Below are 66,928 nucleotides of genomic sequence, written 5' to 3'. Positions count from 1 at the left end.
TTATACATATGAGTTTCTGTAGATTTGTTTCTCTAATGTATCCAGACTAACACAATTACAACTCAATGTAAAGAAAACCACAAACCTCACATGTCAACCAGTGAACAAAATCATGATTAAACAGAGAAAAGATTGGAGTTGTCAAGGACTTAATTTTACGTGGATCCACAGTCAATGTTCTTGCAATCAGAAGTTAAGAAATCACAGATCGTCAGTCTTTAGAGCCTAACTCGCTTTAATCCAGCCTTGGGTCACATGTATCATTTTAAACTTTTTCTGTGTGTAAGGAGCTTTGATGGTGTAGTGGGTTACAAATTAAGCTGCTAACTGAAGAACAGTAATTTGAACCACCCCATTTCCTGACATACTTTTAGGGAGAAGGATGAGATTCTCCCCTTGTGTAAATATTTACAGTTTCAGAAACTCACTGGAGAAGTTCAAATCTGTCCTAAAGGCCTACTATGAATCGGAATTAACTGTATAATAGTTGAGTTTTATTAGGACATAATCCAAATATGATACAATTCAACAGTCAATTAGATCAAGAAGTGTGTACAATCATCACCACAGTCAACTTTAGAATATTTGTTTTTTTCTTGAACTTCTTGTTAATAGCTCTCCATTTCCTCCCAATCCCTCCTGGCATACCCCCAATGAACCATGAATCCAGGTACTATCTGTATAGATTCACCCCTCCTGGAATTCATATACTGAAAAACATACAGAAACACAAAACAAAGAGTCAAAAAGCTAACAACAATAATAAAATAAAATAGAGAAAAACCCCAGTTGGAAAGAAGACAAAATATTAAAAATTAGAAAACTTTAAAATGGGCCAAAAGTGAGATCCAATAATAAATATCGATTTCCACCTAGTTACATCTATCATAATCCACTTTCTGAAGCATTCAGCAGGACAGCAAGGCTGTTCTCATCCCTGCTCTGTGTTCAGAGGAGAGTCACTGGAGGCTTCATCCACACGCCCGCACCCCAACTGCTGGAACTTTTAGATGTGTCAAAAAGGGGATCAAATCAGATGCTCCATTTTAATTTACTATAATCCTTTCTACAATATTCTCTGTCTGGTAACCAAGCTCTTCACACCCCTTGACTATGGTCAGAGAAAGTCACTGAAGGCTTTTTTTAAAAAATCATTTTATTAGGGGCTCATACAACTCTTATCACAATCCATACATACATCAATTGTGTAAAGCACATTTGTACATCATTGCCCTCATCATTCTCAAAACATTTCCTCTCCACTTAAGCCCCTGGCATCAGGTCCTCATTTTTTCCCCTCCCTCATGAGGCCTTGATAATTTATAAATTATTATTTTGTCATATCTTGCCCTATCCGACATCTCCCTTCATCCACTTTTCTGTTGTCCGTCCCCCAGGGAGGTCACATGTAGGTCCTTGTAATCGGTTCCCCTTTTCCAACCCACCCTCCCTTTACGCTCTCAGTATCCCCACTCACACCACTGATCCTGAAGGGATCGTCTCTCCTGGATTCCGTGTTTCCAGTTCCTTCCTGTACCAGTGTACATCCTCTGGTCTAGCCAGATTTGTAAGGTAGAATTGGGATCATGATAGTGGGGGGGGAGGAAGCATTTAGGAACTAGAGGAAAGTTGTATTTTTCATCGTTGCTACATCGCACCCTGACTGGCTCGTCTTCCTCCCCAAGACCCTTCTGTAAGGGGATGTCCAGTGGCCTACAAATGGGCCTTGGGTCTCCACTGTGCACTCCCCCACACATTCACTATGGTAAGATTTTTTGTTCTGATGATGCTTGATACCTGATCCCTTGGACACCTCGTGATCGCACCGGCTGGTGTGCTTATTCCATGCATGCTTTGTTGCTTCTGAGCTAGATGGCCCCACTATGAGACATGATGCCCCTCACTGACCCATAGTTCTATAGGGGACAACACCGGAGACACAGTATGGGAATTGCACCCAATCTGATCCCGCCACACTGAGGCAAAACACTAAGGGGGTGCAACAGAACAGCAAGGGAATGGAGCATCGAGGTCCCCTCCTTCAGATTTAGACGGTAGTTGAGTTATTTTCTTTGTTTCTTTTGCTTTGGTGTTTTAACTAAGTTTTAGAACAACCATTTGTTACAGTTAATATCATTTACACAGTAGAATAGAAGAAGAAACTAAAGTTTAAGAGCTTAAATTGCTGAATGTTTACAGGTAAGCAAATGAAAATGTCAAAATGTTCTCCAAAGCCCTCTTCTGCCCCCTTGCCTCTCTCTGTGTGCACCTGCTAAGGCCTCTGCACAAATGCTTGGCACAGTCTCTTGAACAATTTGGCACTTACCTGTTAACATCTTGACTCCTATGTATCCAGTAATTATATAAAAATCGGAGCCCTGGTTGTATAGTAGATATGCATTAGGCTGTGATCTGGCAGTTTGAAACTATCAGACGCTCCAAGGGAGAAAAACTACTCCCACAAACAGTTACTGTCTTAGAAACCCATGGGGGCCACTATGACTCAGCATTACTCAATGGCAGAGAGTTTACATAAGAACTGAATGTTTTCCCCCAGGTCCTCAGATGGCTTCTTATGTAACTTTGGGAAATATTTAAATGTTGCTGACAAAAATTTTTGTCTCAGTAATTTTGAAATCATAGTACATCCACAGTTCTAGCTCATCTATTTTCCATACTTAAAAATAAACTAAACTGATAAAAAATTTAAAAAGAGAAGTCTGTTGAACATAAGAACACCTAAAGATGAATTATTCTCATCATTATTATTTATTAGTCTGTTCAAAGCCAGAGCCAGAAAAGACAGTATTTACTACAGGAGAAGTGGGGCAAAATGTGTCTAAGTAAAGTCAGACTTGGAAGCCTCTGGGCATGAGCATCTGTGTGTGCACTTGCAGGGAACCCAGTGACAGATGTGGATATTGTCCGGGCAACAAAGGAGCCCTGGTAGTGTAGTGGTTATGTTTTGGGCCGAGATCTGCAAAGTCAGCAGTTTGAAACCACCAGGCATCCCTCAGGAGAAAGAAGGGGCTTTTCACTCCTTTTGTTCCCATAAGTAGTTAGTCTTAGAAACTCCCAAGGGCAGTTCTCCCCTGCCCTATAGGGTCGTTATGTGTCAGTACTGACCTGATGGCAGTGAGTTTGAGTTATGTGGCGTGGCTATGGATCAGAATCAACTTGATTGCAACTGTTAATAACAACACATGTAGGTAGAAACAAGAATGGACATCTAGGAGATAATGGCTTTAGAAACCCATCCGCCTTTACACTGACTGAAAATTCATTGCACCAAGGCCTCCCACACCTCCATTGATCCTTTATTTCATCAAATCGGATGTTTCTCTGTAGCGATTCATCCCCAAAGCAAGAGATTTGGATAGTGTCCTGCTATGGTGCATATAGTTTTCTCTGGTAATTTTCAGACTTAGAGTACCAGGCCTTTCTTCGTACTCTGCATTAGCCTGAAAACTTGCTGAAACCTGCCCACCAAGGTGATCCTTCCGGTATTTGGTATACCAATGGCATAAGGTCCAGCATCCGAGCAATATGTAAGCCATTATAGTAAGACAAACTGGCCAATGGGCAGTGGAGGTTGGATTTATAGAGGGCTAAATATCAAAACTGAAAACTGACTCCTGGGAGTTCAGACCTGAGAAGTGAAGGAAGGGATGTTTTCAAGGAAGCGGGAAGAGAGGAAAACCAGAAGGACATACAAGAAGGAACAGGTTGAAGAGAAAAGAAGACAACCTCATCCTCTCCTTGCCTCACATGCCTTACCCTCCAGGAATGTAAACAGCTGTGCTTCCCGAACGGATCTTTTGTTTTTGGTGTTCTCCCCGCCTGCATGGAAGTGGGACATAGTGGTGCCCAGGAGAAAGAAGCATAGCATGTGCATGAGAAGCATTTCTCAACTTTGCATCAGTCCTGAGCCTGCTCAGAGATGGGGTGAGGGTGCCTGCTGATTTTTGTTTTAAAATGTAAATAAAAAATAATGGCTTGTTTGCCAATAATGCATAATTTATCCTACCAAATTATGAGATAAGTCCAATAGTATTGCTTAAAAAATCATAGAAACTTATTAAATAACAAAAAAATTAAAATGCAAAGCTATTTTTCTCTGCATGTCGTCCGGTTAGGTGTAGACACTTTTGAACAAAGTGTGCTCATCTCTCCAACTCTTCCCCAAAGAATGCATTGATTTTTAATTTATCCCACATCCAAATTGTAGTCCTGGCATCTGTGGGGATCTGAAATTGTGTTCCTTTTCAATAGTCTTTGAGATTGGAGATCAAAAAGGAGTCTGAAGGGCCACGTTCAGGACTGAGGGTGGACAGCACAAGGTTTCCCAGCGAAATTCTCTCAGAGGAGCATTTGCTGCCCTCTAAGAAGGAGCAGGTTCGCAGGTGTGATGGACAAAGGTTTCTCAGTGCAATTTTCCTGACCTTTTCCTCACCAGTTCAGTTTTCCGTTTTCTTAAAAACTTCTTTATAATAAGGCCCCATGATTGTCCTGTGTTTATTTTTAATCATTTTATTGGGGGCTTGTACAATTCTTATCACAATCTGTACATCCATCGTGTCAGGCACATATGTACATTTGTTGCCATCATCATTCTCAAAACATTTGCCTTCTACTTTAGCCCTTAATATCGGCTGCTCATTTTCCCCCTCCCTCCCCACTCCCCTCCCTCATGAACCCTTCATAATTCATAAATTATTATTTTGTCATATGTTACACTGTCTGACGTCTCCCCCTGCCCTCTTCTCTGCTGTCCATCCCCCAGGGAGGAGGCTATACGTAGATTCTTGTAATCAGTTCCCCCTTTCTACCCCACATTCCCTCCACTCTCCAGGCATCTCCACTCTCACCACTGGTCCTGAAGGAGTCATCTGTCCTGGATTCCCTGTGTTTCCAGTTGCTATCTGTACCAATGTACATAACCTAGTCTAGCCAAATTTGTAGGGTAGAATTGGGATCATGATAGAAGTGTGTGGGGGAAGCATTTAAGAACTAGAGGAAAGTTATATGTTTCATCATTGCTACCCTGCACCCTGACTGGCTCATCTCCTCTCCACAACCCTTCAGTGAGGGTGTGTCCAGTTGCCTACCGATGGGCTTTGAGTCTCCACTCTGCACTCACCCACCTTTACAATGATATGACTTTTTTGTTCTTTGATGCTTATCGAACAATCAATCAAGAGTATCCCTTTGTTATTGGTAGGTGCTGTGAGGTAGTTAGTTTATTGTGTCAACCTGGCCAATAAACACATGTGGGGTTAATTGAAGGGCAGTGGGATAAATGGCTTGGTAAACCTCGCCTTTCTAGTTCTTGGGTCTCTTGCTTTCTGATGGTTGGACCAGGGTGCAGCTGCCTTAGCCAGTTCCCTGCTTCAGCTGGCAAGGCTCACTTCCTGTGAGACATCCCTGAGGAGAAGCTGCATGGACCTACCCTGATGCAGCCCTGGGTGCTGGAGCAGCGTGGGGAGACCCCTGCTAGCGCCGAGATGCTTACATGTTCACTGACTCAACTTTCCTCCTGCAGTTGGCGTCCACCTGTGTCTTTTGTGAGATGGAGGAGGGCTTTGTGGATCGGTGTTGGACATAAGGGCTAATGCTGGACTTGTGAGCTTGGGAAGCACTGGGTTGGGATGTTTTCTTGATGTGCACTTAAACTTTATATAAAACTCTCTTATACATGAGTTTCTGTGGATTTTTTTTCTCTAAAGTACCCAGACTCACACATGTTTCGCGTTGGTTCTGACCCAAGTCAATCCTACTCACAACACTGCGCGGTCTGGAGCCATCCTCAATATTGCTACATTGTTCGAGCCCACAGTTGCAACCACTGTGTTAAACCATCTAGTTGAGGGTCTTTCTCTTTTGCGCTGCCCCTCTACTTGTCTCCTGAAACATGTCTAAAGTAATTGAGATGAAGTCTCACAGTCCTTGCCTCTAAGGAGCATTCTGACTGTGCTTTGTTCTTTTTGCAGTCCATGGTACTTTCAATATCTTGTCAACACCCACAGTCCCAATGCATCAATTTGTCAGTCTTCCTTATCCAATGCCCAACCTTCATATGCATATGTGATTGAAAATATTAGCCCTCAGAATAACATCTTTGGTTTTCAACACCATAAAGAGATCTCATGCAGCAGATTTACCCAATAAACTGTGTTCTTTGATGTCATAACTTCTGCTTTCATGAGCACTGATCTATGGATCCAAGCATGACAAAATCCTTGACAACTTCAAACTTTTTTCTGTTTATCATGATGTTACCTACTGGTTCAGGGGTGAGGATTCTTTTCTATCACCAAGACCATATTTTCCAACCACTGTTCTTTCCTCTTTGTTTCCTACTTTTGCATTCCAATAGCCAATAATTATCAATATATCTTGATTGCACATTTGATCAATTCCAGGCTGAAGATGTTCGTAGAATTCTTCATGTTCTTCATCACTACCTTTTGTGGTTGGTGCATATATTTGAATAATAGTTGTATTGACTGGATTTCCCCCAAAGCAGATAGATATAATCCTATCGCAGACTCCTTGTATTTCAAAATAGAAATTGAAATGTCCTTTTGACTATGACTGCAAAGCTGTTCCTCTTGTGTCAGTCCTGGTAAATTACACCATACAATTTTCAGATACAAAATGACCAATACCATTTCAGCTCTCCAAATACCTTGGTTATCAATCCATTTCATTACAAAGACTTCTAATTTTCTTAGATTCATACTCTGTACATTCCAAATTCCAATTACTAGACTTTTGCAGCAGCTTTTTCTTACGAGTTTGTCCCATCAGCTAATTCAGATCCAGAAGGCTCCAAGCCCACAGCTTTACTCCATTCATGTTACTATTGTTGATTCTACTTTGACAGCTACTGCCTCTGAAGTTGGCAGTAGAGTCATTTTTTGGCTAGAGAACCCATGTTCTGGGAATACAATCAAATCCTGTCCGACTCATAACAACCCCATGCCCAACTCACTGAAACACTGCTTATTCCTGTACCATCCTCATAATCATTTTTATGCTTGCACATAAACACATTTTTACATTGCTGCCACGATGTCTGTGTCAATCTACTGTGTGGAGGGTCTTCCTCTTTTTCACTGCCCTCTACTTTACCAAGTATGATGCTCTTCTCCAGGGGCTGGTCTCTCCTGATCACAAGCCCAAAATACACGAGACAAAATCTCAGCAGGGGGAGGGAAGGGAAGGGGGAGGAAGGGGAGGGGACGGAGAAGGGGAATGAATGACAATGACGGCAGAATAAATCCCCTTGAGGGGGACAAAAAACAGGACATTAGGTGAAGGGATAGAATGGGTGGTAAGATATGTATAAATTATATATATCTATATATAATATATATCTATATATATCTATATCTATCTATCTATATATGAAGGGCTTGTGGGGATGGCAAGGTGGGGGAGGGAGGGAAAAAAGAGGAGCTGCTATCAAATGGCTCAAGAAGAAAGAAAATCTTTAGAAATTGTTGACGCCAACAATTGTATATGTCTGCTTAAGATAATGGATGTGTGGATTGTTATAATATATGTAAGAGCCCCCAGTAAAATGTTCTATTTAAAAAAACACCTCATCATTGCTTCTAAGGAGCAGTCTGGCTATATTTTTTCCAAGACATATCTTGTGTTAGTCTGGGTAGACCAGAGAAACAAATCCATAGACACTCATATGTGTAGAAGAAAGAGCTTTATCTACAAGATCAGTTAAATATTGAGAAAAATCCCAGTCCAGTCCAGATCAAGTCCATAAGTCTGATATTAGCCCTTATGTCTGATACCAATCTATAGAGTCCTCTTCAGACTCACAAAACACACGCAATGATGCCAAGTGCAGGAAGATCACAGGCCAGTGAGTGCAAAGTCTTGTGGATCCAGTGGCAGTAGAAGCATCTCAGCACTGGCAGGGGTCTCCATGTGGCTCCCCCAGTTCCCAGGGCATGGGGTCTATCATGTGCCATGTGCCATGTGGCTTCTCCTCAGAAATGTCTGCCAGGGGGTGAGCCTTGTCAGTGGAGCATCTCTTAGGGAGCAAGCAGAGAGAGAGAGTCTCTCCGGCCTCCAAGGAGGAAATCTAGGAATTCCCAGAATCCTCAGGGGAAGGCCAGGCTCGCACAGAGGCCTCACTGGGAATACAAGATTGACAGACTAGACTCCACCCCTTCAGTCTTAATCCTCTCAAGCCGGAATTGACACCAGATTATGTAACTACTATATATAATTTCTTGGCAGTCTATGGTACTTTTAAATATTCTTCACCATCACTGTAATTCAAATGCATCGATTCTTCTGCAGTCTTCCTTATTCATTATCCAAATTGCTTATGATTTAGTATAGTTAACATATGTTGATACCTCTAGTTGTTTGTCTGAATCTCATTAGTCAATAGATTATTACATAGGAAAGACTCATGGGACTGCTATTCCCTAAACATGAGTGCCTGTTTTTTTAATGGAACTCTTTATATCCAGTTGCTCTTCCACACAAAGCAGTTATGAAAGCATTTTCAGTTCCTAGATATCTGTCTTTGGCATGCCTGTTTTATTTTGTATTTTGGCATTACATTCCTTTTTCAAAACGTTGGTTATGCTATTGTCTGACATATAATGTGGTAAAGCCTTTTTACTTTCTTCAGTTCAATACATTTTCATCAGTTATGAGAAAAGCATACAAGAGGCAGGGCACATAAAGACATTTACCCTTCATTTTTCCTCTTATCTACTACTGCTGAAAGCTGTGGGAGAACTTTAAGGAAAATCAGTTATTCCTTCTTCATTATGGGGATTCTGAATTTCTTGCAACAGTTTGGTGAAATTATACCTCCTAACAAGGCAGTAAATATAGTCTCACCAAGCATACAGACTAGAAATTCATGACTTCGTACTTTTGTCTATGTGCTCAGTCTACACTGTGATTTAAGTCATTATCTGCTTGTCAAGTTCAGGCACAGACTTGTGGTGGGCTAGCCATACTTATGACACCAGGAGGAGGAACTTTTCTGGAAAATCCATTAACCATTGCCATGGGTACTAAGACAACATTCATAGCATTCAAGTATCTATAGCATTTCAAGGAATCCATGCACAGGTCTTACCAAACCAAACTCACTGCCACGGAGTCGACACTGACTCATAGCAACCCTGCAGATTACAGCACTGACCCAGTGGGTTTCAGAGACTGTACGGGAGTAGAAAGTCTCAACTTTTTTCCGGGGAATGGCTGGTGGATTCTAACAGCTGACCTTGAGTTTAACAGCCCAACACGTAAGCCACTAGTCTACCAGGGCTCCTTACAAGCATATATTGTGTTCTCTTGTGACTCTGATATTTCAGGACCAACATCTCAAGAATCCTCCAACTTCCTCTATCATTTCACTTTACTTCCAACCCGATCCTTCTTCCATAAAGGTTTGTCAATGCCCCTCATGAAAGGTGGCCAAGGGGGGTCGGGGGCGGTTAGGCAAAACAGTCTGTGCTGAGGAGAAAAATGAGATTCTGGTCAAACAATGGTGAGGTAGCCAGTGACTTACATTTACCCCAGGTCAAAGCTAAAACTTTAATCACAGGGTAAAGTTTAAAGAGCATGCAAGAACCTATCTCATTTGTGCCATCAGCCACGCCTCCAGCGGAGCAGCCATTTGGTATAACCCCAGAAAAGTGATATTCTATTTTTAACTAGTCCAGTCGCACTCCCCTCACCTGAAAATTAGGTTGGCACAGATGCAAGCATAAATCGGAGAAAACACAGTAGGCGAGAGTAGGTTTCTCTCAGTTCCGGGGTCGACGAATAGATAACGACCACGTCACGGCTGAAGGCGGGGTTAGGCTGGGTTACGTCAGCGCGCCGACTAGGCGCCGGATGTAGAGTTTGCGCATGCTCACCGGAAACGCTGGCGGTCGTCGCTTCCGGCGAGAGTTTCCTCCGGCTTTCCGACGGATTCCCGAGACGGGGTTAGCATTACCAAGGAGCCGCCCGCTTCAGACGGGCAAGTGCCGCAGATGTTGGCCACTGTTGTTCGCTCGCGTTCAAAGTAGGATGCAGTCGTGTTGCTATTTTCTCTCGATTCTCCGGAATCTTGAATTCTGAGAGCAAGGTTGAGGTAGCGGAGAAGCTCTGGTTACTGTGGTAACTGCGTGACGCCGGTTTCGGACTTTGCCAGTTAGGTAAGGGAGATCTCTAACCATCCCTTTAAAATACATTGTTGGTCCGATTCAGATTCAGTGCTTATATAAAACCATGCTCGTAAACATAGACTTTGGTTTTACAAAGTTTGCTTTGGCTATAAGAGGAGAGGCAAACTGAGGCAAAGTAACGAGAGCGACTGCGGTAGTCCAGGAAAAGCGGGAAAGTGACTTAAAAGAAGGTGTGAGATGGAAGAGGGAAGATGGGATAAGTATGTGGAGCAGTAGATAAAAAGATGATTGCATTTCTGGATTAAGATGTACCTGTTTTTAGTTTGGAATAGTGGGTTACGAGTTGGGCAGCTAATCTCAAGGTTAGCAATTCAAACCCACCAGCTGCTCTGGGGAGAAAGAGAAGTCTTTCTGCTTTTATAAAAAGAATTACAATCTCAGAAACCCATATAAGGCAGTTCTACACTGGCCTTTAGGGTTGTTATGAGTCAGAATCGACTCGATGGCAGTGAGGTTTTACTTTTTCTTCAAAGGGAAGATCAACAATTCAAACCCATCAGTAGTTGATTCCCTGAAGAAATATTTATAGTCTTGAAAACCTGAAGGAGCCGATGTACTGTGTCTGTGGGGTCACAAGGAATTGGAATGGGCTGAATGGTGGTGGATTGGGTGAGTAATCAACAGTAACTAATAATTCGTTGAGTATGGGAGATTAGGGAGAGGGACCCCGGGCATCTTTGGGAGCAAGTCCATTATACGTAGGTTCATTTTTCAACATCAGCTGTTGTTAGAGGCCATTGAGTCGGTTGTGACCCATAGAACATAACAGAGCAAAACACTGCCAGGTCCTGCTCCAGTCTCACTATTGTACCTAATCCTGAGCCCATTTTTGTAAACACTGTGTCAAATCCATTTATAGAGGACCTTCTCCTTGGCTGCCCCTCTACTTTACCCAACTTGATGTCCTTCTCCAAGGACTGGTCTCTCCTGACAACATGTCCTAAGTACATGAGATAGACATCTTTCTTCTAAGGAGCATCCTGGTTGTACTACTTCTAAGGCAGATTTATTAGTTCTTTTGGCAGCCCATAGTACTTTCAGTATTCTTTGCCAGAACCAAAATTAAAACACATCCATTTTTCTTCTGTCTTCTTTATTCAGTTTCCATCTTTCATATGCATATAAGGTGTTTAAAAATACCATAGCTTGGGTAGGGCACACCTTTAGTGCTCATGGTAGCATCCTTGCTGCTTAACATTCTAAAGAGGTCTTGTGTAGCAGATTTACCCAATGTAGTGTGTCCTTTGAGCTCCTGACTGCTGCTTCCATGAACATTGATTGTGTATCCAAGCAAGACAAAATCTTTTAACAACCTCAAATGTTTCTCCATTTATCACTGATGTTCCCTGTTGGTCCACTTGTGAGGATTTTGGTTTTCTTTATATTGAATTGTAATACATATTGAAGACTGCAATCCTTGGTCTTCATCAGCAGGTTCTTAAAGTCCTCCTCACTTTCAGCAAGCAGCATCAGTTACAACTGCATTTCTCCATCCATGTCAAACTCTATTATATTCTTTCTCTTTCCTAGAATATTGCCCTCACCTTTCTAACCATGGGCAATTTAGTTACCTTCACTAAGCCATTTTATTTTCCTCCATTTTAATGTTGAAAAACTACGGGATACTTTTAGGAAATAGAACATCAAATTACTGGTCATGGCTAGAGTGTGAGCGATGTGTGGAGGAGGGCAGTAGCTCTAGAAAGAAAGTCATGCCAGGCTGAATTTGGACTTGCTTCCAGAGATGCACAGATCTCTTTCCCTAATTCCCACATCCAGTTATTAAGTACAAGTGATACTATCTCCAAGTATGTTTCTAATCTCCTCTCTCTAGGATTACTCTTAGTTAATTTAGCGTTACATTAGTTCATTATATGCCAAGCAAAAAGTAAGGACCCAAAACGTAGTAGCAGCTACTATGCCTATGGTGTTGGTGAAGAATATTGAAAGTACCATGGGCTTCCAGAAGAAGAAACAAATCTATCTTGGAAGAAGTATAACCAGAATGCTCAATAGAAGTAAGGATGGCAAGACTTTGTCTCACTTACTAAGAACAGAGACCAGTTCTTAGAAAGGGACATCATGCTTGGTAAAATAGAGGGAGCAGATAAAGAGAGGGAGACCTTTAATGAGATGGATTGACACATTGACTGTAATAGTGGGCTCAAACATAACACATGTGAGGATGGTACAGGACCGGGCAATGATTTGTTCTGTTATACATAATTGAATTTTTTTTTCTTTTAAAGAAGCTACCAGTACAATGAATTTTTCTGATCTAAATTATATTTATTAGAAAAAAGGTGATGACTTTTCTGTGTGAAATAGGTATGAGTAATTTCAGTGATGAATTGACGAGCCCCGTGGCAGAGGCCAAAGGAGTGGAAACTTCAGTGCTCTCTGGTACAGGGATATATATTCCATGGCTCCAAAAGCAGATGGACATGGTGGGTAAGTAAAATAACATAGAGCCATTGTAACAATGCAAGGACATGATACAACTCAGTGTGAATACAGAATGAATAACCGAGTTGGGAACAGCTTTAGTTTTAAAGATGGGAATATGTGTGTCTTTTATTATTATTTTTTTTTAAACTAGGGAGTCCTGGTTAGTGGTTATGTATTCATTGAAAATTCAGCAGTTCAAAACCACCAGCTGTTCGTTGGGAGAAAGATGAGGCTTTTTCCTCTCGCACAGAGTTACATTCTCAGAAATCGACAGGGGAAGTTCTTCCCTGATTTATAGGGTCTCCATGAGTAAGACTTTTTTTTTCCATGAGTAAGTCTTGACTCAGTGGCAGTAAGGCTTTTTTTTTAGCTGCAAGCAAAACAATACATTTTTTTTAAGTTGATTTTTTTCCCCCTCTCAGATTTTTTTTTTCCCCTTTGAATTAATAGCAAGTAGTCCATGTTGTGGCAATTGTGATTTGGGATTGACCAAGGAAAGAGATGTGACCATGATACAGCATTGTGGCACCACAAGCTGCTTATTGCGCAGCAGGCACAGCGAGCCATCAGAAGTGGAAAAGGGCATGAAAGACTCCGGTACAGAAGGGAGAGAAGGAAAGCTTACATACCCTTGGTGGTGTCGTCCTGCAGCGAAGTGGGAAGTCTCTGAGTCAGAACTCCAAAAGCAGTGGTACCTTCCTAGCTACAAAAAAGCAGCCATCAAGTAAATTCCGATTCATAGTGACCCTTCTAGGGTAGAGTAGAACTGCTTCTGTGGGTTTTCAAGGCTGTACCTTTATAGGAGTAGAAAGTCTCATCTTTCTCTAGCAGAGTGGCTGGTAGTTTTGAACTGATAATCTTGTGGTTAACAGTCCAATGCATAACCCAGTATGCTGTCAGGGAATCTAGTAGCACCTTAGGGTCCTTTTGACTATAGGATTTTGTGGTAGCTATTTTGGTGATGGGTACCCCTGGGGCTTATGTGTTGGGTTGCTGATTGCATGGTCAGCAGTTCAAATACACTAGTTTAGTGGTTCTTAACCTGTGAGTCGCAACCCCTTTGGGGTCATCGAACAACCCTTTCACAGGGGTCACCTGATTCATAACAGTGGCAAAATTATAGTTATGAAGTAGCAATGAAAATAATTTTATGGTGGGGGGGTCATCACAACCTGGGGAACTGTATTAAAGGGTCTCAGCATTAGGAAGGTTGAGAACTACTTCACTAGTTGCTCTATGGGAGAAAGATAAGGCTTTCTGCTCCCATTTTATATATATACATACATACCCCGGAAACCCAAAGGGTCAGATCTACTCTAGCCTGTAGGGGCCTATGAGTCAGAATCAACACGATAGTCTTGAGTTATGGCTAGCAGATATTGGGTGCAGTTTCTCTCACTCCGCCATCAAGTTGATGTTGACTCATAGTAACCCTGTAGGACAGAGTAGAACTGCCCTGTGAGTTTCTGGGCTGTAACTCTTTACAGGAGTAGAAAGCCCCATATTTCTCCCATGAAGCAGCTGGTGGTTAGAACTGCTGACCTTGAGGATCACAGGCCAGTAATACACCACCAGGGCAGTTTCTTAGGGTATGTGAAACTGATAGGCTTTTTTTTTTTTTTTTAATGTACTGCTTGCATGGTTTTAAGATGCCATATGAAATTTTTATTATGAGTGTAATAGTTGCAAAAGATAAATTTCCAACATATGTTCACATTTTACAAAATTTTATTACTCTTTTAAATGTAATCTAAATAGTATAGAAATGTGATACTTTCTATCATCCATTTTTATACTTTTCTATGTTCTTCTGTTTCACTCCTTGCATCAAAAATAATGTGTCTTCTTTTACACTTTTTGTTTTACTACTACCCTAGAATCATAAGTGTTTAAATACTAATATTTATTCCGACTAGAGACTTAGTTAATAATGTACCCACTTGATCAAAATATTGTATGTTATAAATTTTGTTAAATACTAAGCATAAGGAGTAACATTTTATTATTGTTTATCTCATTGTTAACACTTTTACCTGGGCTCCTTCATATAGGTACGATTGAATGCTATGTATTTCTAGAAAGAGAAGAGAGTATCAATTCTATTTTATTTTGTTTTAATTTGCTGTGAATTTGGAGAAACCATAGTCATGTAAGTAAGAAGGGAATAGATGGAGCTTAGCTATTGCAGTGTATCAGTTCTTTGAACTCCTAACTAACTCTTGAAAAAATTACAGTGATTTATTATAAAATGCTTAATCCTCTGCTGTTTGGATATGCAAATATTTGGAAATAACCTGACCTGCAAATGGACGTGTTTGAGCTGTTCGCGTTCTCACCTGTATGTTTTTACCCGCAATTTCAACTTAAGACAACATGTAGTGATTGTGATTGTGTGGACTTGATTATTGGCATAGGAAATTCATTTTAAGAAAGAATAAGAATTCTTTAAGATAGTTCACAGACTGCAAGTTGATTGCTTTAAAATTATTTTAAAGCAAGGTGCCCATGGTCTTTGTGTACTCCCGTGGTTCAGGGCACATGAGTCTAGAGTGGACTTGTGATGTGGGAAGTCACTCTGTTATTAGGACTGTACCCAAACCGAAATAGTCTTAACAAGGAGATTGCCAATACTAAGATGTAAATGGCAATGTCTAGAACTCTTTTAATTTAATTTACTCAATGGCATTGAGTTAGTGGAACTCAGTCTCTTTATAAATATAAAACCTCAACTCTTTTGTGTTATCAAAACATCTACAAATAATAATTGCCATGTTTGCTTATTGTTGACTTTTAATACCCATTCTAAGGACCTAGGACTGTGCTACTGAGGGACTCTTTAGGAAATTGCCCCAAGATTTTTTTAGTGCAAGAATGAAAGGGTGATTAATTCTGATACACAAAGTAGCCTAAGAAGACTAATAGATTTATGAAAAACAAGGTATTCTTTTAATTTGGTAGAAATAGCTTATAGCTGTATGGAAAGGCTTATTTCATGTGAACCTACTTTGATATTGGGGATGGGCTGGGTCAAGTACTATCTATTGTTCTACTTGTTAAAATGTTTGTTTGCTAGAATTAAGATGATTGAATCTTTGAATTTGGTGTCATGGTGGGTAAAGCTTCTTCTCTTCATCTTTATAGTGACTGGAGGCAAAAAGAAGAAGGATTTTGCTCAGACGACAAGTGCATGTTTAGCTTTGATTCAAGAAGCTCTGCTGAAGCACCAGTGGCAGAAAGCGGCAGAATATATGCATAGTTATTTTCAGACCTTGGAAGATACAGATACCAACAAAAGGCAGGCTGCCCCTGAGGTAAACCAAGTTTAAGTGTACTAGAAGAAATTGTATGCCAGCAAGTTTCTGCCCCTTGAGCTCTCTCTGCCTAGAATAGCTTTGTAAAATCACGAATTAATATTACCATAAACTACTTAGTTTATGGTAGTTTATGGTGGAGAATTTGCATCAGGGTATTTTTGTACTCTTTAAAAAAGCCTTAATTTTTTTTTTTTTAAAAGCCTTAATTTTTAAAGGGAACTGAAAGTACTTTGGTGGGAGAAAGAGCAGGCTTTCTACTCCCATAAAGGTGTACAGTCTTTGAAACCCCAGGGGCAGTTCGATTCTGTCCTATGATTCGAATCAACTGGATGGCAGTGAGTTTTAGAAAGTACATTGAACAAATGTGCTTGACACAATGGATGGATGTATTAATTGTGATAAGAGTTATACCACTCCCTAATAAAATGATTTAACAAAACAAAAAGAAAGTACATTGAACTTTGAATCCTCAGTTCTCCAATATTCATTCATTCCAATAATTTCCCCTTTTACAGAATGCTTCCCATCATCATGTAAACATGTTACTTCTTCCATGTTTAAATTGTTTCTTGACCCTGCACCCCTCACTAACTGTGCTTCATTTCCATGCCCCCTTGCAGCAAAACCCTTTGAAAGAGTTGTATATACCAGTTCTATCAAATCCTCTCCATTTAAACTCCCTTAGACCCAGCATCACCATTTGAACAAAACTGTGTAGTCAGCAATGGCCTCAGTGTGGCTAAGTCCAATGGCTTTCCATGTCAGAAGAATTAGCTACTATATAGCATTGAAACATTATTTGCATATATGTCATTATTTGTAATCCCTCATCCAATTTTTTTTGAAACAAGAAAAACACTGTTTTTGTGTCCCATTTGTGTCTCTTTTTTTCTAACTTCACCCTGTTCCTGCCCCCCACCCCCCGAACTTTGTTCTTGTTCAAATGCTGCCCTGTTGTTCCCAAGTGAATACCTCCCCAGTCTTATTGTTCACCTTGTAGACCTATGTATTGATGTTTGGCTAAAATTGGGGGTATGAGTTCAGTTTCTGTTCTGAAATTGAGTGGCAAAAGTGTGCAAAGATTGGAACCTTCATACACTGCTCGTGGGATTGTAAAATGGTACAACCACTGTGGAAAACAGTGTGACACATGCTTAGAATGTTTGAAATAGAAATACTATTGATCTAGCTTCCCAGTGGTGGTTTTATATCCTAGATAAAGATGAGCTATGACACAATAGATTTATGCACACCTATGTTCATTGCAGAACTGTTCACTGTAGCAAGATGATGGAAACAACGTAAAGGCTCTTCAACAGATAAAAGAATAAACAAACTATGGTGCATGGACACAATATAATATTATGCAATCTTAAAGAATAACAATGAATCTGAAACATCTCATAGTATGGATGAGCCTGGAGGATATATGCTGAGTGAAATTGATTATTCTAAAGGGACAAATTCTGTAGTAGACTATTATTGTAAAAATGTCACAAAAAAAGAAACATTCTGTGGTGGTTACATGGGTGGGAATTGGAGAGAGGATAAATCAGTGAAAACAATATGCTCATTAAGAAATCAGGAAAAAATGATCAAGGTAAGGGAGGACACAAAGAAGAGTGCTTCAGTTTAGCAGAAAGCCTCATCTCTTCCCTGGAGTGGCTAGTGTGTGTGAACTGCTGAACCTAAGGTTAGTGGTCCAGTGTTTACTTGACATCACCATCAGAGCTCTTTATCATAGCCATTACCTGTTGCCTTCAACTCGTTCGTAGGACAAATTAGAATTGCCCCTTTGGGTAGTAAATCTTTTACTGCCTCATCTTTCTCCCTCTGAGTGGTTGGTGGAGTTGAACTGCTGACCCCGTGGTAGCAGGTATCTCAACGAGTAATCCACTATGGGAATCCACCAGGGTTCCTATGTAGTCATTGAGTCAATTCTGACTCATAGCTATCAAAACAACAATGAGATATCATCGAACTCCAATGGTGATGCTCATTTAAGTCGATCTGTCAACAATATTAACAGTAGGTCACTTCATTTTGTATGATCAATTTTTTTATATGATTTTCAGGACAGTGAATTGTTTTTATTCATACATTATTGATTCTTCAGTTTCCTTTCCTGGTTGCTCTTGGCCTTTTTCCATGGGAGTGTCCCAGACTTCAATCGCTCAGTCCTCTTCTTTATATTTATCCACTTTTAGTGATTTCTTTCCATTTCCTCACCTTAAGTACGATTCCTAATTGTATACATTTGGTCCTGACTTTGATCTTTTATTTCCACATTCTTATTTCCAGCTGTTTATAACACATCACTAGTTATTTAATGATCATATTGTCCTAACTATGTCTAAAGTGAAACTCTTTGTCTTGACCCTTAAGCCTAATCTTCCTTACCTCAGTTTGGCTATTTTCTTTACCTAGAAGACTTTTTACTTCCTTCATTGCTAGACCTTGGTCCAAGCCATTGTCATCTCACCTAGTTAACTGCTTGCCCTTGTCTCTGCCTCCAATGTGTTTAAGAAAAAACAGCAGCTAGAAAAATCTTCCTCCATTTCAAATCGGCTTTATTGAAATGCGAGGGTAAGTAAAAAAATATTACCAAATAATAGAAGCCTGTATTAGACAAAAATATAAAAATGTGGGACTACTGTTTCTTCACATTTCCTCCATCTAGGTCCATACACTTCTGAAGCCTGTGTTCAGTCTCTAATCCTTCCCCAAAGAGTTCTGAGCTCTTCAATGTATACCACATCAGAATCAAAGCAGCAGTTTGGGCATCCTTGAGAGTGTCGGATCTTGCTCCTTTTAAGTGCCCTCTGAGGTTTCGGAATAAAATGTCTGGTTAGGATGAGGGCTGTAGAGTGAGTAGATGGGTAAGATTTCCCTGGAAAATGATCTTAGGCCAGCCCTTGCTGCCCTCAAAGACTGAGCAAATGTAATGCTGGAAAAAATTCTTCAGTGAAACTTTCTTGGCCTTTTTTTAGTATTGCACTTTTCCATTAAAAAAAAATCATTTTATTCGGGGCTTGTACAAGTCTTATCACAATCCATACATACATCCATTGTGTCAAGCACATTTGTACATTTGTTGCCATCATCATTCTCAAAACATTTTCTTTCTACTTGAGCCCTTGGTATCAGCTCCTCATTTTTTCCCCTCCTTCCCCGCCTCCCTCCTCATGAATTCTTGTTAATTTATAAAGGATTGTTATTTTGTCATGTCTTACACTGTCTGATGTCTCCCTTCACCCACTTTTCTGTTGTCTGGCCCCCTGGAAGGGGGTTATATGTAGATCCTTGTGATCGGTTCCCCCTTTCTACCCGACCTTCCCCTTACCCTCCTGGTATCGCTACTCTCATTGTTGGTTCTGAGGGGTTCAACTGTCCTGAATTTCCTGTGTTTCCAGTTCTTATCTGTACCAGTGTACATCCTTTGGTCTAGCTGGATTTGTAAGGTATAATTGGGATCATGATGGGGGGTGGGGAAGCATTTAAGAACTAGAGGAAAGTTGTATGTTTCATCGTTGCTACATCGCACCCTGACTGACTCATCTCCTCCCCGCGACCCTTCTGTAAGGGGATGTCCAGTTGCCTACAGATGGGCTTTGGGTCTCCACTCTGCACTCCCCCTCATTCACAATGGTATGATTTTTTGTTCTTTGCTCCCTGATACCTGATCCCATTGACACCTCGTGATTACACAGGCTGGTGTGCTTATTCCATGTGGGCTTTGTTGCTTCTCAGCTAGATGGCTGCTTGTGTATCTTCAAGCCTGGCATGTACATATGTAAATATATTTATGACAATGGGGAAATACATCTATGTGCACATGTATATATAAGTTTAGTATTAAGGTAGCAAATGGACATTGGGCCTTCACCCAAGTACTCCCTCAATGCAAGAGTACTTTGTTCTATTAAACTGACATTCCATGATGCTCACCTTCCCGACACAATCACTGAAGACAAAGACAAAGATGCATAAGCAAATGTGATGAAGAAAGCTGATGGTTCCCGCCTATCAAAAGATACAGCGTCTGGGGTCTTTTCCATTTTCTTAAAGCTTCTTTATAATGAGCTCCTATGATGGTCCTGTCTTTTAAGAAAATCTGTCAAGATTACACCTTTGTTGCTATAACCTTCTGCACTGTGCCCTCTGCCTTGAATTTAACTGGCCACTATTTTGATTGGACCTTCTTTTTGAAGCCACCTTAATAAGACTTAGAGCTCCACTGGTGTAGTGGTTACATGTTAGGCTGCTGACTACAAGGTCAGTAGTTTGAAACTACCTGCTACTCTGAGGGAGAAAGACTGGACTTTTTACTCCTGTTAAAAGTTACAGTCTCATAAGCCCACAGGGAAGTTCTACCCTGTTCTGTAGTTGCTATGAGTCAGTATCAATTCGATGGCAGTGAGTTTTTTTTGTGTTGGTTTTTTTTTTGTAACGAAGCTTAAGTGTATTACTGAAAACCTTGTCTGCAGCAATCTGCTGATTATGGAGACATGTTAAACATGTTTGGAAACAACCATTGCATGTATGAACTGAAACTATTAGTAATACTTTTTGACTTACCTGCGTAGTAACCATACCATCACTTAAATACCTGACACAGCTAAGAAAAAAATTTAGCCATTGTTAGGAAAGTTTAAGGACTAAAGTTAGATTAAGCATTAAAGTGTAATAGGCGTTCAGCTAGTTATTGACTCTTCATTTATAGACTTTGTTTCGTTAGATGAAGGAATTCATCAGTGGTTTACAAATTATCTGTTTTTAATTATCTAGCTTTCTGTTGAAAATATCGATGCCAGCGTTCCAACCATTTTTATTATTAGGTGCCATCAAGTCCGTTCCAACTCGGAGACCCCTATAACCATTACTGTGTTGGCGTTCATCATTGCAGCCACTGGATCAGTCCATTCATTGAGGCTCTTCCTCTTTTTCACTGACCTGCTTTACCAAAATGATCTCCGCCTCCTGCTACTGGTCCCCTCCTGATAATGTGTACAGAGTATGTAAGAGGAAATCCGTCATCGTCACACACAGCATTCTGGCTGTATTTCTTCCAAGACAGATTTTTCATTCTGGCAGTCCATAGTGTCTGTGTTATTTGGTGCTAACGCCGTGATTCAAAGGCATCTATTGTACTTCAATGTCTTGTATTCATTATCCAGCGTTCCTGTTCATAATTAGGTAGGTGAAAGTATCACAGCTGTGTCAGGACACCTTAGTCCACAAAATGACATCTTTGCTATTCGACACTCCTAAAGAGGTCTTTGGAAGCACATTTGCCCAGTTCAGCACATCATTTGATTTCTTGACTGCCGTTTGAGTCCACTTAGAGATAGTTCAGAATTTCGGTGTAGTGATCTACTTCCCCCAAATCAGCCAGTGTAAACCCCATGGAACGTAGTTGTCAGGATTCAAGGTTGATTTGATGTCAACATACAAGGGGGTTCTTTTCCAATGACCCTCGTATAGGTTGGTTCTGGCACAAGTCAAATACCACGTTTTATTGTTTGTTGTTAATTTTCATTCATTATTGCCATAGCATGCTATATAACTTTTTAATAGTCAATCATAACATTGAACATTGGGAGTGAATATGTGAGAAGGCTATTGCATATAGTATATGTTAAAAGGGATATAAAATGTACGAAAAAGGAAAACAACATATACACTAAACGGTTTTAAGTGCGGATTTTCATAAGTCATCGGGTATTTAATACTAATTTTATCAATTGAAAAGGTTAAATCACACAAAGTTTAATAGTTTCACTGGATAACATACAGTAAAATATTAACAGAATTATTGAGGAAAGTAAATGAAAGGTAGGCTTTTAAGTGGTATAAGCAGAAAAATAAATTTAAAATTACCTTTCCTAGAAATTGGTTGGGGCAAGAATCTTACATTTTGGTTGTGGTTTCTGCTGTGACAGATTATTTGGAGGCTTGGCAGTGAGATTCTATACTATCATCCCAAGAGCAACTTGGAGACTTTCGGCACCTTTGCGGACAGAATGAAAAATATTGGTGTCATGAATTACTTAAAGGTGAGCTCGGGCTTTGCTGATTTATATTTGCAGTGATAAGTTTTTTAATTCCTTGTTCCAGGCAGGTAATAATGTAAAAAGCATGGGCAGAAAATAAGACACCTGGAAAAATAAAAGAAGCTCAAAGATGGTAGGATTGTTTCTTACGTCATGGCTTCTAGTTCCTTCCACGTTCACTGGCATACCTCAGATCTTTCAGTCTGTCATTGTTTTTCACACTGTCTTCTGGAAGTTTATGCAAGTTATTTCTTAGTTGTGCCATTGTCTCATGTGTGTTCTCTTCCAGGCTATTTAAAAACTTTGATCGGATATCATGTTGTTATGCAGTTTATGTCCTACCACGGTCTTCGTGCAGCACATTTTGATCATTCGGTAGATAATCAGATACTTACTAATGATCTCCATGTTTGTGGGCTTTTCCTTTTTATTGTTGCAGATCTCCTTACAACATGCATTGTACCTGCTACATCATGGAATGCTTGAGGATGCGAACAGAAATCTAAGCCAGGCAGAGACATGGAGATACGGTGAAAAGTCATCTTCCCAGGAAATCTTAATCAACCTTATTCAGGCCTATAAAGGACTTTTGCAGTATTACACTTGGTCTAAGCAGAAGATGGAATTATATAAGCTTGGTGAGTGAAAATGAGTGAGCTTTTTCTTAGGGCAATGACACTGATACATAGGTGCAGAAGGAATTTTAAGAAGTAATTTATTAATCCCTTTGCTTCCAAGTCTGACTTTCTTAGATATTACAACTGACAGTTTTAATAATGTAAACTTTTTGACCATCCTGTATCATACTTGTAATATCTCAAAAATTTTCCCAAGTTTTTAGATTTTTCATAAGTTAAGTTCATGGCAGTATATATTATTTTTTAAAACTGAATTCCCCCCAAATTACAAATTTTCTACAGTAGGCATTATTACATATAATCAACATCTCCCTCTGTGTTAAGAATGGTGTTTAGTTTGTTTCATAGTGTTTTACCAAATAATGTTTAAAGAATATGGCAAAATAAAGTTGTTTATTTTGTATGTCCTTCTCAAACCCGATGCTCTTGTTCTCACTTTCAGTAATGATGGTCTTCTACCCACAGATTTATGTGGTTGGGGCTGTATGATTCTCTGCACGTTTCTTTCACATAGGTTGTTTTTCTCTAATTGTACATAGTAAAGAATCAGCCATCATCTGTGTTTTCCTGGGCCTTGTGTCTCTTGTTTAATGAACATTTTTTAAAGAATCACTCATGTTGATTATAGCTCTAGTTTGTTCATTTCTATGACTATGTTTCATGCAGCCCTTTCAGTTCTTATTTCTTCTCTTACCGATGGCCCTTTTGGTCATTCGTAACTCTGGGCTGCTTTGCCATGCATGGGCACGTGTGCTTATGCACCCAGCATGTGCTCCTATGAGTAGAAAGTGTATCCTCAGCTGTCATAGATAATGTGCTAAATAGTCCAGAGTGGGTCCAATAGATATAGTCCTACCAGTAGTTTAATAAGAGTTTTCTTTTTGTCTGTGTTCTCCCCAACACTAGCTATTGCTATATTTTTCATATTAGCCAATTTATGGCATATAGTAGTCTCATTTCTTGTAATAACTTTTGTAATAATTTTGTATATTGATATATAATTCATATACAAGTCACATTTCAAATGTGTAATTCCTTTTTGGGGGCTATGCTTCCAGAGTTGTGCAACTATCATCATAGTTGTAGGACAGTTTCATCACCCCAAATAGGAGCTGTTAAACACATCCTCTTGATCCTCCTTCCCCTGATAGACCACCTCACTTACTCCCTGCCATGGAGGCAGTTCCACCTCACAGTGACAGAGTAGAACTTCTCATGTGGGTTTCCAAGGCTGTAAGTCTTTACAGAGGCATTGGCCTTGTAGTTAGCAGCCCAATGCATAACCTACTTTGCCACCTAAATTCATATCAGATAATATGGTTTGTAAGTAGCTTCTTCTAATTTGTGGGATGTCTTTTAATAATTATGAATAGTGTTATCTTTAACTGGTGGCTAGAGTTCAGCAGTGAAGCCACCAGGACTAAGCCTTTCTTCACGGGGAACTTGTTGATGACTGATCCAGCAGTAGTCCTCGCGCTGAATGAGGTTCAAACATCTTGTTTTTGGGCAGATGAGGATGATTATGCATATAGCACTGCAACCCAGAATATGCTCAGCCAGAGCTGGAAGACATCTGTAAATCTTTCTGCATTGATTAAGATTCCTGGGGTTTGGGACCCTTTTGTGAAAAGTTATGTAGAGGTAAGACTTTTCTAATTTAGAAGAAAACTAATGGAGAAAATTACTAAGGAAATATAACTTCTCTTGTTCAGCTGTCTGAATAATTTATTTTAATTTTATGAGTATACTGTTAATTTTACTGTGTTTATTTTCATCAATAGATAATCTGCTGTTACAAATGCTTGTAGATAAAAGGAAGTATGTATAGTTGTAAATTATAGTGCTGGACTCTTCCTGAGGTTAAAAGGAAAGCAGAAGGACTTTTTATGATTTGATGAGGTTGATATAAAGGAAGAGAAGAAAATCTGAAACTAGGTCACAGTGTATGAGGTGAAGTATAATGGGTGTTTAGGAGGTTCTTAATGATGCTCTTCTATCCCAGGGTCCTTGTGAAAGGTATGCCTTTGGCACTGGGCTCTAGGAATAAATCTGGACTATAAACTGGGGACAGTTTGATGAGTGCTGAATTGTGCTGCCAAAAAATAACTTCTGAAACTAAATGCCAGTGGCTCTGGGAATTCCTGTGTAAAGATGGGACCCAAATGAGAAAAAGTATAATCTATGCACTCTTTTGAGGGCTGAAGTTATGTAGGGCACTGAGGTTAGTTGCTTTATGTGATCTTTTTCCAGCTAGTATTGTGCCCTGCTTTGAGAAACCTATTTCTTATAGGAACAGTTTTTCTGTTGAAGGCACTGCATTTTTTCAGTATCTAAGTATTAAGGGAAAAATGAGAAACCCTGCAGGCATGTTAACAAGTGATGTTCTGTGTTCCATAAAGCTTGTGACATAATGCTGGTCAACACAAACAGTGTGACATCACTGTTATTCCCTATGCGTATTGCTTGCCAGTTTTGAGATTTTTCGTATTTATCAGTAAAGTTATCTATTATCCTTTGTCTAGGTCTCTGATGACAGAATTTAACTAAGCGATTCTGACTTACTCTATACAGATGCTGGAGTTCCACGGGGATCACGATGGAGCCCGGGAGATCCTCACCAATTACGCATATGATGAGAAGTTCCCAACAAACCCGAATGCCCATATCTACCTGTACAGCTTTCTAAAAAGGGAGAAGGCACCCAGAGAGAAACTGATCAGTGTGCTTAAGGTATAGACTTTTTATGTCCGTGTTTGAACGGGGGTGAGAGTCTACTTTAAAAGGTTGTTAGGTCAGCGCTTCACACCTTTCCTGTTCTAGCGCCCAGAGAGCATGTTACTGAGGTAAGCGGAGGACATGTTCACAGCCACAGGATGTAGGTAGCCCTCCTTCCTTCCCACGTGAAACAGAGGAAAAGATCAGTATTTCAGCAGCTCCTTGCCGCCCTGCTTGGAAAGCACTACCTTTATATTTGTTTAATAAACAGTGTTTTGAAATGCAATTTACATACAGTTAGATGTACCTATTTTAAGGTATAGTTGGATGCATTGTGACAAATGTATCTATCTATGTAACCACCATGGTAATCAAGATAGAAGACATTTCCATCACCTCAGTAAGTTCCCGTACTCCCCATACAGCCAATGCGTCCTGTACCTTCCTGACCCCAGGCAACCACTGAGCGGCTCTCTGTCCTGTAGACATATTTCCCTGCTTCTGGAATGTCATGTAAATGCACTCCTGTCACAGTCATGTCTGGCTTCCTTTGATTAGCATGATGTTTTGAGATTGCTCCATGTTACTGCATGTATCAGTAATTTATTCCTTATTATTGCTTTGTAGTGATCCTATTTTATACCTTCACTTTTTATTGGACATTTGGGTTCGTTTTACTTTTTTGCTATTATGAGTAATGCTGTGATAAGCATCCAAGTATAAGTCTTTGTGTGCATATATATTCTTAATTCTTTTGCTTATACGTTTAAAGTATATATTTAACTTAAAAATCAACAAAATTGCCATCTGCTTTCTGAAGTAACTGTACTATTGGTACTTCTACCAACAATGTATGAAAGTCCAGTTTTTTTTTGCATCCTTACCAACTAACCCAAATCAAACCCACTTATTGAGCCAATTCTAACGCATAGTGATCCTCTACTTTAAATTTCATGGGAGCAGAGAGCTTCATGTTTCTCTAGCAGAACAGCTGGTGACATGGAGCCATGGGCCCTGCAGTTAGCAGCCCCGTGTCTAACCCACCGCACAGAGGGCGCTTTTCCTTGTTCAGTCTTTAAATTATAGCTCTTCTAGTGGGTGTGTCAGGAGAGTCCTGTTGGTGCCGTGGGTAAAGCACTTGACTGCTAACAGTAAGGTTGGCAGTTTGAACTCACCAGCTCTGTGGATGAAAGCTGTGGGCTCTGCTTCCGTCAAGATCTTCGTCTTAGAAAACCCTTTGGAGCAGCTCTGCTCTTTCTGTTCGGTCACATAGGGCTTCTGTGTTTTTGTTTTCATGTGTATGTAGTAGTATCTCATTGTGGTTTTAATTCTCATTCCATTATTGCAAATCATCTTCAGTATCTTTGGATGTGCAGTTAGCCCATCCTCTTCCTGTCTTCTGTTAAATATTTTATCTCTTGGGGAGGAGTTGTCATACTGACTTGGAGGAGTTGAGTTTGTTTTTTTACATTTTAGTGTTTTTAATATAACGGTGTGTGTGTGTGTATTGTTGTTGTGTTGTTGCTGCTGCTGTTGTTGTTAGGTGCCATCGGGTCAATTCCGACCCATAGCAACCCTGTGCACAATAGAAACAGGGCCAGGGGCTAGTGGGGGCTTGGGGGATGGAGGCGTTTGTGGTGGTGAGGGTTCAGTTATATGAATACTGAATATTTTCCCCCAATGTGTGGCTTGTCTTTTTGTTTTCTTAACAGAGTGGGATTTAAAAATTAAGATGAAATCCAATTGATGCAATTTTACCTCTTTTGGAGGTGGGGGTGGTTAGTGCTTTTTTTGTTTAAGAAGTCTGCCTACTAGAAGCAGTGGAGGCCTCATACATTTTTGTCTAGGAGTGGTAAAGTTTTATGTGTCGGTCTATGATAGACTTTTAGTTAATTGTTCTGTGAGTGAGATAAGGTCAAGATTTATCTTTACAAGATTGCTGCATCACCATTTATTGAAAAGACTTCTTTCTGCATTGAATTAGATTGGTAATTTTGTTGAAAATCAGTTGACCCTATATAGTACCAATACCATGTCTCTTGATTACTATAACAAACTCCGGAATCATGACCTGAAGGTCGTGTAAATTTGGCTTCCCTTTTGAAAATTAATTTTACACTTACTTTGAATTTCTATTTTGTGTATTTGCATATCTTTTGTTACAAAAAAAATCCTGCTGTGGTTTTGAACCTATAGATCAATTTGGAAAGAATTAACATTTTAACAATAGTGAAGTTTTCAAACTACAAACATGGTACATCTCTATTTCTTTAGGCTTTTAATTTTTCTCTGAGGTTTTTTTTTCCCCCACGAACTTTTTGTGGTAAAATATACATTACACACAGTTTGACAGTCCATTGATTGGTAATTAGTCGTACTTGCACTTGGTGTAACCATCCAACAGTATTTGTTTCCATAATTTTTCATTACCCCACATAGGAGGTTTGTGCCTATCCTCGCCCTCTCCCCAGGCCATGTAGCCTCTGAGCTATGGTCTCTCCTGATGCATTTATCTGTTCTACATTTTTTGGAATTTTAGGAGTTGTGTATTTCTAACATGGATGTTTTAATTTATTGCATTCTACTCCAGAGTTAATACTGTTGTACATTACATAAAATATAGCATCCTTTCATCAGTATGGTTTTATTTACTAACCTGTCCCTTATTTTACAGTGATACGTGTTTTTACGTATAGCAGAAACCCCATGGTAGATATTTTAAAAAATTTAGAGTCTTATGTCTTCCAAAGTAAATTGTTAAACAGAGAGTACACAGATACTCATTTATTTTCACCTGTATATTTATCATTCTGGTGCTTGTCATTCCTTCTTCTAGATTGGAGTTTCCATGTGATGTCATTTTCTTTCAGTCTGCAGAACATCTTTCAGCATTTATTGTATTTCCAGTTTGCTGGCAATGGCTTTTTGAATCTTATTTTATCTGCCGTTTGAGGGATAGTTTTGCTGGTTGTAGAATTCTTTACTGGCTTTCTTTTTTATTTCCATAACTGTTCGCTGGTGGTGCTGGTGTTTTCGTGACAGATAAGCCACCATTCACCTCTGAATCCCCTCTACATATTATGCTTGTTTCCTGTGGCTGTTTTTAAAAATTCCGTATCATTGGATTTTCAGATACTGGTCAGCCTCGGTGTTTCTTATATTTGTCATGGTGAAGGACTGCTGTGCTTTTCTGGATTTTAAAACTGATTTCATGCAGCATTTTGGAGTTTTCAGCAATTATTTCATTATTTTTTTGTCATACCATATTTTTATCTCTTGCCTGTACAACTGGAAATCTGTAAAACACTTTGCTATTTCCTTTGGGAAGAGTAAAACATTGAACATTTTGAGTAAACACACTGGAAATATACATTGACTCTAAATTGCTAAAGTAACAGAACAATTTCTCATCTTTTAAATGGAGAACAGAGTAAATTACAAAAGGTAGGCTGAGAGAAATCCTCTTGTCAAGCTACTTTTAAGACCTGTTAGCTCTAATGTATACTTGCGTATTCATCAAAATCTGTTTATCCAGCCAAACCTTCAAAGGTAGAAGCTGTATGCTTACACATTTTCTAACAGACTTTGTTTTATTACGTATGCTACTTTAAGTGGTTACGAGTTGGGCTGTTAACTGCAAGCTCAGCAGTTTGAAAGCACCAACCACTGTGAGCAAAAATGAGGCTTTCTACTGCCGTAAATACTTAACAGTCTCAGAAACTCACAGGGGCAGTTCTGCCCTGCCCTGGAGGGTCTCCATGAGTCAGACTCTCTCAGTGACAGTGAGTTTTGGTTTTACTTTAATTTTACTCTTCAAAATATCTCTCTGACACATTTATACAATAACATATTAAAGATAATTAATAAAAGGTAAACAGTATCTTCACTTAGTTTAATTAAGTTTGAAAATTCACTTAAAAATGCTATAAGAAGCAACTAAGATTTTAAAACGTATTTCAGACCTCAGTTCTCAGTAATGCACGTGTCTTAGCCTTATTAAGATAACTTTAAAAATCAAAAAGGATACTGAGTAAAAAACATTGCCTGAAGATCAGCTACCTCTAAGCTCATTCTTCCATCAGTCTTTTAAGTAAGGTAGAAGCTAATGATGGAGACTTTTATGGAACATATTGTTACCGGGGTTAGTCTTGGAATTACCAAAATGAACCAGAGAGAAGAAGGCCCCATAAAAACCAAGGCTCTTACTGGGCTAGTCAAATGCAAGGCAGGGAGATTAGCTCAGAAAGTTATGTGAGTTTAATGAGATTCCAAACGGGTACTCTGAAGATTGTCACAGAGAAGTTTAAAGGAAATGGAAAACTTCATTCGTGAGAAAAAGGTCAGGAAAGTTGCACCGAGGGTGATGACAGTGCACCAAGGCTGTCTTCCTAAAATTGTGTTGCTTATTTAACCGCATTTACCCTACAGCCCCGATCTTGCCCTTTCAGATTTCTTTTGCTCCCCCAAACTCAGCGAACATTTACTTATTTATTTTTAATAGATTTGATATAAAAGTCACATCATATACATCCTTAGTTAAGTTGCTTTCTAACGAGTTGTATATACATCATTACAATCAGTTTGAGTGCTCCATACCCCCTCCTGCATTCATTGTTTGCTCCTCCCTGGTTCCCCACTCCCCGTACAAATCATTGCATCTGTGTGTCCACTCCTTCTGTGCTTCATAAACTAGGAAGCCTAGAAGAAACAAACAAAAACAACAGAAAGAAAAGGATCATAATAATATAGAGATTAAGAATAAAAATAAGAGTAAGAAAGAAAAGGCCACCAGCAATATTTTTTAAAAACCAGAGGAGACATTTTTGTCGTGGAACAAGCAAGAAATACTTAAGCCTAGTACAAATTCAAGTTGGATCAAGAGGGACATCAACTGATACATCATATTATACCATAGTTCGATTCACCATAATTAAGTTTACAGTAATTTCTGTCTGATAGCAAAGCTGTTTGTGTCCCTCACCTGTGGCCAGAGGGGACCTGTCAGAGGCTTAATCTGACGAGATGCTCTGCAGAAGGATTTTGGGCTCCAGCTGCCCTCCACAGCCTTGTATACACTGGGTGTGCACACTTTAAGCTCTGATACGTTTCCTTCCTCATAGTTGAATTTTGGATCCACACAAGCTCGTGTGCTTCTTCCATGTGGACTTATTGACTCCTCACTTAGATGGCTGCTTGTTTGAATACAAGCCTTTAAGACCCCAGACACTATTACGATTGATAGCCAGCCACCATTTGTTTCTTCACCGCGCTTTGCTGTAGCACCCTTTTCTTCAGAGATCTCTTCATGAAAAGCAAGTCTTGAGCAGGGCCATGCTATAAGAACTAACTGTTCTTGCATTGGGGCTAGAATTAAGTGAGAACCAGAATCCAGCGGCTTGTCTATAGGGTACGAACAACTCTGGTCTACTTTGGGGTCATGTGTGACAAAAACCCAAACCAATAAGAACAACCCCAGAAAACAAACAACCCCCCGCCCCCCAACCAAAACAAACAGACAACAAAAACATTGTCATTCATCCATCCCTCTGGGGTAGAGAACATTTCAAAGGAACAAGGTTTGAGCCCTTCGAGGGTGCCCACTCTTCTTTTCGTTTGGTGTAAATGGAAGAGTGTGAAATTTTTCAGGGAAGGAAGGGTTAGAAAGATGGAAAACCACCTTTAGAAGTGTGTAGACCTAGATGGAGGCTATGTCGAGAAACAATCAGTTTATATTTTGATATTTCTGTTTTAAAAAGGTTTCTATAATGTGGTAATACTTTACATGTACTTAATGGTGAAATTTTTTTCAAAACTGATGAAAGACTACTAGAGTTAATGTTCAATTTCCTATTTAACCTGGTTACTGACAACTTGGTTTTATCTAGCTTAGAAAAATTTGTTGAATGTTTGTATATATTTCTTAGATATGTTTTATTTTCTTAAAATAAAAAAATTATAAATTATTGAGCTTTATGTGGAATTCTAAATCATGAGACAAATGTGATTTTTATTAGAGCTCAGTTTTGAAAAACTTTTAAGAGAAATGAAAAAACTTTATTGTTTTGGAAATTTTTCCAGTGTAAGGTCAAAGTACCTCCAATAAACACAGAATTAATTAATTTTTAGTAATTATATATGCTGCTACAAGAAATTTTATTTAAAATTTTTACACATCTATTAAAAAAGTCAATTTTTTTCCTAAAGAGAAAAAATTTGACTTTCTTTCTATTATGTAAAAAAATTTATTTCATTAAACTGTGTGTAAAGCAGACCTTGAACCATTAAAAAATTATAATGTATTTCTTAATATAATCTTCCAAAATAGCTAACTTATCATATTGAGTTTGTTTTGCACAAATATTCTGTAGCTTCCCTAATCAGTATATTACATTACAACTCCCCTCCCCCCATGTGATAATGATGTTTAACAATTGTCTTCAGTCCTGACTTCAAAAAATAATTTAAAATTTTTAAATGGAGTACACAATATAAAAGTGTATCAGATCCTCATTTATTTCCTCCAAATCTAACAATGATCTTGTTATTTGTGAGATTTTAAAAAAGCTTTATAGTAAACATTTTTCTATATCCAAATAGAAAGCAGATAAGATAAATTTATCCTCTGAATTCTTCATTTATTTGCAAAAGCATAATACACAAGAACTTTTCTTGAAAACAAGCAGAAATTTGAAAATGCATATAGAGTGTGAAAATGTTATTTTATCTTTCAGATTTTGTATCAGATTGTACCATCTCATCAATTGATGTTAGAGTTCCATAAAATTCTTAAAAGTTCAGGTAAGAATTTGTGTTATAATTGTTTGTTCATATAAGTTACAGAACAGAGGACTGACAGAGTATCACCAGTGAGTCAAATCCACCCACTGCATGAAGTTCTGTTGGAACATAGCCACGCCCACTCATGCATTTATTATCTGACTCCTTTCTCACTGTATGGTAAACTAGTACTTTTGATGGATCATGTGGACCCAAAGTCTAAAATAGTTATTCTCTGGTTCTTTACTGAAAGTTTGCTGATCCTGTTGTAGAACATTAGGCAATTGCCAGCAAAAATTTACCTCACTTTATTTAATCCTTAGGGGTTTCAGGTCAGCATAGAAAAGATCATATTCCTTTGCTGAATTAAATCAGCTCAGTAAGCTCGATTGTACTGGGATAGTCCATGTCCATCTCCTAAGAGAAGAGAACATAGAATATGAACAAATAGGCCATAAAACCTAAAACCCAAACTCACAGCCATCAAGTCGATTCTAACTCATAATGACCTTATAGGACAAAGTAGAACTGACCCTGTGGGTTTTAGAGTCTGAAAATATTTTTGGAGGAGAAAGCCTCAATTTTCCCTCTTGGAGTGGCTGGTGGTTTCGAGCTGCTGACCTTGTGGTTAGCAGTCCAATGCTAGTCCACTATGCCACCAGCGCTCCTCCACTATTAGGGTAGCTATGTTAAATCATGCTTTCAGTACTATATAAAGAGAGGAGTATATGACATCCCTAAATCAAACCCACTGTTAGTTTTTTAATCATTTTATTGGCATTTACTTCAATGTTATGCACTTCAATAGTTAGGTTGTAACAAAAAGTTGTACAGTCATCATTACAATCAGTTCTAGGACATTTTCTTCCTTCTTGTACTCATTGTTATTAGCTCCCCATCCCTTCCAACCGCCCCTTCAATGCCCCTACTAATACAGTTACTGCCTCTATCAATGAAGTATCTTGGATTTCATATACTGGAAAACATACCAAAAAAACAAACAACCCCAACATGAAGCAAAAACAACAACAATCCAGAGGAAAATCCTCAATAGAAAAGAAAGTAGGAAATATAAAAACCAGAACAAATTTTAAATTGATCAAAAAGGAGTTCAAATGATAAGGTGTTAGAATTTAACCTAACTGGTTCTGCAACAATACATTTCATGTGTATTCTGCACAATAGCAGGGTGAAAGTTATTCAAATCCCTGGTCCATGACTAGAGGAAATTCACTGGGGGCTTAATCCATGTGTATTTGCTCTTCATTTTTTTAAAATATGAAACAACTTTAAAATGGTCAAAAGGGAGAACAAATGAGAACTACATCTGCCATAATCAACTTTATAATGCTTTCTGTCTGGTAGCAAGGTTGTTCACATCCATTGACCTGGTCAGAGGAGATTCACCAGATTCCTATGGGTTCATCCTTGTAGAGCAACGGTTCTCAACCTTCCTCAGGCCGCGGCCCTTTCATACAGTTCCTCATGTGGTGGTGACCCCCCCAACCATAAAATTATTTTGTTGCTACTGTTATGAATCAGGCGACCCCTGTGAAAGGCTCATTTGACGCCCCCCCAAAGGGGTTGTAACCCACAGGTTGAGAACCACTGATATAGGGACTTCCACTATCATCCATAGTCAAACCCACTGTTGTCAAGTGATTCTGAATCAGTAATTCTGAATTTTTAAGGAAACACAGAATTGTATCTTTTCCCATGGATCAGTTGGTGGGTTTGAACCATCGGCCTTGCAGTTAGCAGCCCACTGTTAAACCCACAGTGCCACCAAAACCCTACTGCCACTGAGCTAGTTTCTATTAAAAACAACCCTCTACAGGGTTTTTAAAACTGTCCATCTGTACAGGAGCAGGCAGTCTCATCTTTCCCATTTGAATGGCACTAGGTTAGAATGGTTGACCTTGTGGTTGGTAGTCTAACACCTAACCTGAAGAGTCACCAGAATTCCTTTATTTCGTGGAACAAATTAGTGAATTCTTCAGATTCATCACAGGAGGGTGTGAACATAATGAGTTGTTCTAAATGTTTAACCACACTGTAATATTTTATCAGCTATATATATTTTTAGCTTTGTCTATTTCACAAAGTTTGTAAACTTGAACTGGTTTGATTGCTGCAGATAAAGAAGAACACCGTAAACTGGGACTAGAGGTGTTATTTGCAATATTGGATTTTTCTGGGTGCACGAAAAATATAACTGCATGGAGATATTTGGCAAAATATCTGAAAGAGACCTTAATGGGGTAAGTAAGAAACAGACAGTATTTATTACTGGACCAACTTTTTAGAAGTGTGTTGGAAACAAGGAAATAAATGCAAAATCTTAAGCATAACTTAAAAAATCCTGTTAAATTTTGTTTGGGCTATTAAAATAAGTACTCTGTCTTAATATTGTGCAGCTGGGGAATAAGTACAAGGGTCTTCAAACAGTGTGCTGGGAGTTTTTGGAATGGAATTTGTGAGCTTTTTGAAGCTCCCTTGCATATATTGTCACATCAGAGAGAGGAATCACTGCCAGTCTTTGTTGCAGACTGTAAAGCTCTCTGTAAAGACTTATTTCTTCCATGACAGGCAAGTGTGTTATCAGCTCTTTTAAGATCACAACGCGAGACAATAATCATTGGTCATTCAGTCAGTAAATATTTATTAAGCACCTGTGAGCTGGGTATCAAAAAAAAAAATCTGTCATTAAGCATTGAACTGCTAACCACTGGGTCTATAGTTCAAACCCAGTGCCACTCCACAGGAAAAGGATTTAGGCTGGCTGCTCCCATAAGGATCTTCAGTATCAGAAACGCTTAAGAAGCAGTACTACTTATTGTCCTCTGATATCTTTTATTTTTAGGGTTATGAACCTTATTATAATTTTTTTAAGTCATTTTATTGGGGGCTTTGATCTCTTTAGTATCACATTTTGAGTAAGAAAAGGAGGGTCTCATATCAGTTTTACTTTGTGTATAAGAAAGGATATCACAAAATTAAGTTCCTTTTATTAATTATATCCATTTTAATTGGTTAGAAAATTCAATATGAGGGGACACTTGCTCCAGATTTCACATCTGGCTTGACCATGGAGAGAAAACAGTGCCGCAAGGGAAATGCTTGTAGGGTGCTCTGTTGGGGAAGCACTGGGCTGCTAACCCCAAGATTGGCCGTTGAAAGCATCCGCTGCCTCGCAGGCGAGAGAGGGCTGTTTGTTCCTGTAAAGAGTTATAGCCTTGGAAATCCCATATGAGGTGACCGTAGGTGGAGACAACTCGATGGCAAGTGGGCTTTTGTTGTTGGTGTATGTTGGTGGACTCACTGTAAACCAGTTTTTAAGTTGAAAGCACTTCTTAACCTAGACCATAAGGTTCTCGAAGTCAAAGAAATGTATTATTCATTTTTGAATTTCTAGAAATTTTGCCAGAGGGAGCACATTGGTGCTAAATAAGAATTTGCTAAATTAAATTATGGAAGAGAACTTAGCATTGTTTAGTTTCAACTGAATTTCATAGGTGTGTTTGTATAGTCTGAATGGCAACTTGATTTGGATAGTAATTCTTGATAGCATATAATTTTAAAGTAAGGTTTTATTTTATTATTATTTTTAATCATCTTATTAGGGGCTCATACAACTCTTATCACAATCCATATATACATCAATTGTGTAAAGCACATTTGTACATTCATTGCCCTCATCATTCTCAAAACATTTGCTCTCCACTTAAGCCCCTGGCATCAAGTCCTCATTTTTTCAAAAGTAAGGTTTTAATGTAACTTGTAAGTAATAATAATAATAAGGAAACCCCCTGGAAAACCAAACTCGCTGCCCTTGAGTCGGTTCCAACTTGCCACAATCCTACAGAACAGAGTGGACGGTCCTGTGGATTTCCAAGACTAACTGTTTACAGCAGTAGAAAGCCTTATCTTTCTCTGTGGCCTGCAAGTTGCTTTGAACTGCTGATCTTGCAGTTAGCAGCCCAACACATAACCACTAGGCCATATTGTGCTTATAGGGTCACTGAATCAGAATTGACCGGCAGTGAATTTATATGAAACCCACTGTACTGGTAGACTTGTTTAATTTTGTTAACAATGCCACTTGGATATGTATCATCAATATTCTCAAGGAAACTTAGGGTCAGGAGGCTAAGAACTTGCTGCATACCACATAGATCATAAATGAAAGAAGTGAAATTTGAATACAGGATTCTAGCTTCATATTCTATGCTCTTAACCATTGTGTTATACTGAACTTGCTTGCTAATGAAATAGAAAATGATGTGGAAATGGAAAAAATTTACATTCATACTTTTTTTTCATCATGTGTCTGACCATACCCAGAATTTTGTTTGGAAATGCCTTCCTTGACATCTTTTCGTAGACTCTACTTACATTCACATTCTGACAGCACGCACAGACCTAGCCCCTCAGTGATCTGTCACGCATTTTCTCCCCGCAGACATCATCTGGCTTGGGTTCAAGAAGAGTGGAACTCCAGGAAAAGTTGGTGGCCAAACTTTCACTTCAGCTACTTTTGGGCAAAAAGTGATTGGATGGAAGACAAGGCGTTGGCTTGTGAGAAAGCTTTGGTAGCTGGCATATTATTAGGAAAAGGTACATGCGTGTTTTTGTTTATTGTAGACATAGTTTCGAGACAATTTTGAAATGAAAAGGGGATGTCATTTCTTCCTATTTGAGCACACCTAGCACAGGACCTAGGGGTTTTCGTGGCTCCAGAAGTAACTACTGAATGAAAGAAGGAATCCCAAGTTGGCACAAGGCAATTCTGTGTTTGTAAGGTGTGTCCGTGGTGTTAGAAATGGTGATCTTATAGTGATTGTGATGGTTTTTGTGTGTTCTAACATCAGTGTATCTGGAACCACAGTATATGATGCAGACTGATCCCACAACCAATGTCAATTTGGACTTCTGTATAGAAAGTTTACTGAGATTGTCTGCTTTCTAAGAAAAAGAATAATAATCTTTGTTGGCCTCATTGTTGCATACAACACCTATATTTATTTATCTTGTTTCTGGAAGAAAAAGAATTCTACTTCTGTTGCTGGACACACCCCCCCCCCAAAAAAAAAGAATGCCCCCCATTAACTTATATGAAAAGCCTCTTGGAAGAAAAGAGGAATTGATCTTTTTTTGTATATAAATAATTTTATTGGGGATTCTTACAGCTCTTATAACAGTCCATACATCAATTGTATCAAACACATTTGTACATATGTTGCCATCATTATTTGCAAAACATTTTCTTTCTACCTGAAACCTTAGTATCAGCTCCTCTTTTTTTCCCTCCCTTCCCCACCCTTCCATCCTCATGAACCCTTGTAAAATTATAAATTGTTATTATTTTCATATCTATGCCCACATTTCTGTTGTTCCTCCCCCTTGGGGGGTGATCTTTTCTTTGTAGACTATTTTGACCAATGAAATTCTCATATGCTCCATCCCACTAAATGTGAGGCTGTAGGAACTGCTGATACTAATTTGAAAAATATTGGTCCGGGGTGAAGAAAATAACCTACCACCTGTTCAGTTTTAGATATAGTTTGTGTTACCTGGAATTAGTATTCTCAATGAATGTGTGAGATAGTTATCTAGTTCTACTATTAGAGCAGAAATACTACAAGTGAGTGCCTTTAACAAACAAATGTTTTGTTTTTTAAACAGTTTTTATTAGCACTTCATCAACATGTCACACAATTCAATAATTCAGTTATATCAAGAAGAGTTGTGCAGCTGTTATTCAATTCTAGAACATTTTCTTCTTCCTTGTAAATGCAATTTCTCAGAATTCAGGGTGAGAAGCTCTAATTCCGAGTTGCAGGCTTTAGAGCAGTGATTCTCAACCTTCCTAATGCCACGGCCCTTTATACAGTTCCTCATTTGGTGACCCCCCCAGCCATAACTTTATTTTCGTTGCTACTTCGTAACTGTAATTGTGCTGCTACTCTTATGAATCGTAATGTAGATATCTGATATGCAGGATGTATTTTCATTGTTACAAATTGAACATAAAGCATAGTGATTAATCACAAAACAATATGTAATTATATATTGTGAAATATTTATTTCTAATGACAAATGAAATTTTGTCTTGAAGCATGGTGTAGCATGGGTAGCAGCCTTCACGCCGCCCGGGTACTCGTATGTGGCTGTATCTGCATGTGGGTGGACCCGCCTGGAGACGGCTAGAGGAGCCGTGTCTCAGTTCCTGAGACCATCGGAAATGTGTTTTCCGATGGCCTTAGGTGACCCTTGTGAAAGAGTCATTCGAGACCCACAGGTTGAGAACCGCTGCTCTAGAAGAAGGCTTCCTCTGTTGGCCTGAGGAAGGTCTACCTCAACATGTGCTTTGTGCTTCCGCGGCGATCTGATTGATCTGTTTGTCTTGGTATCCACCTTATCTGCTAGCCGACTTGCTGGTTTAGTCTCTCTTGTATCTCAAAAGGGATCGAGTCCAGAGATAGCCTACACATCAACCTAACAGAAAGAGATCATTCCCAAATAAGATTGCCCTCACAGGCATAGAGGCTGGGATTTATATCGCCTATTTGTAGGGAGCAGGCCCACAATTCAATCCCAAAGAGTACAATGGTGAACAAACCCGAAAATTTGTGAAAACAAAGGAAATAAATAAATTTTTAAAATACACTGATGATGAGACAGAAGTGAGCTTTGGGTTATGATTTTTCTACTGCCTCATAAATATTAAAAAAACCCTCACTGCCATCAAGTCGATGCCATTGTCGTGACCCCAAGACTGTAATTCTTTATAGGAGTAGAAAGTCCTATGGTTTCACACTGCAGGCCTTGTAGTTAGCAGCCCAATGTGTAATCCCTGTGCTTTCCGGGCTCCTTGAGAAACATAGGGGCTTGTGATGTAGTGTGGTTGAGCAGAGTTCTAATGCGGTTACTCAGTGCTGTCACTTACTTGCCATAGAACATTTATAAACCTCCTTTGAAATGGCATTGTCCTGATTTGCGTACAAGATAGTATAAGTATCAAGTAGACCTAATGTCAGAATGCTACTTAAACTTCTAAAGTATTACATGAGTATCAGATAAGGTTATGCCTGAAAATGCCATCTCTGGCCTGGCAAGTTGGCAGTGTTGGGTGGAGGGAATCTCTTCACTTGGATTTGTTTTTGTTGTGGTTGTTACTGCAACATTCCAGGATTCAAACTCTTCTAGTTGTGCTGTGTTGTTGTTCCATGCTTAGAGTATGAGCTGCTCGTGTGCACAGACTTCTGTCCATACCCTGCTACAGCTGAGCCAGTTCTTGTCCCATTTCTCCTTGGAAGGGCCCTTTCCTCTGGGAACTCAGGCTGCTTGGTTGCCCTGTGATGTCAACTCTCCAGTAGGCTTGAGAAGAGTTAGGATTTTGTGCTAGCCTTTTTTCATGTTGCTGCCATGAGAGAGACGTTCTTTCTAGCTTTCTCTGCCTCTCTGCCTTACGGCAGTGGTTCTCAACCTTCCTCATGCTGCGACCCTTTCTTACAGTTCCTCATGTTGTGGTGACCCCCAACCATAGAATTATTTTTGTTGCTACTTCATAACAATAATTTTGCTACTGTTCTGAATCGGGTGACTCCTGTGGAAGGGTCGTTCAACCCCCAAAGGGGTCACGACCCACAGGTTGAGAACTGCTGCCTTAAGGGAAAGCAGAAATCTACATAAGCTTTTTTGCTAAACTCTTATGAGTTAAGACACACAAATAATTATAAATGATGTTATGGAAACTTGCTCTTCCCAGCTAATAGAGTAAGGCTATCCCGACATGTTATTTGTAGGAATAATAAAATGGTTATTATATGTACATATATGAGAGGACATAAACAAATCTGTGGAAAATGGAATTGAAAAAGCATGTCCATGAACTTTTTGAAAGTACCTTTCTATATCCTAACAATTTGCCAGATAAGATGGATATATATATATATATATATATATATATATATATATATATATATATATATAAAAATAACTTGGAACTGTAATGAAATTAATTACAGTTAATTCATGTGTGAGTTAAGGCCTCCATTTATTAAATGAAATAATTCTGATACTTTCAATATCAACTTTATGTTTTCCTTATAGGGATTTCATTTGCTTCTTTGAAATGCTTGATAAATGCTTCTCAGCATTATAAGGCTATGAGAAGCAGGAGAATTTATATGGGGTATTATGTACCTTTTTCAAAGCGAAAGGGCCACCATCTAGTGGCTTGCTGAATGACTGGAATGAGTAGCTCGATGCTGACCTCTTTTCTAACTTAGGATCCTTTTTTTCTAGTTCTTTACAGTAGTATTTCTCCTTTACTATTTTTATAGTGCCCTTTTAGGTCAATTTACAGTTAATATTGGGAGGAACCCATAGTAATTTGTTCTTGGAGAAAACAATTACTGGGACTGGGGTTTGGGGACAGAATATAGAAAATAAGCATTGGTGCCTGATCTTGGAATATACATGACATACTGATATAGAGTATACAAATCAATTTTCATAATCATAAGTTTACCAGAGTTGGAGCAAAAATGAAAATTTCTGGAAGAATTTGATGATAAATACTAAAATTCTTTTTATTTTGTTTTTTAGGTTGTAGATATTTTCGCTATGTTTCAAAGCAAGGTCATCAAGTCTTAAGGAAGAAAATTAAGCAGATGAACAAATCAGTGAAAAGATATAGTATTGTAAATCCAGGACTTTGATGTTAAATTCAAATTTTTATTTACATTGCCTTGAACAGTGTGATAACTTGATCATTATGAGTGTGTTCATATATTCAGTTTAAAAAGTGCAATTTTTCTCTGAACTTGTTGAAGTTCCTTGTATATTCTAACAATTTCACAGAGAAATTGGATATATTTAACCTGGAACTATAATGAAATTAATGTTTCATATGTGAAAGATGGTTTTATAAGATAGCTTATATGACTCCTAAAAAGTTATTTTTTTAATCTTTTTGTATTCCTTTTGCTATCAGTTTTAGTTACAGCACTAGTTTGCCGACTTTATTCTTTGTAAATATATACATACACACAAATTTATTTTTGTACTGTTAAATATAACATTAAAGAATCATTCTTCAAAAAAGACATACAAATTATATCTGTCTTTATTTATTTATTTATTTTAAGGATCTTTTTATTGGGGGCTTGTAAAACTTTTCACAATCCATCCATCCATCCATTGTGTCAAGCACATTTGTATAATTGTTGCCATCATCATTCTCAAAACATTGCTTCAAAAACCCCAAAACATTTGCTTTCTACTTGAGCTCCTCATTTTATCCCCTCCCTCTCTGCCTCCCCTCCCTCACAAACCCTTGATAATACATAAATTATTATTTTGTCATATTTTACACTGTCTGACGTCTCCCTTCACCGACTTTTCTGTTGTCTGTTCCCCAGGGAGGCGGTTATATGTGGAGCCTTGTGGTCGGTTCCCCCTTTCTACCCCACTTTTCTTCTGCCCTCCCGGAGTTGCCACTCTCACCACTGGTCCTGAGGGGTTCATCTGTCCTGGATTCCCCTTGTTTCCAGTTTCTGTCTGTACCAGTGTACATCTTCTGGTCTCGCCAGATTTGTAAGGTAGAATTGGAATCATGATAGTTGGGTGGAGGAAGCATTTAAGAACTAGAGGAAAGTTGTGTGTTTCATCATTGCTGCACTGCACCTAGACTGGCTCGTCTCCTCCCTGCTACCCTTCTGTAATGTGTGTCTATTTAATCGGACACCATAGCTCTACATAAGTTACTGCTGCTTTCACGTAGTTTTCTTGACTCTTTTGTGTATTAAATATGACGTGGTACTGTGAAATAAATTTATATATATATATTTTTATCAATTTATTGGGGCTCATACAATTCATCACAATACATAGATCAATTGTGTAAAGCACATCTATACATTTGTTGCCCTCATCATTCCCAAAATTCGCTTGCCTCTTGGGTTCCCGGAACCCGCTAATTTTCCTTTTTTTCCCCCTCCCCTTCCCTTCCTCCTCCCCTCTCCCCCATGCACCCTTAATAATTTATAAATTATTATTGTATCTTATATTACACTGTCCGGCGTCTCCCTTCACCCACCCCTCCGCTGCCCGTCCCCCAGAGAGGAGGCCACACGTAGCTCCCTGTGATCCATTCCCCCCTACTACATCCCCTTTCCCTCCTGGTATCGCCACTGTCACCCCTGGTCCTGAGAGGTTCCTCTGTCCTAGATTCCCTGCGTTTCCAATTCCCGTCTGTACCGCTGTGCATCATCTTGTCCAACCAGGTCTGCAAGGCAAAATTGGGGTCCTGGTAGTTGGGGGGAGGAAGCGTTCAAGAACCAGAGGAAGGTTGTGGGCTTCATTATTGCTATACTGAACCCTAAGTGACTCATCTCCCCACTACCCCTCTGCAAGGTATGTCCAGTTGTCTAGACAACAAAGTCCACAGAGAAGAAGCACATGAGCCTGTGCGAACACGAAGTGTTGAAGGGAACAGGCAGCAGACACCAAAGAACAAAAACCATCATTGTGTGACCACCTTCCACACATAAACGCTGAAGACAAATGTGCGCATAAGTAAGTGTGGTGAAGAAGGCTGATGGTGCCCGGCTATCGAGACCTATAGCGTCTGGGGACTTAAAAGGCTTGAAAATTTATATTTTTTAAGAAATTTTTAATTGTCAAGGTATACCGCTGCAAAGAAATGCATTGATGAATGAGTTCTGTTCAGGAATTTTGGAAAGAGAAATTTAGAAAAAATATCCTCGTTTTCTTTTAATGCAAAGATCCAGCAGCTTGGGGTCAACTGACCTTAAGAGATACCCTTGACCCTAGAGAAATCATTTGGTCAGAGTGGATAGAGCGGGCAGGTGTTCGGTAGGCTGTGGCCTAACTTGAAAGGACTGGAGAATGTTTGTTGTCTGGCCATGCTCTAGAGCTCCTGTGTCCTCTTCCTTTTCTCTTGGAAACGGTTTGGGTTCAATCTGGGGTCTGTCATGATCATCTGTGACTTGTTGGGCAAGAGAGTAGGCTCACAATTTCAAGATGGTCAAATCTCCATTTCCTCATCTATGAGATGGAGACAGTTGAACTTAAATTGGATTGCTTTTAAAAATCACAGAAATATAATTAATGTTTAGGATATAATAATGCTATAAATGTTAACTGCCAAGTAAGCCTAGGAAGAAAAACCTGGCAATCAAGTTCCAAAAGATCCTTTCAAGAAATAGCCCTTGGAAACCCTATAAGGTACAGTTGTACTCTGAAACATGGGTGGTCATGAGTCAGAATTGACTCAACCACTACCAGTTACCGAGTCACCATCCATCACGACTATATCTTAAGATGCTGTTATTTAATGCTGACTCAATAACCGGCTCAACACAATGAAACAGTGCCCAGATCCAGCATGGGATTTGCCAGCGTGTTCAGTCTGTCGTGGCTGTTGTGCAAACCGATCTCACTGAGGCCCCCTTTTTACTGAAGATGATGCCCATATTGAGGGACTGCACTGATCTCCCCAAATGACATATGTAAAGTTGGACAATTCTGTTGTGATCTATACATTTTTGTGGTGGTTGTTGGTTAATTCTCAGAAGTCAATCACTAGGTTTTTCTCCTTTGCCTGGAGGCTCTGCTGAAGGCTGCCCACCACAGGTGACCCTGCTGATACTTGTAGTACTGGTGGCAGCGCTTCCAGCATCTTAGCAACACTCGAGCAAAAAGTTGACAAGTGATAGACAACAATATTAGGCACTGTAAATAACAGGAGCCAAATAAAGATCATTTAAAGTCTACTTTTTTTTTCTAAATAGCAAATTTGTGTGATTGATGAGCTAATGTCTCCCACGGCAAAATATATCTCTTTCCAATTGATGTGTAGCTCAACCATTAATTATGGATTAGAGGGGAACCCTCACGGGCACAAACTCCAGGACGCTTTGCCTGCACAGCTTCCTGCTGGGTGGTTCCGGCTGTTTCAGCTGCCCCAAACTCCTCAGTCCAGGGGGGTTGCCAGTTTTGGATTCCAACTCACTGGTCCTGGGGAATTCTCCCCAGGCAGAGGAGCTGGGCTGATGTGGGACAGCACCCTTCTCTTACCTCATGCAGGTGCTTCCTGTTGTCTTCTGAAGAAAAAGTTGCCTCATATGTTGTCTAGATTGGGAGATACACATGGATGGCTTAAGAACTTTTGTTGATCAAATCACACCTTAGAGAAAATGAAATATAATCTAATAGGGTGTATTTACAGTATCTAAGTTCAAAGTATTTACAGTGTATCAGTTTTCTATTAAAGGATCCACTTCCAAAATAATACTGTGCACACAATAATACATATTTACTAAATTGACACATGTCTATCAAAATTATTGCGTCATTATATGTTGCATCTTTTGTGAATCTGAAATGTTAGAGTCCCTTTTGACTTGTTACATATTTTTAACAGTTTTATTGACATATAAATTACATATACAATGTAATAGTTCAATCATATTAAAAATAATTGTACAATCACCACCACAATCAATTCTAGAATATCTTCTTCTTTCTCGGACTCATTGTTATTCCCTATTTCCCCTCAACCTCCTCTGCCATACATCCAAGGAAACTTTAATCCAGTTACTGTTGTTACAGATTTACCTATCCTGGATTTCACAGACAGAGAAACATATAAAAACAAACAAACCCCCCTAAAAATAATAAAGCAGAAAAACCAGTCAAAAAGAAAAAATATATATATTAAAAACTGGAGAAAATTGAAAATGAATAGAATGGAGATCAAATGATACAGTGCTAAATTTTAACCTAAATGCATCTGTAATTCACTTTCCAGTGTACTTTGCATGACAGCAAGGCTATCTACATTCCCCGTGTATGGTCAGATGGAATTCACTGGAGATTTAATCCACACGTATTTCCCCTTCATTTTGTGTGTATGTGTATGTGTGTGTTAAACTGAAACAATGTTAAGATGGGTCCAAAGGGAGACCAAATGATAAGGTAGAACATTTTAGCCTAGCTACATCTGCCGTACTTGACTTCACATTGTTTTCTGATAACAAGGCTATTCACATCCCTCAGCTTTGGTCAGAGGCGAGTCAATGGAGGCTTAATCTACGGTGGACCCTGCAAACGGATTTTGGGCTTCCGCTGTCACCCATAGCATGCAAACCCAATGTTAACAATTTAAGCTCTCAGACCCGAGGTTGTCAACCTGTGGGTCACAACCCCTTTGGGGGTCGAATGACCCTTTCACAAGAGTCGCCCAATTCATAACAGTAGCAACATTACAGTTATGAAGTAGCAACGAAAATAATTTTATGGTTGGGGGGGTCACCATAACATGAGGATCTGTATTAAAGGGTCACGGCATTAGGAAGGTTGAGAACCACTGTCTTAGACTATTTCCACAAGATTTGGATTTTATTGTTTACTATCCTTGGGCCACTCAGGCTGGTGTGCTTCTTCCGTGTGGACTTAGTTGATGCCTCCCTTAGTTGGCTGCTTGTTTGAAGTCAAGTTTTTAAGACCCCAGCCACTATTCTTTTTGATAGCTAGGCACCATCTAGTTTCTTCACCACACTGCAATAGCATCCATATCTTTGGTGATCTCTTCATGAGGGCAGGCATCAAGCAGGGCCATGTCACAAGAACTTATTTATTGGGGCTAGAATTACGTGCAAGCTCCAAATCCATTCATATTTGTATGGTTTATATATATATATGGCTCACTTTAGAAGCATTAAAATTTATGTGAGAGAACATTATCAATCATTCCCCTGGAGCATAAGGTAATTCTATTGATACTATAATTAATTTAGCCTATGGCACAGAGCTCAAAGCACTGTTGGGAAAAGGAAAGTATACAAGTACAGGCTGACTATGACATGCTACCTATGTAAATAATTATAAGCTCATGATTTCCTGGTCTGGAAAGATCACAGTACCTAATTTTGCAGTGACTTTTGGGCTTAAAAATAAGATGTGACTTAAACGGCCACTCCCATGTCTTAGGTAGATAAGATTTGTGTTTTATTCTGTCCAATGTGATTTTTTTAATGTGCTCTCATTTTAAAAAATGAGTTAGTTAGCATTATTATTCCAATAAGGAGACACTTTTCTTGGTCTCAGATATTTTCATGGCAAATGGGAAACTGTTTGGAGCTGTTCACAGGTCCCACGTGGAATGGGGAACACAGGCAATCTCTCACATCGCAGGCCAGATGGCTTCCTCCTATCGCCAAGGAAGGGAGTGCTTGGTGCCATCCGGGTGAGCTCTGGCTCATAGCGACCTTGCATGCATCAGAATGCAACCCTGCCTGGTCTTGTCCTGTCCTCACAACGGGCTGGCTGTGTTTGAGCTCACTGAGCCCCTGCAGCAGCCCCTCTCCTTGATGAGCCCCTTGTTTTCCATGACCTTCACCCAGCAGTCTGTCTTTTCCCGGCGAAAATGCAGTGGTAGCCGTGAGTTCACTGGTTGACATTATTTCAAGTGTTATGCCTCCCACCAAGGCTTCCAGAGCAATGACCTCATCTAGCCTTTGAGCCAACAACCCTCAGAAACAGCCCGGTCATGAATGAATTGTGGCGCCATAGTCTACTTAAGAAGTGCTCCGGAGGATCAGGACCAGGACAAACAGGAAAGCAGGGATTGTGTTGACAGGCACTCTTACTTCTCCCTCCCCTTTCCTTTGTTACAGACATTTTAGTTTGCATTTTAAATGCTATCTAGTGCTTCCATAATCCAGAGCATGCGCTACAGATAGGGTAAGAGTGTGGCTCTTTGTCCCATCTTGACAGGTAGGCAGAGACTGTTTTGGGCCTTCAGTAAGAGAGCCTGTTGGGGGAATTCTTTGAAGCACATTTGGATGAAAAACCCATTTCATCTGCCTTGCAAAGAGATGTCCTCTTGGAGTGGAACACTGGAATAAACAAAGGAGAAAGTGATTTCAGGTCCCAAACATCCCCTGAGGAGCTGGTGCCTGCTATTCAAGGCCCCGTTTAGGGGTGGGGCTGTGTGAGTGTGATCCCAGATTCTCTAGATGTTCCTTTGAGCAGTATTTATAAGCAAGAGATATATACAAAGCAAAACCCAGGCTTCCATGCCAATGTTGGCACACACACTAAGTGAGGAAGAAAGAGTGTCTGTCATGAACCTACACATCTGGCAAAAAGACGAATAACCCAGCTGTCCTGTGCTTCCTCATAAAATGTTCCAACACATCTCGCCAACTCTGTTTTGACTCGGCCCCAGGACCTCCTGTTCCGTCACTGTCTCTTCTCTCCCTCCCGTTGTTCCTAGCTGTGGATCTAAGATTCTGGGAAATTGCCTTCCTCCTACCACTCCCAATACACTCTGTCCGAGCCTGAGACGTTTGCATTCTGGTCACAGGAACCACACTCTTCCCAGATCTTCACCTGTGGAGTTCCAGCAGTGACTGCTGTAGTGTCCCCTGTGATTTTCCCTTCTGTCACTCCGGGTGGCTCTGCCTTGGGAAGAAAGCAGTAAACAACACGTGGATTCCCTGATCCCCACCCCCAATGCAGGACTTCTTGGCACTTTTAATGGATTACAGCAACCCTGCCATGAACACCACTGCACCTTTTGCTAAGCAACCCTGCACCCCAATAACTCAATGTGCCAGGCTGAGACTTGTGCCAGGTTCATGTTTAAAAGGATCTGTGGTGGCCTTTTTCCCACTGCTTTTATGAAAACCCCACAGCTTCTCCCTCCCCACCCTATCCCAGGGCCCCCACCTCCCATCCCAAAACACACACACAGAAAGGGCACTGCTCAAAAACCACCTCGGGGAACTGGAGGAGAGGAGGGAAGAGAAAGAAGGAAGAGAAAAGGGGCATGGGGGTAGGGAGGGAGGGGACTAGGGCCAGGCAGGGAAGCCAACCTGAGCAAACACAGCAGCTGGAGTGCTCCCAAACCCAACATGCAGCCATGCAGCCGTCTGGGCCCCTGGCTCCCCGTTCCTTCTGGCATTTTCTGTCTCTGTTTCACATTGTTGTTGGGCCTGGTGGACTTGCTGCAGGGGCACCCCCAGTGCCTGGATTACAGGCCCCCCTTCAAGCCCCACATGCATCTTGAGTTTTGTTCGGACTACGAGGCTTTCGGCTGCTGCGACCAGAGCAAAGATGACCACATCGCTGCCCGGTACTGGGACATCATGGACTACTTTGACCCGAAGGGCTACCAGCTGTGCAGCAGTTACATTAAAGACATCCTATGCCAGGTGGGCTTGAGTACAACCCTGATATGGGGTGGAGCGAGCCGGTTCGACCAGAGCCTTCCAACTGCGGGGGTTCAGTGGGTTGTGCATAGTATACCCTGGGCCTATAGAAGCTCACCTACTTGTTGCCTTGGCTCCCCCCGGTGGGTCTGCACAGACATGCTGAGGTGAGGGGGTGCTGAGTAGATTTCCACGGGATCCTCAAAGCTCACCCTCGGGTTTCTGCCACTTTGGGGGTTTCTCGGGCCCCAGGAGGGCTGGGAGGGATGTTCTTGGAGAGCTTGGGGCAGCTGTTGTGGCCCTCCTCGTCATGCCCCAAGTGCCCTGGGTTCCGGCCACAGTGTACACCAGTGGCTTCGACAGAGCCTGTGGAAGGAGTGGTGGCCCCTTCTGGGGCTTGTCCTGATGGAGGCCACTGGTGTGATGATGGTGACCACAGGCTCCTGGGGGCCGGGTTTTTGGGGTCGGAGGGGGAGGTAGGATTGCTCTCCCAGGCCCCTCTCTGCTCAGGATTCCAGAGCAGGCCGGAGAGAGCTGCCAGCCACGGAAGGGTGGTGATGCACAGAGGTTGTCTTTCCTGGCTCTCCAGGGGCCAGCATCCTGGAGAGGCATGAACATATGATCCCTGACACCAACTTTGGGGGTTTAGGGAACCAGGAGAGGCTGATGAAAGGGTTGCCGTGAGGAGAGAGTGCAGTAAGGGTTTGTAGGGAGCAGCAGACCCCCAAGTTCCCACCCTCCGGGGCAGTGCACAACCGCAGGGCTCTCCAGGGTGGGTAACAACAGGACATTTCCCGAGTCTCTTCTACTCTGCTATGATCTCATTGATAAAACAAAAGAAAGCCCCCATTTCCAAAGAGCTATAACCCAATGCTTGAAAACAGATTCAGACTCACAGTGACCCTGCACAGCGCTACCACTAGCTGCCACTGAGTGGATGCTGACCCATCGGGACCTCACAGGACCTTACAGGGTAGAACCGCCCCATGAGTTTCTGAGACTGTAACTAGTTACGGGAGTAGAATGTGCTGAGCTTATTCCACGGAGCTGCTGGTGGGTTGGAACTGCTGACCTTGTGTATCTACTATACCACCAGGGGTCCTACAGTGACCTTATAGGACCGGGCAAAACTGCTTCAGTTCTACTTCAACCAGAAGTTGTTAAAGGCTGTAACTCTTTAAAGAAGCACATCTTTTTCTTGCTATATGGCTGGCGGGTTTGAATCACTAGCCTTTCAGTTAGCAGCTAAGCACCTAACCAGGGCACTACCGGGGCTCATTCCCCAAAGGTACAAACCCAAACCAAACTCCTAGAGTCTATAGAGTCAATTCCTACTCATAGCAACCCTATAGGAGAGGGTTAAAGTGTCACTCTTTACGGGAGTAGAAAGCTGTCTTTCTCCTGCAGCGTGACTGTGGTTTCAAACTACCGACCTTGTGCTTAGCAGCCCAACATGTCACCACCACGCCACCAAGTATAGGGGTTAGGATTTTCACACATTTATTTTGAGGTGACATAACTCAACCTACAACATCTCTTCTTCCTGATAACCAAAAGTTCACTCTGTAATCTAAAATCAAGAAATAAGAGGAGAGAACTTTTATGTGACTGAGCTCAGCTATGTCTGAAGAATGCTGCTGGTTCCTGTGTTAATTGATTCAAGAATGGAGGTGAAGGGGCCCACCAGGGAGAGGTGTTCCTGCTCAGTCCAGGGGGTTCTGGGGCCAGTGAACCCTAATTCTCCATCGCTCCAACTACAGCCTTTAAGCCTGCCTTCCTTTTGTTCCTCACCGCGGTTGTCTCTGCCTGTCATTATTAGGAGGGGGTTGGAGTTGGTTATCTGCCCATGAGATCATATTTTCCCTTTAAAATTGTTATAGTTAACTGAGGCTCGAGTAGCAGAAACACAGTCCTCAGAGGCTTGTGTAAAGCCCAGCCATCCTTTCCTATGGCTACAATTCACATTGGTATAGCATCCAGCAGGCTGCTTTACATGCATTAAACACTTAGCAAAATAGATTTGATAAGTGACAAAATAGCTAGAGAGCCATCTCGAAGTAATACATCCCAGGTCCATTTTAAGTCCTTTGTTTTTTCGCCGTAAAACACTGCACACATAGAGAAAGGGATGGGAATGTTAAAAATGAACACTGTACATAGCCAACACGATGCCACAAATGTGAAACTTTTGCCACACTTCTTCCTATTTGTATAAAGAAATAAAATGGTAAAGACGGTATTTATAAGACAGGAAAAGATTGAGAAATGTGATGCCATATCTTTAATAAATATATCCTCATTCATTATAAAACAAAGAGCGGGTCAAGAACTGAGCTACAGCGGGGTCGTGAAAGGGAGAGCGGGTTGGTTGCTTGGTTGGTTCTCGGCTTTCATTAGCTCTTTAGGAACATTGGCTGCATAGGACCTGCGGGGTCTTGAGAAGAGAAGCGATTTATCAGAAGCTGCTAACAGAAACTTTAGAATTCTGCATCTTTTCTACACGATCATTCCATTTATGTTCCAGGAGTGCTCGCCCTATGCAGCTCACCTCTATGATGCCGAGAACCCCCAGACACCGCTCCGGAGCCTTCCTGGCCTCTGCTCCGACTACTGCTCGGCCTTCCACTCTAACTGCCACTCTGCCATCTCCCTGCTGACCGGTGAGCGTCGCCTCCAGGCGTCCCCGGGAAAGGATGGAGCCCACTTCTGTCACCTCCTCAAGCTTCCTGACAAGGACTACTGCTTCCCTAACGTCCTGAGGAACGACCATCTCAATCGCAACCTGGGCATGGTGGCCGAAGACCCACAGGGTTGCCTGCAGCTCTGCCTGACGGAGGTGGCCAATGGGCTGAGGAACCCCGTCTCCATGGTGCACGCCGGGGACGGCACCCATCGCGTCTTTGTGGCAGAGCAGGTAGGAGTGGTATGGGTCTACCTGCCTGATGGGAGCCGCCTGGGACAGCCCTTCTTGGACCTCAAGAGCCTCGTGTTGACCACTCCATGGATTGGAGATGAGAGAGGCTTCTTGGGGTTGGCTTTTCACCCTAACTTTCGCAACAACCGCAAGTTCTACATTTATTATTCCTGCTTGGGCGAGAAGAAGTTGGAAAAAATCCGGATCAGTGAGTTGAAGGTTTCTCGGGCCGATCCCAACAAAGCTAACCCCAAATCAGAAAGGTGAGACATACCCCTAAGAATCTGCGTGCTCCTATCTGTTCACTGATGCCAACCAATCCTTTGAAATAGGGGAACCTTACTGGGTTTCAGGAGCCCTCATGGTGCTGTTGGGTAAGTCTTGGACCGGGAAGTCACCAGGGCCAAGTTTCAAAGCTAGCAGCTGCTCCTCGGGAGAAAAACGAGGCTGTCTGCGCCCGAGAAAAGCTTTGGAAAGCCTATGTTGAATTTCTGTGAGTCCGCATCGCCTGGAGGGCAGCGGGCTTGTGTCTCCTCCCACCCTCCAGAGACAAGTTACTGGTGTTAAAGCCACTAGCTTATATATCGACAAAGGAGTCATTGCTGATAAGTGAGGATGACCTAAGTTAAACTCTGGGGTAAAAGTCATCATGAGGTATCGCCTTTATGTGACAGCTATTCTAATCCGTGTCGATGTATTTGTTCACGACATGAAATATCATGTTTTTGTTAGGAGCTGCCATTGAGTCAGCATCTGCGCTATGGCATCTCTGTGCACAGTGGGACCCTATCCTGCTTGGTCCTGTGTCCCGCCCATGATTGGTTAGGGATCTGACCATTGTCATCTGTAAGATTTTTATTGGCTGATCTTTGGAAATAGGTCACAAGGACTTTCTTCCTAGTTTAGCTTAGTCTGGAAGGTCTATTGAAACCTGTTCAGCATCATAACAATGCACATACGAGGTGCACTGGCTAGAAATCAAAATCAGGTCTCCCACAGAAGACAGGACTGTGGTCATGGAGCCTCCAGGAAATGAGGGTAAGTCCAAAAGGATTGCCACTAGGGTCCTAGTCATACGGGCATGGGTTTGTTTGTCAGTAAACGTGCCTCTGCGATCAGTGGTTGCCTGCAGGATATATCCTTGTCTGAAGTCTCTTTAGGACGATGTCTTCAAGAAAAAAGGTCTAATTAAAACAGTGGCTTCTGAGGGCATCAGCTGGGTCTTTTTAAATTCAAGGCAGAGAGTCAGCTCAGAAGGATATGGTAACTGTTTGGGGGATGTATCAAGGGATCATCTTGGTAGTTTTTCAAAGGAAATAGGATGATCACAGGGATTTATTATGAAGACGGTTAAGAAAGTGGATAACTACACTGGTGAGAAAAAGGCCAGGAAAGTTGTGCTGAGGAATTGCCTCGCATCATGGCAATGCATCTGTTCCTTCTTCAAGGGTAGCAAGGGCTGTCGGACAAGCATTTCTTTGGGAGATCTTAACCCATCCACCCTAAAGCCCTGATCTTGCCACTTCAGACTTTTTTTGTTCCCTAAATTCAGAGAACATTTGAAAGAACGTAATTGGAGCCCCATGAGAATGTGCAAACTGCTGTCAGACAGGGTGGAAATGGGAGAGAACACCGTCCTTCAGGGAAGGGTTCTTGCTGCCATTAGTCAGTGCTGACTCATACTGACCCCTGGTGCCTTTCCCAGATGGTAACTGTGTTAGTCTAGTACGTTAGAGAAATAAATCCACAGAAACTCATGTATAAGAGAGAGTTTTATATAAAGGTTAAGTGTGCATCAAGAAAACATCCCAACCCGGTGCTGCCCAAGCCCACAAGTCCAACATTAACCCATTAACCCATATGTCCGACACCAATCCACCAAGTCCTCCTCCATCTCACAAAACAGAGGCAATGATGCCGACTGCAGGAGGAAAGCTGAATCAGTGAGCGTGTAAGCATCTCAGCGCTGGCAGGGGTCTCCACATGGCTGCTCCAGCACCCAGGGCTGCATCAGGGTAGGTCCATGTGGCTTCTCCTTGGGGATGTCTTGCAGGAAGTCAGCCTTGCCAGCTAAAGCAGGAAACTGGCTAAGGCAGCTGCACCCTGTTCTGACCATCAGAAAGCAAGCGATCCGAGAACTAGAAAGGCGAGGCTCACCAAGCCATTTACCTCTCTGCCCTTCAATTAACCCCACATGTGTTTATCGGCCAGGTTTTCACAATTAACTACCTCAGTAACTATTTACGGGAGTAGAAAGCCCAGTCTTTCTCCTGTGGAGCTGCTGGTGGTTTTGAACTGCTGACTATGGAATTGCAGCTCAATGGGTAACCACTATACCACCAGAGCTCCATTCAGATAAAGAATAGAGAGCCAGAAACAGTACCTTCAGGAGGGTACAGACCTGGATGGAGAATATGTCAAGGACAATAGTTTCACCTTTTGATGTTGTTGTGTAATAAAGCATTTGGTCACAACTCTTTTTTATTTACTTATATACTGTTGTTGGAAGCCACTCAATCAATTCCAACTCAACGACCGCATGTGACAGTGTAGAACTTCCCATATGGCGTGCTTGGCTGTAGTCTTTTTTTTTAATTGTCTCAAAATGACCAAACTCTGGCTTTTAATTTTTGCCTGCAATCTCTATGGAAGCAGATCTCTAGGACATTCTCCCCTAGAGTCTCTGGGAGAGTTTAGACCATGAACCTTTGGTTAGAAATCTAGCACTGTTGTGGTCCAGGACTTCATATAAAGACAAACACATATATAACAAAACTCAGTGCCATCCAGCCAATTCCAGCTCATAGCAGCCTTATATAGACTTTCCAAAGCGTTATAGAAGCAGATAACCACTTATTTCATGGCGTGCAGATCTTTCAGAAGCAGGTAGCCCTCATCCTTCTTCCACGGGGCAGTGGTGGGTTTGAACCCTGGACCTTAGAGTTAGCAGTCAAATGCTTACCCTATAGCACCACCAGGGCTCCCTTATAATAGCAGCCTCTAATGAATGTGCGGCCGTTAACTCTCCGGCCAGTTACCTCATGTGTAGGAATACTCATCTTTCCAGGCACAAGGCCATAAAGCTGTGGCATCCTGGCCAGTTTAAGGACACCTAACTGACCAACCTCATACTCTCTCTACTCTCCCATCCTGCCCTTCCCTCCTCCCCTCTGCCTTATCTTTCTTTTCCTGGGTGGACAGGATTTAAAAGAACATGAAAACCAATTGACTAGGCCACTCCGAGGAAAGATGGAGAGTTCTGATAGAGCAGAGTGCGAGGCCAAGCCCCGAAGAAGGGTGGTTGTTACCATGGTGGTGTCTAAAGTTCATGGAGCCAAGTCATACAGGGGACAAGGAGTCCCCACCTACCTACAGGTCGAGCCCTGGAAACCGGAAACAGCTCTTGGCTGCCTTGGACAAATCAGGTCTGGTGTCTCAAGTGGATACTACTCCAGCTTGTGTCAAAGCCTGGTGCGTGGTTTCTTTTTCTCTTCCAGGATCATCTTGGAAATAGATGAGCCAGCTTCAAATCATAACGGTGGACAGCTCCTTTTTGGCCTGGATGGCTATCTGTACATATTCACTGGGGATGGGGGACAGGCTGGAGACCCCTTTGGCCAGTTTGGAAACGCTCAGAACAAGTAAGTAAGGTGGAGGTAGGGTCCCTGTCCTCGTGGGACAAGATTTCAGTTGAGATGGAGTCCCTCGAGTGCCAAGTCCAATTCACCTCCTGCAACATGTTGTCTCCTTTGTTGAGGCAGCGGGAGGGACATTAGGTTTTCGATCTATAAATCTCGGGTATAGATGAATGAATATTTGAACTGCTCTGTGTTACACAGAGTGCTAGGCTAAGAAGAACTCAGAATTTTCAGTGAATATGGTTGCGTGCCATCCATTCATTTTTAGCGAAGTCCTAGAGGGCTGGTATGAGTCCGATTCGACTCCATGGCAGTGAGTTTACTCTTATTTACTTTTGTTAGAGGACAAAGTAAAACGGCTCCATGTGGTTTCCCAGGCTAGCCGCTTTACAGGAGCAGATCGTACAGTGAACCACCGACCCTTTGCTTAGCAGCCAAGCGCTTACCGAAGGCTTCTTTGCATACGCTGGCAAACCTTGTTATATTGCAGGCCGCCAAATTGTGCTTTGCAGATATTTTGCTTTGAACAAAGTGAAGGCTTGCAGGACTGCCCCGTTGAGCAGGATGGTTGGGGCCGTTTGCCAATAGTGTGTGCTCGCTTCATGTCTCTGTCACATGTTCGCAATACACGTAGTATGTCCACCTTTTTCATAATGCTGTTGCACACTGAATGGACCCACTCACTGTCACTGAGTTGATAGCGAGTCTGTAGGACACAGGAGAACTGGTCTACTGGGTTTGTGAGTCTGTAAATCTCCACAGAAATAAACAGCCTCATCTTTCTCCGTCTGAGCAGCTGGCTGGTTTGAACTGCCGGCTTTGGGTTTAGCAGCCCATTTCCTAATGCAATGCATGACCAGGGCTCCTTGGTGGACTACCGTAGACTGTCAACCTAACTCTGAAATACATTGGGAAACCAGAAGGGTCTGGAACTCACTTTATTGTGATACTCACTCTATTGCTGCAATATGGGACTGAGCCCACAATAGCTGTGAGGTAAACTTACATTAGCCAGATGTTATTTGACACACCAAGATCTGATCATGCAATTCAAGTCGTGCTATTGACACTCGCTGTCTTCCAGGCACTGTACTAGATCTGGTGGACACTTGAGAGGTTTAGGTAGCAGAGGCAGCATCCATCAGAGATCTCGTGGCTTTGGTTACTCTAGATTTCCAAACTCACTGCCATCCAGTCGATTCTGACTCATAGGGACCCAACAGGACAGGGCAGAACTGTCCCTGGAGGTTTCTGAGACTGACTCTTTACAGGAGTAGAAAGCCGTGTCTTTGTCCCTTGGAGTGGCTGGTGATTTCAAACTACTGACCTTGTGGTTTGAAGGTCAGCCCCATGTGTAGCCACTGTGCTACCAGGGTTCCCGGGCTTGGTTACAGACCACGGAAAGAAATTGAAGATCCCCATAGAGTGAGTCACACACATTTTGGGGCTGCCCAGAGCATAGAAAAGTTATGTTTACACTAAACTGTAGCATATTATCTGAGTCAGTGGGTTGTCTGAGTTGATGGCAATCAGTTTGAGGGTTTCTTTGGTTTGTTTGTTGAGAATTGTATCAAGTTCAATAAAACCAAATCCAGCCCACCACCATCAAGTCATTCTGACTGATAGAGACCCTGTAAGACAGGATGGACCTGCCCCTGTGTGGTTCTGAGACTGTAACACTTTACAGGAGTAGAAAGCCTCATCTTTCTCCCTTGAAGTGGCTGATGGTTTCGAACTGCTGACCTTGTGGTTAGTAGCCTGATGTGTAACCATGACACCACCAGCGCTGGTCAGTGTGCAAAAGCATTATGAAAAAGTGTGAAGCAGTATGAGGATTCCAAAACGTGAGACAGAAACATAAAGCGTGCCCATGCTGTTGGAAAAAATGGCACCGAGAGATGCAGGGTGGCCACAGAACCTTCGGTCTGTAAAAAGGACACTGTCTGGAAGGGCAGTAATGCAGAGGACAATAAAGCGAGGTGTGCTTGGGATAGGTAATGCACAGTGGGTGCTTCCTCCATGCGAGCTGCTGTTTTAAATACTAGACTTGTGTTCAATCATGCGATTCTCATTGCCCCTGAGGTTAAGAAATTTTTATTTGCTTTGTTCCTGGATACAGACACCCCAGTCACCTAAATGTCAGTACCAGAACATCACTCAATAAGTAGTTCTAGAGCGAATGATTCTTACGGTGCACAGGTTTCACGATATGTATTTCCCCAGCAAGAACACTGAAGCACACAGGAGTAAAGTAGTGTGTGCAGGGTCTCCCACAAGTAAGTGCAGAACCAGACTTTAAACTTAGATGCTCTGGCACCGGAGCCTAACGATGCTATGTTGCTTAGATCAAGGGTAAATGACCCTCTCTCTGCCTTTGCACCCAAGAGTACTTGGGTCATATTGTTTTTAATGATAACAACACTGAGGTTAATCATGATAAAAAGCTGCTGTTTGCTGAATGCCTATTTTGTATTAGGACTTGAACTGACAACTCTAAGCACAATAACTAATTTCATACTTACATCAGCATCACACTGCAAAGCAGAGTCACTCTCCTCTGTTTATGAATGAGGAAGCCGCGACCCAGAAACCCTTGTCATTGACAGAAGCCCTCTGTTCTTAGGCTGTGGATGACGGTCGGAGCCCAACATCCATTTGCAGAGTCCCTGCATGGATAAAGCCTCTGGTGAATCCCCTCTGACCGTATTCGAGGGATGTGAATAGACTTACTATCAGAGAGTATTGTAGAATCGATTATGGCAGATGCACTTAGGTTGAAATGTATTCCTGGATCTTTCGATCTACCTTTTGACCCATTGTAAATTCAGGATAGGTAAATCTATACAGACAGTAGCTGGATTAGTAGTTTATTGAGGATATGGAGTGGATATTGGAGAGAAAGTGGGAGTCAACAATGAGAAATGTTCAAGGACTGATTGCAGTGGTGATTATTCAATCCTTTAATATGACTGAACTATGGAAGTGTATGATATGTCAATTATATGTCAATCAAACGACTAAAAAATTAATAAAGTCACTAGCTAGTAAGAAGTAAGTAAATCCGCGGTTCTTAACCTGTGGGTCATGACCTCTTTGGGCATTGAACAACCTTTCACGGGGGTCGCCCAATTCATAACAGTAGCAAAATTTCAGTTGTGAAGTAGCAACGAAAATAATTTTATGGTTAGGGGTCACCATAACATGAGGAACTGTATTAAAGGGTGGCAGCATTAGGAAAGTTGAGAACCACTGAAGTAAATAAATAAATCACAGCTTTCTGTTCTTTTATTTAGGACTACAATGCTATACAAGGACAAACACCTTTTTTGTTGTTTATGCTTAAAGGCCTTTGTTTTATTTATTTATTATCTACATTTATTATATATATATATATATATAAATCATTTTATTGAGGGCTTGTACAGCTCTTATTACAATCCATACATATATCCACTGTGTCAAGCACATTTGTACATTTGTTGTCATCATCATTTTCAAGACATGTTCTTTCTACTTGAGCCCTTGGTATCAGCTCATTTTTTCCTCTCCTTCCCTGTTCCCCCTCCCTTGTGAATCCTTGGTAATGTATAAATTATTATTTTTTCATGTCTACATATACAGATGTCTCCCTTGACCTACTTTTCTGTTGTCCATCCCCCAGGGAGGGGTTATATGTAGGTCATTGTGGTCGGTTCCCCCTTTCTTGCCCCACCTCCCCCTCCCCCTCCTGGTATGGCTATTCTCAATATTGGTCCTGAGGGGTTTATCTGTCCTGGATTCCTTGTGTTTCCAGCTCTTGTCTGTACCAATGTACATTCTCTGGTCTCGCTGGATTTGTAAGGTAGAATTGGAGTCATGATAGTCAGGGGAGGAAATATTTAAGAATTAGAGGAAAGTTGTATGTTTCATCGATGCTATAGTGGGCCCTGACTGGCTTATCTCTTCCTTGGGACCCTTCTGAAAGGGCATGTCTAATTGACTACAGATGGGCTTTGGGTCTACACTCTTCCCTCCTGATATGGTTCACACAGATATGATTTTTTGTTTTGTTTTGGGTTTTTAATGCCTGACACCTGATCCCAGGACAAAGATCTTTTAAAAAGTCAGAATATGATTTATTGAGCCCTGCTCTCTGGGCTACATTAGTAAATCCAAGATTCATTCTTGGTCACGATTCAGTCCATAAATTGGCTTCATTAGCTTCAGAATTCAAGGCTGACGGAAGATCAGCTATTGAGTTAACTCTGGGCATTCATTCAGCAAGCTGTAAGCTCGCTGACGCCATGGTGTTTGGCTAACATTGAAAATCTCAAACCATGTTAGATTCCAACTGTAGCAGTTAGCACAGCAGTGGTGATCCTATGGCCTTCCTCCATGCATTTCTGGACGTGAGCCACAGTTTCTTCGTTCATCAAGGCTGATGTTCTTCCCTCCCTTGGTTCATCTTTGAGGTCTTCCCCACCTTCACCAAAGTGCTGGATTCATCCAAACACTGTTGCTTTATGTGGGGTAACATTCCCTTAAAGTAGTTGCTAAGCTTCCATGATTTGTCCACTTGAACTCTGTTACAAATTTGTTATTAACTTTGACCTCAAATTAATTTCCACCCCCCCACCCCATGGTACAAAAGGTATTCTCTTTTTGAAGATACCTCATGGAGGCTAAGACACATGTATTGTTGGGAGATCTTGTCAGCAGCCATTTGTCAATCACAAAGAGACATATCTAAACATGTTTTGTGTAGAATAAGCCCATATATGTTCTCATAGTTCACTCAGTTATAACGAATGCCCTGCAGATTGATTTTTGTTATATTATGCTTAAGGACTCATCGTTATTCTTTATGGCTGCATAATATGCCATTGTATGGCTATACTACTTTTTGTTTATCCACTCATATGGATGAAAGGCACTTAGGTGGTTTGCATTTTTAAAAATATTGTAAATAGTGCTGTAACAAACATAGGCATGCAAAACAAAAGCATGCGTCGTATGAGATGGATCCTATGAGAACACCATTGCCGCTGCTACACTATAAATATAGACGCTGGAATTTGCACAGGGACCCTTAGGCCAGGATTACACCAAACCTCTGTACCCTAGTTCTCTTGAAGGCAAGAATGGGGAAGTCAACAGCTTAAAAAAATAAGTTATGTCTAGCATTCTGACTCACGGTGAGTCTGTGTGTCAGATACAGCTTGCTCCAAGGATATTTAATGGCTGACTTTTGGGGAAGGAGCTTGCCAGGCCTTTCTTCCCAGGCATCTCTGGGTGGACTCAAACTTTTGGTTAGCAACGAATATGTTAACCAGGGACTCCATCTTAACCGCGTATGAATGCTGACATGTGTTGTTTAACATTCGATTGAGCAATATCCAATCACATGTTAATCCATGGGCCACAACACCCAGCAGTCTGAGTGCCAGGGCCCCGGACTCTCATCTGGAGGCCAGAGCCCCGGTTCTGCCAGGTTACTTTCCAGTCTGTGGTGATGGAGACCTAGGGTCAAGTTCCCAATCCCCTCCCCGCTCAGTTCCCACAACTCGGTGGGACCTGTCCCTGCTCTCCAGCCAGTGTGGTCCTCTAGGAAAGAAAGGTATGTGCTGGGTGCCCCAGGCCTGGCTCAGGTGACCTCAGTCCCCTTGGACCTGGCTCTTCCTTCCCTGGGCTGGTTCTCTTGGCCGAGTTGGCCTTCCCTGTAGATGGCTTAGCACAGAGGTGGTGCAGCTGGGAGACAGCGTCTGCAGTGGGAATTGCCAAGGCTGTGCAAGACACACTGCCCCTGACGCAGTGCAGATAGGAGCCTCGTCACCCGGAGACCCAGGGGTTTACACAGCATCCAAATCACATAACACCCTGTTTCCTAGAAAGTATCACGAATGGTAAGTGATACTGTATTTAAAAGAAAATAAAAAATCCTCTCTCCATGGTGCCCGGAGCAGTAGCTTAGTGCTGACCCTCAGCAGGCCCTACTGGGGAGTCCCCTTGGGGTCTGTGCCTTGGCTAACCTTCTTCCTTTGTGACCTCCTTCCTTTCAGAAGCTCCCTCCTGGGAAAGGTGTTACGGATCGATGTAAACGGGGCTGGCGCAGAGGGCAAGCGATACCGAGTTCCTCCGGACAACCCCTTTGTATCCGAGTCAGGGGCACACCCCGCCGTCTATGCCTTTGGGGTCAGGAACATGTGGCGCTGTGCCGTGGACCGCGGGGACCCCATCACTCGGCGGGGCCGCGGCCGGCTCTTCTGTGGGGATGTCGGTCAGAACAGGTTTGAAGAAATCGACCTCATTGTTAAAGGCGGAAACTACGGCTGGAGAGCCAAGGAAGGGTTTGAATGTTACGACAAAAAGCTGTGCCACAATGCCTCGTTGGGTGAGTACGAAGCTCTTGGAGAAGCGAGTGGGCTGTGGGAGGAAAGGAGGAGAATCCGAGAGACTGCCCACGGCCCAGATTTGTTGCTGGTGTTCAAGTGGGTCCCAGACCCCATGTGACCTGCCCATCGGACTACTGGCTGGCTTTGGAAGAAGATTGCCAACCGGTTCTTCTTAGCCTTCGTCTAGAAATTCTATGGAGATCTGTTTAGTAGCATAGGACCTTGTACGGTGGCTGTCGTTAAGGTGCATTGAGCAGGAATTGAACCTGGGTCCTCCTGAATGACCAATGCCTCATGGCAGGTTCTTGAAAGAGTTCCTTAACTGAGGTCTATGGGCCGGTGCTTCTCAGAGTGTGGCCCCTGAATTACCTCTGGGGGTGCTTGTTAAAAAGTAGATTCCTGCGCACATCCTCAGACCTGCTGGGCTTGATTCTTGGGTGGACTGAGAACAGAGGAAGGATTTAGGAATAGTTTAATACCTTACCCATGTATTTAGGCAAGGTGTTTTAAGAGCTACTTCCGAGGAAAAACTAGTGGCTCTGTGTTTGAGGGCGCCCTGGGGGAGTAGTGAGTTACACACTGGGCTGCCCGCCCTAGGTCGGCGGTATGGCAATCACTAGCAGGAGAAAGACGAAGCTAATTGTGTCCCCAAAGATTGACAGCCTTAGAAACAGGGACGATTCCACTCTGTGCTAGAGGGTTGCTGTGAGTCAAAATCAGCTTGATGGCAGGGAGTTTGGTTTTTGAGAGTTTAGCTTATCACCATGATTTAGCCTTTTTCTGGATTCTAAGCGACAAACCACAAAATAAAACTCAACTATGGACACAAACATACCAAGGACCATGAAGATAGTATAGGGCTGGAGCATGCTTCCTTTTGTTATACGAGAAGGCTTCAAAACGGTCATGGGAAAATGACATGATCTTTGCATTCCACCTGACATGAACTTCTACGACCCGACCCTGGTGATGGGTTGCCTCAAGTTACACTGACACTTCTACAGCTGGCAGCAACCAAGTTACAAAGCAGGGATCCAGACCCCCACTCTTTTCCTGAGCCTCACATCGGAGTAGCCAACGTATCAACCTTAGAGAAAAACTTAGGTAGGTGGATTTCCAGGTCACTGCCTCATTAGAGAGCCCTGGGGTGCAGAGGGCTACCAGTGGAAATGTCAGTAATTTGAACCCACCAGTTGCCCCATGAGAGAAAGATGAGACTGTTTCAGTAAAGATTTATAGCCTGTAGGGTGGTTCTCTTCTGTCCCATAGGGTAAGGTGACCAGACGTCCCGCTTTTGGCGGGACAGTCCCGATTTTTAACAATTTTTCCCCGCATCCCGCGGCATTTTAAAAAAATCCTGATTTTTGGAAAGAAGGTACGACAAGCTAGGGTATACGGTTTTTGGCTGCCATATGGCTATTTCGCCAGGATATGAGTTTTATTAATGGTGTCCCTCTTTTGTCCCGCTTTACCAATGTTAAAATCTGGTCACCTTACGATAGGGGCACTATGAGTTGGATTCTTTTGGGATTTGGCCCCCCAGATGGGAGAAAATTTGTTATTCTCCTCCGCCTACAGATGGCAGTCAAATGGGAGCTCACAAAACCAATGGCTAGTCTGCTGGGTACAATAACCTTGGTTGCCTGTTCTACTGAAGACCAAGAGCTAAGGTACCTCCAGTGGATCAGGTACCAGGCACCTGTACTCAACAGCCCCTTTCTTCCTTCTTGACACTCTCACTTTTGACCATGACTGTCACTCTCTTTCTTTGCGCCCTGACAGATGACATCCTGCCGATCTACGCATATGACCATATGGTGGGGAAGTCGGTCACTGGAGGATATGTCTATCGTGGGTGTGAATCCCCAAACCTCAGTGGCCTCTACATATTCGGAGACTTCATGAGTGGGTATGGAAGGGTTGATGCCTCCCTTCTCTTTGATTGTTTTAATGTTCTTATTGAAGTCTAACTTATGTATGAAGGAACTTCGAAAACTTTGTGGAAAAATTCCATTATCTTTTAGTTTCATTTTCCCGTGAACTTTTGTAGTGAATGAAACATAAATTATTAAAACAAACCTTTTTATGGTGAATTAGGTGAATGTTTACAGAACAAGATCATCAGTTTTATATTCAAAAATTCATACACATGTTGTTTTAACTCACAGTGCTGGCCCCTCATGCTGCCCCTACTTACTCCCACGTCTTCCACCCTGTTTCTGGTTTCCATTCCTCCTTGTGTGCTAACCCTCCAAATGCTGCCCTGGGGTGAATGCTACCTCTTTGACTTTAAATAGTTGATTATTCTCATAAGAGAGTAAGTTAAGTTCCAGATCTGAAGGGGGACTAATAGTGCTAGTCTTGGTGTGTGCGCGCGCGCGCGCGTAGTAAGCCTGGTCTCTTTTATAATTTTGAGTTCTGTTCAAAATTCTTAAAGGCAGCGATGGATAGTGTTGTAAATAAACACAATAGTATTGTCACAAACCTTATTAAGACACAGAACAGTTCTCCTACTCTAGAATGTTCCTTCTTGCTTATTTCCTGTCAACACCATCACCTCTCTCTCTCTCTTTCACACCCCACCCCACACACAGACATACACACACACCCCAGCAAGAGTTAACCACCATTGATCTCTTTCATCACTGATTGCTTTGGCTTCTGGGAGTTTGTACAGTATAAAATCACACAGTATATACTTTTGTGTGTGTGTGTACCTGTTTTTTGTTTTTGTTTTCATTCAGTAAATGTCTATGAAATTCATCAATGATTGTATCTATCAGTAGTTTGTCTTTCTATTGCTTTGTAGTATTTTACTGTATCCATACACTACAACATTAATTTTTTTCTCCTGTTGATAGAGATGACTACTGTCTCCAGTTTGAGGATGTTGTAAATAAAGTGTTATAATTTTTCATAGATTTCAATGTATATGTCTTGTATATTTCATCATTTAATTTTTTTTTTAGATGAGGTTGTGAAAAATGTTTTGATAAATGTCATATTCTGGTTATTCACCATTACTTTATAGAATATTGAGATTAAGTGCTTGGGGCTGAAAAGTAGGCAGTCAGAAACCACCAGCTATTCCTGCACGCACGCACACACACACACACACACACACACACACACACACACTCACACACGCACACTCACACACACACACAGAGAGGATTGGCAACTTAGCTGAACTCACTGGTTCTAGGTGCTTTTTGTTGATTCTGTTTGATTTTAATGTAGAACATAGTTTTGCCTATGAATATAGGTAATTTTATTTTTTAATTGGGATCCCTTGATTATTTATTTTATTGCTATATGTTCAAATTTAAACCTTCAGTACAGTTTTGAATAGCAGTGGGGGAAAGAAAGCAATAGCTATGATATAAAATTGTGCTTTGAATGTGCCTTTTGTAAAATTGAGAAAGTTTCTTTCTATGGTTTGCTGAAGGTTTGTATTAGGTATGGATGTTGATTTTTTTCTCAAATGATTTTTATGCAGCTATTGAAATAATTGTGGGGAAAAAAGAAATAATTGTGTAGCTTTTTCCTTTTCAATTGTTAATATGGTGAATTACACTATGCTTTTTCCACTGTTAAAGCAATGTCACATTCCTGGGATAAGCACCACTCATTGGAGTATTATGTATCATTCTTTATATAGGCTGCTGGATTCCATGTGCTAACATTATAGGAAAGTATCTCTCATCTTCAGCTATCTTGAAGAGTTTGGGTAAAACTGGTATTATATCTTCTTAGATGATTCTTCCTTATAAGTGAAGCCACTTGGGGCTGGAGTTTTCTTTGTAGAAGTATGTTTGCAGAGTCAACTACCTTAAGAGATAAAGACAATTCCGTTCATCTGTCCTTGGGTCTCTCCCTGCTTAAGCTTTAGTAGTCTGAGTCTTTCAAGGGATTGAGCCATTTCACCTCAGTTCAGTTGTCAAATGTATTGGTATAAATTTGCTCATTATGTTCCTTTATTATCTTCTTACTACCTGTAAAAGCCATATTGATGTGAAATATCGCATCCCAGAGCCTGGTAATTTGTGCCTTCTCACACTCTCTCTCACTTTTGCTTAGTTTAAATCTTGTTTATAATAAACTTTATAAATCTCAAAGAAGCAGCTTTTGGTTTTAATGATTTTTTTTCGAACTGCATTTTTATTCTCCATCCCAGCCCCGCCCTGTTTTATATGGCATTGATCTGTGCTCTGCTCTTTATTGTTTCTTTCCTTCTACTTGCTGTGGATAGATTTGCTCTTCTGTCACTCATTCACTCACTCACCTACTCAAAGAAGAATGCATGCATTTGAATTGTGAGGTTGGTGAAGGATATCGCTAGGACTGTGGACTTCCAAAAGAACAAACACATCTGTCTTGGAAAGAGACCAGAGAAAGCTTCTTCGCAGTAAGGATGGTGAGCCTTCATCCCATGCACTTTGGGTATATAATCAGGAGAGGCCAGTCTCAGGTGAAGAACATAATGTAAAGTGCAGGGTCAGAGGGAAAGGGGAAGACCTTCAAGGAGATGGACTGACACCGTGGCTGCACCAATGGGTTCAAATCTCACAATGATTGTTGAACTTGGGCCACTTTGAGATGAAACCTGACAACATTGTTAGGTTCAGTCCACACAAATATTATGTATCCTTGATGAATTAATTGCTTTATCATTTTGAAATGAGCTTCTAATATTTTTTTTAGCAATAGTCTTTGCTTTGGAGTCTACTTAGTATAATGTTATTATAGCCATGCTAAGTTTTGATTAGTGTTGGTATGGTATATTTTTCTCCACTCTCAGTTTTGACTTGTTTGTGCTTCTTATACTTAAAGTGTGCTTCTTGTAGGCAGAACATAGTCGTCTTGTTTTTATCGCTAGCCCACATATTCTGTGCTTTTTAACTGAGATTTTGAGTATATTGAATACGATGACTGACATTTTTGTTGTATGTTACCTGGGGGAGATCCTCACTCACAATGACCCATATGCGCAGAGAAGGGGTTCAAGGCTTTGCCCTCTGGAAGCAGCTCTCTCGGTCTTTCTTCCAATGCACCTTTAGTGGTTAGTAGTTGAGTGCTTACCTATGTGTGCCACCCTGGCACTCCTGATTATTGATAACAAACAAACAAACAAACAAACAAACCCAAACTCACTGCCATTGATCAAGTAGATTCCAACTCATGGTGTCCCTATAAGGAGGGGGTAGAACTGCCCTTCTGGGTCTCTGAGACTGTCTTTCTCCTGAGAAGTGACTGGTAGTTTTAAACTGCTGATCTTGTGGGTCACAGCCCAAGATTGTAACCACTACACCACCAGGGCTCCTGTGATTATTGATTCAATTTAATTTAAAACCAGGAGCTAGAAAAGGCAAGAAAAGAGAATCTTTACTAGAGTTCCTGGAGGGAGAACAACCATACTAGTATCCTTTATTTTATTTTTTTAATAGGCTTTCCTTTTTTTATTGTCGTTGTTTTTTTTATTATCATTTTATTAGGGGCTTATACAACTCTTATCACAATCCATACACACATCAATTGTGTAAAGCACATTTGTACATTCATTGCCCTCATCATTCTCTAAACATTT

General features: G+C 41.2%; 2 protein-coding genes across 3 annotated transcripts in view; both read left to right on the top strand.

Moving 5' to 3' along the window:
* The first annotated feature begins 9,973 nt into the window (after positions 1-9,973).
* TAF1A (TATA-box binding protein associated factor, RNA polymerase I subunit A) lies at positions 9,974-41,259 on the top strand. 2 transcript variants are annotated; one of them, XM_004699925.2, is made up of 11 exons: positions 9,974-10,196; positions 12,555-12,677; positions 15,816-15,985; positions 21,931-22,044; positions 22,481-22,679; positions 24,190-24,320; positions 25,251-25,409; positions 32,126-32,192; positions 34,309-34,432; positions 36,634-36,788; positions 40,785-41,259. In XM_004699925.2, the coding sequence occupies exons 2-11, from the start codon at positions 12,557-12,559 to the stop codon at positions 40,895-40,897; spliced, it is 1,353 nt and encodes a 450-aa protein (XP_004699982.1). In that variant the 5' UTR covers positions 9,974-10,196; positions 12,555-12,556; the 3' UTR covers positions 40,898-41,259. The 2 variants fall into 2 exon arrangements, with proteins under 2 accessions (XP_004699982.1, XP_045153978.1); XM_045298043.1 differs by lacking the exon at positions 9,974-10,196 and adding an exon at positions 10,714-10,835.
* Positions 41,260-48,121: 6,862 nt separating this feature from the next.
* The window catches only part of HHIPL2 (HHIP like 2), a 35,701-nt gene continuing 16,894 nt past the window's right edge, over positions 48,122-66,928 (top strand). The window contains exons 1-5 of the mRNA XM_004700155.1: positions 48,122-48,421; positions 50,943-51,595; positions 54,830-54,973; positions 61,009-61,340; positions 63,124-63,250. Of these exons, the coding sequence (XP_004700212.1) occupies positions 48,122-48,421; positions 50,943-51,595; positions 54,830-54,973; positions 61,009-61,340; positions 63,124-63,250 (1,556 nt within the window). The remainder of the gene's footprint in view (positions 48,422-50,942; positions 51,596-54,829; positions 54,974-61,008; positions 61,341-63,123; positions 63,251-66,928) is intronic.

Source organism: Echinops telfairi, unplaced genomic scaffold, assembly GCF_000313985.2.
Source record: "Echinops telfairi isolate 266 unplaced genomic scaffold, ASM31398v2 ScPeMD7_7424;HRSCAF=8462, whole genome shotgun sequence".
NCBI classification, from domain to species: domain Eukaryota; kingdom Metazoa; phylum Chordata; class Mammalia; order Afrosoricida; family Tenrecidae; genus Echinops; species Echinops telfairi.
This window is presented reverse-complemented; position numbering and strand designations above follow the sequence as displayed.

Coding starts and splice junctions, on each gene's coding strand:
- TAF1A (XM_045298043.1), top strand. CDS start 10,778: ATGTACTGTGTCTGTGGGGTCACAAGGAATTGGAATGGGCTGAATGGT. Junction 22,045..22,480: donor GTGTCATGAATTACTTAAAG/GTGAGCTCGGGC, acceptor TTATTGTTGCAG/ATCTCCTTACAACATGCATT. Junction 22,680..24,189: donor GATGGAATTATATAAGCTTG/GTGAGTGAAAAT, acceptor GTTTTTGGGCAG/ATGAGGATGATTATGCATAT.